Here is a 60948-nt window from a genome sequence, read left to right on the forward strand (position 1 = left end):
TATAAGAACAGTTAGCAAGAACCCTGCCACGACCATACAGTTTGTAAGTAATATAAGTTTCTGTGTTTTCTTGGTTAGGTCTGAGAGGCTGTGGGACTGGTGGGTGATAAAGATTTGTCCTGACTGTGGGCAAGGCAGGAAAACTCTAGTTACAGCCATTAGACATCAACATGGCCTTAGGTGGCGACTCAGACTGAAGGCCCTTGGTGGTAACATAGGCCACAGACCTCAACACAGACCCCAGCCATTGTAGGGCTACAACCAAGACCGAGACATGGCCCTCAGTGGCAACACAGGTCCAAATATCACATGGCCCCATGTGGCAGTGAAGAACATCCATAGCAGCCTGTTTTTACCACCTCCACATCTTCAGTTCTGCTTCTCTCCACAGCACATGCACTGCCCCACTGTTATTGGTTGTTTTTACTCTTTGCTCCTTGGGGGCCACCACCCAGCTCCCAAATAAACACACATGAAGTCTTATTATTATTTATAAAGGCCCGACCTGAGCTTGCCTTATTTCTTGCCAGCTTTTCTTAACTTAAAAGAACGCAACACATTTCTGAATCATTAAACAAATGTTCCACAGCATAAACGAATGTAACACAACTTAAAATAATATTCTACAACACCCTGCTTCTCCTCCTCACCCATTTCTCCACCACATCCCTATTCATTATAGTGGTGCCCACCTGCTCAGGCCACTTGGTACCAGGTAGGCAAAAAACAAAAACAAAAACAAAAAAACAAAACCTAAAACAACCTCTTACTAGGAAGGCAAGATGTAGTGCAAATTCTAATTGGTTTTAATAATAAAAACTCAGGGGCTGGAGAGATGGCTCAGAGGTTAAGAGCACCGACTGCTCTTCCAGAGGTCCTGAGTTCAATTCCCAGCAACCACATGGTGGCTCACAACCATCTGTAGTTAGATCTGGTGCCCTCTCCTTGCCTGCAGGCAAACATGCAGGCAGAACACTGTATACATAATAAATAAATAAATCTTTAAAATAAATAAATAAAAATAAAATAAAAACCCAGAGTCAGATATAGGGGTAAGTACTTAAAGATTAGAGAGACAAAAGAGCAAGCCACAGCCACCACCTCTTACCTCATCAACTCCTCAGCCTCAAAGAGAGTGAGCTCCTCTCTCCTCCCACCTTATATTCCTCTCTCTGCCGAGCCATATCACTTCCTGTCTCCACCTCCCTAGTGCTGGGATTAAAGGCATGAGATCCCAAGTGCTGGGATCAAAGGTGTGTGCTACCACTGCCTGACTCTGTTTCTCTTTTAGACTGGTTCAATCTTGTGTAGCCCCAGGTTACCTTGAACTCACAGACATCCATCTCCCTCTGCCTCCCAAGTGCTGGGATTAAAGGTGTGTGCCACCATTGCCTGGCCTCTATGGCTAACTAGTGGCTTAGCTCTGCATTCTGATCTTCAGGCAAGCTTTATTTGTTAGATCACACACAAAATATCACCACAAGAGGCATTCTCCTTCCTTCCTTCCTTCCTTCCTTCCTTCCTTCCTTCCTTCCTTCCTTCCTTCCTTCCTTCCTTCTTCCCTCCCTCCCTCCCTCCCTCCCTCCCTCCCTTCCTTCTTTCTTTACATCTGTCTTCCTTTTTTGACAGTGTCTTAACATTATAACCTTGGCTGGCCTGGAAATCATGTAGAACAAAATGGCTCCGAGCACACAGAGATCTAGCTATCTCTGCCTTTCCAGGGCTGGAATGAAAGCATATGTTGCCGTGGCTGGTGGCATGCTGCTATTTCTATTATTTTGTTGTATCTTTATGTAGCTGATTGTTGCTGGGCAGTGGTGGCACACGCCTTTAATCCCAGCACTTGGGAGGCAGAGGCAGGCAGATCTCTGTGAGTTCAAAGCCAACCTGGTCTACAGAGGGAGTTCCAGAACAGCCAAGATTACACAGAGAAACCCTGTCTCAAATAAAAAACAAAAATAGCTGATTGTCCCAGCAGTGAGTCCTGACATATGGTTTTTAAACTCTGGTATTAGTAACATGTTGGGATTTATTATGGCAGTTACAATGAAGCCTGTAGATGCTTAGTGGTCATTTTAGTTTGTTTAGTCCCATCAACCGGTAGTTTATCAAAAGGGATTTATTTCTCATAGGTGTGCGACAAGGAGAGAAATCTAGTCACTGTGTCAGCAGATGTGACATCTGATTTCCGGAAAGGGAGAGGATCTGAGCTCATTCACCAGATTCCCTCTGTAGATCACAGCAGTAGCCATTCTGTCGAACACTTCTAGTTGTTCAGAAAGAGCAAGGCGGCAGCAGGCAAGAGGGCAGGGGGCAGCTGGGGTTCTAAGGCAAGCTATCCCCAGACTTCCCAGAGATCTCTGAAGTGTTTTCAGGTGTGAGCCATGAGCAGAGATGAAGGTCTGGGGGCCAGCAACAGATAGCAGCGCCAGTCGCAGCCATGCGCATGGGATTGCTGGACAAGAATGCAGGAAGGGAGATGGAAGAGCCTTGGGTGCAGAACTGCTTCCTTTCGGTGAGGCTAGTGTTTATGAAGAGTTGATGATGCTCCCCAGGAGAGGACCATGGGAGAACAATGGAAAAGGGGAAGCCGCGGGATGGTGGGCGCATGGTGGAAGTTAGAGGAGCTGTATTTATGACTCAATAGCTGATGGGAATCTTCACTCATTTCATCACCATTCTTTTGCCTCCTCCATCTTCTTCTTCCTGTCTTCCTTCTCCTTCTCCATCTTCTTCCCCCTGTCTTATTTAGGGTTTATATTGCTCTGAAGAGACACCACGACTACAGCAACTCTTATAAAGGAAAAACATTTAATTGGGGTGGCTTACAGTTCAGAGGTTTAGTCCATTATCATCATGGCGGTAAGCAAGGCAGCATGCCAGCAGATCATGGTGCTGGAGAAGGAGCTGAGAGTTCTTACATCTTGACCCAAAGACAACAGAAAGTGGTCTGAGACACTGGGTGTGGCTTGATCATACATGGGACCTCAAAGCCCACCTCCACTTCATCACACTTCCTCTAACAAGACCATACCTACTCCAACAAAGCCACACCCTCTAATAGTGCCACTCCCTGTGAGTTTATGGAGGGCAATTACATTCAAGCCAGCACACCCTTCTTCTTCCACGTGCAAGCATGTGTGTATGTATGTGTGTGTGTGGTGTGAGTTTGTGAGGAGGTGCACATGTAACTGTGCATGCAGAGGTCAGATGTTGGTGCTGAGTATCTTCCTTGATTGCTCTCCGCCTTATATACTGGGGCCGGGTCTGTCCTTGAACCTGGAGGTAACCGATTCAGTTAGTCTAGCTAATCAGTTTGCTCTGGGAATCCCTGCCCCTCAGGGGATAAGATTAAAGGTGGATCATCAAAGCCACCCAGGTGTTAAGCAGGTGATGGAGATCCTTATTCCATCCCTCACATTTTCAACAAACACTTCACCCACTGAGTCAATCCTCATCACCAACCCCAGTCCCACCCCTATCCTCCACCCCTATCCCCCACCCCTATCCCCCACACCCAACCCAGCCTCATGTTTTCTCTTTGGATTGTCTGGTGAATGTGATAACTGCTATACTACAGAACCATCCTCGATTTGGGTTGGTATTTCCTGCTGCTTTAGACTACACTTGATTCTTCTTCTGACACCTGAGGCTCCATCCAGGAGGCACAGTGCCACCTGAAATCCCACCCAGGCTCAGGTCAGGGACACATAGCCCACCCAGCCCTCGCCTCTGCTGCGAAGTCAATACTTAGTGTTTCCCTCAGACCGGGTGTATATTTTACTCCTTAGAGAATCTTTTTTAAAAAGAGGAAACATTTTCCTGCATTTTGCAGAGTAGAGGAAGATTTTTTAAAAAATTACCTCTAGCAAATAGCAATGCTAGGCAAGAACTGAAGTCTGTCTGGCTCTGCACAGTGATGTCCTCTATACCCCACCTGTATGCTGGACCCCAAAGGGCCTCTGGCTCATTCTCCATACCCCATTCTCCTGTCCAGTTCTCAAGGTCTGGGAATAGAGTGGGGAGTGAAGCAACTTCTGCTGCTGGACCCGATCAGAATCACTTGCGGCCATTTCCTTCTCATTCAAATCTATCCAGATTTTCTTCTTAAAAAAAGTAACTCTGTAACTTGCATAAATATTGTTAGAAACAAATTAAAGCAAGAAAAATTAACTAAGGGATCAAGGATACCACCCTTTTCTTTAACTCACAGACTGGAGCTGTCAATCCTGTGCCAGTGTTGCTGAATTGGTGCCAAGTTTCTATGCTTTTCCTCTGCTCGCTGCCATGTGTTCCCTCTCCTACAGTTCCTTCTTAGCCTAACAATGAGGCCCTCGGGTGTTCTGGGCTACATCTTTAAGAATCCTAATGGCATTAAGGATTAAAGTTGACCACCCAGCTCAATGTGTGATAAAACTATGAAATGGCTACCAGACAAGTGAATATAATTTTGGACTATATTAATAAATAATTGGGCTGATCAGCATGATACAGTAGTTTGGATAGAAAACTTTCATAAATAATTATAAAACAATGTGAGGCCAGATGCTCAAATAGAGTCACAAAGTAAAACAGAAAGAAAAGAGCCTAGAAGAGGTAATTACCTTTGAAAAAGGCACTAAAATACTGCTGGAGGTTTACAGGTGGATATAGAAGCCAGGTACCCTAGGCTAGGCTCATTCGAATAGTAGAGGCAAAGGAAAAGAAGGAAGATACCTGCCATTTCTGTGAAGAAGTGAGACAAGCGCCATTGGGACAGCTCAGCAGGGACAGGTGCTTGTACCAGGCCTGACCTGATGTTGGTCTCCAGGACTAACTAACAAAAAAACCCAACTCCTGAAAGTTGTTCTCTGACCTCCATATGTATGCTATAGATCTCAGCTAACTAACTAACTAAACTAACTAACTAAATAACTAACTAACAATGCAATTCCAAAGAGAAAGTAAGGTAAGTGTGGGCAGGGGATAGAGCTTCTTGGGTAGAGTGCTTGAGTAACAAGCATTAGACCTCTAAGTTTGATCCCCTGTTCTGGATAAACTGGGCATGGTATAAAGAGGCAGAAGTAGGTAGGTCAGATGTTCATGGTCATCCTTGGTTTCATAATGACTCAGAAGGCCAGCCCTGACTACCTAAAACTCTGTGTATTAGTAGGTACTTTTCAACTGCTGTGATAAAGTACCATGAGTAAGACAGCTTAGAGAACAAAAAGGTTCTTTGGTGTTATGGTTCCATAGGGTTAGGGCCCCTGATGGCAGACTGAGGCATGGCAACAGGAACAGGAAGCTGGGGACTCGTGTTCTGAACCACAAGCAGGAAGTAGAGATTACCCACTCCCAGTGACATACTTCCTCTAGCAGGTCCACATCTCTTAAACCTACCCAAACAGGGCCACCAACTGGAGACCAAGTATTCAGTTAACTTATGTTCAAACATCCACACCTTGTCTGAAAACAAACAAACTAAAAAACCAGGAGAGGTAAGTGTGGTTTGATTCCTATAATTCCAGGACTTAGGAGATAAAGGCAGGAAGATTAGGAGTTCAAGGCCAGCCTAAGAGACATGGAGAATTTGAGGCCAACTTGGACTCCACGACACCATGCTTTTTTTTTAAAGGTGGGAGGGGCCTTTTTAAAATTGGAAGACAATTTTTTAAACATTGGAATCAGACGTTTCCTGTCTTTGAAGACTGTTCCTTCTTAATTAGGCAGGTGATAAATTGGTGTTCTTGCTCTCGTCAGTCACTTGTCAGTTTGGAAGGCTGTCAATCTTTGACGACCTCTGGATGAGCTGTAGAAAGTCATCTTTGCCCCTCTGAGGCTGGCTCAGTATCTGCTGGAGCCTCAGCTCACCTTTGGTCTGCTGTCCCAGGAGTCTGCTGTGAGCAACGTCAGGCCTAACTCTCCCAGCCAACCTCCTGTCCTGATCTACCTGACTTGATTTGCTCAAAGAATGCTTCCCTAAACCTTTTTTTAATAGAGCTTCCTTACTGAAGAAATGGGAGCTTATTGAAAAAAGAACTTATTTTAATGGGTTCTCCTTAGAAGAGCATAGAAATGATTGACAGGGCCTAAGGGCTATGCGCAGCCTGGTGGTCAGGAGCTGGGATGGGAACCTGGCTTCTAGCTTTCCCTCCATCTCCTTGTTTCTTCCATTCTGCGTTGTTCATCTCTCTTTGAGGCCTGGCTTCTGCTGCTCATTTGTGTGTAGAAAATATGGCTACCAGCAGCTCCTGTATCCATCTGTAGCGAGAAAAGCACCCTGTCCTTCCTTTGGCATTTACAAAGAGACACTTGTAGCATGAATCTTAGAGAGCCTTATTAATTAAATCAAACCCGAGCCCAGTTATTGGGGTCAATGCTGGTAGATCAGAGAGACAGAACAAGCCACAGCTACCTCATCTCGCCGGATCCTCAGCTGGTCTTGTTTTCTCAGACTGGAGGCCTCTGAGTCCTCATCCAGAATGGGTCTCAGCTGAATTGCTGCTCAAAAGCCTGAATGCTTAACCAGATGAAAGCTTAACCAGCCAAATGCTTCTAGTTTTTGGTCCTCACGCCTTGTATACCTTTCTGCTTTCTACCACCACTCCCTGAGATTAAAGGCTCATTTTCTGGGATTAAAGGAGTGTGTCACCATGCCTGGCTGTTTCCAATGTGGCCTTGAACTCAGAGATCCAGAGGGATTTCTACCTCTGGAGTGCTAGGATTAAAGGCGTGTGCTACCACTGCCTATCCTCTATGTTTAATATTGTGGCTGTTCTGTCTCTGACCCCAGATAAGTTTATTAGCATGCAAAATATTTGGGGGAATACAATACCACAGATACTGACTGGTCAGTATTGATCTGGGATAACCACAACCATAGCTGGTGAGGTGGGAGCATCCTTATGAACCTGCCTGTGCAGAGTCACCTGAATACACGTATGGGAAGGGCAGCTCAGGGGAAAGGAAGCCCTAGCAGACAGGCAAATGCTGCCTGCTGCCTCTTTCTAGAGCTGCTTTTCTGATTCGGCAGGCCCTGGCCACAGGTGTGAACACTTTCATTTTGTCTTGCCTGATGTGTCTGTAAATATGTTGGGCATCTGTGTGCCAGTGCACAAGTGTGCACATGAACATGGAGGCCAGAGGTCAGCCTTAGCTTTTTTTTCTTTCGCAGCTCTTCACTTTAAAAAAGCTACACAGAGAAACCCTGTCTCGAAAAACCAAAAAAAAAAAAAAAAAAAAAAAAAAAACAAAACAGAACTTACTTTCTTCTATTGATATATGTGTGTGTGCATGCACGTGTGTGTGCACATGTGCTTGCTTTCAGCTTCTTGCTGACATCCAGAGAGGGTGTCAGGTCCCTTGGAGATGGAGCTAGAGTCATTGGGTACTTTCCAATGTGGGTGCTAGGAGCTGAGCTCCAGTCTCTGTAGGTGGGGTTTCTCTGTGTCTTAGCAACCGCTCCCAAATAACCACATGGAAACTTAATATTAATTATGGATGCTTGACTGATAGCTCAGGCTTATTACTGACAAACTCTTACAACTTAAATTAACCCATTTATAGTAACCTACATTCTGCCATGTGGCGTTACCTCTCTTCCATCTTGCACCTCCTGTTTCCTCTCTGTGTCTGGCTGATGACTTCTCTGACTCTACCCTTCTTCTTCCCAGTGTCCTTAATCTGGATCTCCTGCCCAACCTTATCTTGTCCAGTTATCAGCCAGCCAGCTTCTTTATTAAACCAGCCACAGCGATGTATGTTCACACATTATAAAGGAATATTCCACATGTTCCCTGGAAGAGCAACAAGCACTTTGAATCACTAGCCCATACCTTGGCTGGCTCAGAACTCAACCTCAATATGGAGATCAGGCTGGCCTGGAACTCACTGAGATCCACTTGCCTCTGCCTCTGCAGTGATGGGGTCCAAGGTATATGCCACCATGCTGTGCTTCATCTGGCTCTTTTTGAGCCAGGATCTTTCCCTTGGATCTGGGGCTCACTTAGGTTAGGCTGGCGGGCCAGCAACCCCAGTGACCTATCTCCTCACACTCTCCGCTCCCATTATTTTTGTGGGTGCTGGGGATCAAACTGAAGTCCTTATGCTATCAGGGCAAGTAGAACATTATCTCCCGAGCCATCTCTTTAGGTCCCCCCCTCTTTGAGAGCCAAATTTACACTTTAAGTTATAATTACTATGCCTAAGAGGTCCATGAAACAAAATGCCTCTGATCTGCAAGCCCAAGGACAGATAGTTCCTGAAATACTGGAGGCTGTTGTTTATGGGTGATAATAAGCCACATGTTTTCATCCTCTAGACAAGTTTGTTTGAGTCATCTGTACTGGATGTGCTTGATCACATGTAGGCATGAGGTTCACTGGCAGGAAATATGTCAGGATGTATGCTTGCCCCTGACTAGACCTGATGGAAAATACTTAACCTGCTGTAAACCTTCATTCAGAGCCATCTTCTGGAAACCTAGAGATGAACCTGGCCAGATCTCATCCACCTGGCCAATATTTAATTAAACCTTGCTTCAAATTTGGCTTTAAACTGTGAGAGTAGTCTTAATCTTTTTGTTGTTGTTTGTTTGTTTTTGTTTTGAGATGGTCTCATGTATCCCAGACTGGCCCCAAATTCATTATACAGCTTAGGCTGGCCTTGAACTTCTGATCTTCCTGCTTCCTCCTCTAGAGTGCTGGAATGACAGATGTGCATGGTTTCACCTGGCGAATGTGTAAATTACTTAATGGTAAAAGTAAACGTATACAATTGAGCACAAATAGAACATTCAGTTCCGAGAGTGCTTTAACTCCAACTCAAGTGCTGAGTAGCCATACACAGTGGCTGGCTACAGACTGGGCAACTCAGTGGAGACAATGCTTCCAGCACCACAGTCATTCTGCACAGCTTCCTTCTAGAGCACAGACCCTGGGATGAATGTAGCATGAATCCTAACTGGTCTTAATAATAAAAAGCCAGAATCAGATATCAGGGTGAAAGCTGAAAGACCAGAGAAGCAGAGCGGCCAGCCACTAGAAAGACTTCTTACCTCTACCGAATCCTCAGCCTGAAAGGGAGCTGAGCTCCTGTCTCCTCTCGCCTTATATTCCTCTCTTCACCCAGCCATATCACTTCCTGTCTCCACCTCCCTAGTGCTGGGATTAAAGGTGTGTGCCACCACTGCTTGGCTCTGTTTCTCTTTTAGACTGGATTAATCTGGTGTAGCCCAGGGTGGCTTTGAACTTCTGCTCTTCCTGCTTCCTCCTCCCAAGTGCTGGGATTAAAGGTATGTGGCACTGTTGCCTGGCCTCCCTGGTTGTCTAGTGGCTGGCTCTGCCCTCTGATCTTCAGGCCAGCTTTATTTGTTAAAGCACAAACAAAATGTCACCACAGATGGTGACTATGTAATCCAATCCGCTACTAAACTGGAAAGTACTTCTTTGGAGACCTCAGATCAAGAGTTGCGTTAAACCCCATTGCCAGAACACCGAGTGAGCCCTTCTAACCTCATCATGCCCCCCTTCCCAGTCTTGCCTCAAAATTTCAGTACTAATTAATTCAATCATGTTTCTCCTCCTTGTCAGGTGGGGCCAGGAGGCTATTGCAATACCCCAGCCTGTGGGAACTGTCTGGTCCACGTATTTTCTCTTCTGTGACTGATTTCTCCCCAGTCCTGGGTGTTGTGTACAGATCTTTATGCTCGCTGCTCTGCAAAATCCCATCTTTTCATAGGGTAGAGGCAGATGTCTCAGGCGGTGGCAGCTGACCCAGAGATTGTACCCTCCAGCCCTTCCTGCTTCCAGATATGGCCCTGTAGCCAGTTCTCATCCGAACATGGGAGACATTTATGCTCCCTCCAGATGAAGATTTAAAAGCAGCCATATTTTCCTGCTGCTCACGTGGAAAGGTCCCTGGAGCTTTGGGGGACTGTGCAACCAGAGGATGAAAGGATCTTGGCTCTTGAGAGTACTCTAGAGAAAAGCTACTAAACATGAAAGACAGCTGCAAGGAGGTTTACCTGTGAGTGGGAGGAAAGCTGCTGAAATCTCGGAGTTATAGCCTCTGTATAGCATCACCGTAACCGAAAAGTAACTCTTTGCCTTAAACTCCCTCCCTTGCTAGGAGTCACCCTTCCCCAACCTCTAGAAGAGTCTCCTTCCTGGAGCTACAGCCCAGACCCCATGGTCCTGGCATTTTGAGCTCCTTGTTGTATCTTTCAGGTCATTTTTTCTTTATACTTTATCCATCCAGCGTTTCCTAGTGTGAGGAGCTGTCCTTGACGTTATTATTCAGTCTGTCTGTGCTTAAGGAGAGAATGTGAAGACCAACATGGATATCAGCATTGGTATCCATGGCAACTATAAGAAATAGATAAAGTTATATGTACATCCATTTCTCTAATACCAAGTGGAAAACTACTAATCTCTCCCATGTGATCCCTCTCATTGTCTTCACACTTCTCCCTACCACCAGCTGCCTCATCCATCCTGTTCCTGGGGGAATGTGTGTATCTGAGGCAGATCCAGCAGAAAAACCAAAGGCCACACAAGGGCTCACCCCAGAAGTTCTGTCTGCCTACATCTACCCAAGTTGCACTGTTCCAGTGTGTTAACCCTTTAAATAAGTATCTGATATTTATTTTTGTATTTGCTTATTTACTGATACTTCACTTTAGAGCTGTAAGGAAATAAACACCAAGTTCTTTCATATGTAGAGTCTAGCCAATAAGATAGGTATATACTCAAACCAATGTATGCATGGGTACAGAATAACAGGAGACGAAGAAGACAAGAAAGAGTAAGTGTGAGGAGATGTGGAAAGACTGAATTCGGGTAATGGGTAAGATACCCATTGTATCAGGTAATGGTAACGGAGGGGATATAAAGCTAATCGACTTCTAGTTCTAAGTCCATCACGGATGGTCTTGGTTCTGGTGATGGATAAGTACAAAAAACATATTCGATACTGAAAATGTAAAATTGAATGTGAAGCTTCACAGCTTCCATTTGGAATGCCAACTCCATCTTTCTGTAAGTTCATTGAGTTGTATAGTTGTATAGTCTTGGGATCTGGTTAGTTTGACAATGTGGTGATTTTATTTGCAAGTTTTTTCCTAAATAATAAAGTTTATTTTTTTTTTTTTTTTTTTTTTTTTTTTTTTTTTTGGTTTTTCGAGACAGGGTTTCTCTGTGTAGCTTTGCGCCTTTCCTGAGACTCACTTGGTAGCCCAGGCTGGCCTCGAACTCACAGAGATCCGCCTGCCTCTGCCTCCCGAGTGCTGGGATTAAAGGCGTGCGCCACCACCGCCCGGCTAAAGTTTATTTTTAAAAGAGAAATCCTTGTAACTTTATATTTCCAAAACGTTCTAAAATACAAATGTCTCGAGTGTCTCAGATATTATTGGTGGTTTCAAGTCAGCACATCTGCAGCTGTCTGAAGAGAGCTCCCCTTTCCGCAAAGCTTCCTAGGTTTTTCCGTTGCTCATTAGTGAATGGGAAACAAAAACAAAACAAAACAAAGGAATGAAATAAGAAGGAAAGGAAATGACTGCTCCTAGGTATGGCGGAGGAGAAAGTTTACTGTGGATAAAAAGGAGATGGGAGGTAGAGGCAGACACATCTGGGAGAGTGAGGAGAGGTCATGACCCTGAGCCACGTGAGGAGAAGGAGGAGGGAGAGGAGGGGAGAGAGAGGGGAACCAGACACAGCAGTCAGGACAGCAAAGGTCGGAAAGGGGTGGGTAGTTCCAATGTCTGGATTATATAGGGAAGAGCCTCTGGGGCAAGGGCAGCCCAGTCCTGGGGCTGCAGAGGTCAGGGTAGAAGACCGGGCATGCCAGCCATACTTTGTAACAGGTAGGGACTGAGGGATGCTGGGAGGGTCTGGAGGCCAGGTCGGCTTTGACTTACTTTATTTATTTATTTATTTATTTATTTATTTATTTATTTATTTTATTTATTTATAGACGGAAGCGCTCTATGTATCACTGGTTGTCTTGGAACTCTCTGTGTAGACCAGGCTGGCCTTGAACTCACAGAGATCCACCTGCCTTGCCTGGGATTAAAGGCATGAGACACCATGCCTGGACTCCCCCATCCCCCTTAAACTTTTATTTTCTATTTATTTTATGTGCTTGAATGTTTTGCCTGCATGATGTCTTTGCACCATGTGCATCCATGCTGCCTAAGGAGGCTAGAAGAGGGTGTTAGATCCCCCAGAACTGGAGGTACAGACAGTTGTGAGCTGTCATGTGGTGCCGGGAATCAAGCTTGGGTCCTCTGGAAAAGCAGCCAGTACCCTTAACCACTGAGTCATCTCTTCAGCTCCATCTTTAAAAGACTATTATTATTATTATTTTAGCTTTTTGAGACAGGGTCCCATGTAGCCTAGGCTAGCCTTGAGCTCCTCTTCCTAAGAGAGGAATGTAAGCAGGACCTTCCATGTCCCACCCAAGATGGCACTCTTGAGCCTTTGCCAGACAGACCCCCAGGATGCCTTAGAGGGAGCTATAGGAAAGGATATCATCAACAAGCAGCACTATGCAGTATTCCCCAGCTGCAGAAACCATTTGAGAAATGGCTACCTACAACTGGCCCTTATAAAGCCCAGGGCTGTTCAGGAACTTCACGTCGACATTCCCAGGCAGGCTCAGCATTAGTTTGGACTCAAGTATAGGCTCAGTTATAGGCAAGTTTATTTTATTTCTGGATAACTGAGAGTAGCAGAAGTAGGTGTCTCCCTCCATGTACCTTTTATTTTTGAAGACTGAATGCAACAAATAGGGGCTGGGGCTGGGGTTGGGGCTCTGATGCTGAGAGCTTGTTTAGCAATACATCAATCTGGGTGAGGTGGCGCACACCTGAATTGCAAGCACTCACGAGGTGACAGGTAGTGGCAGGAGGATCAGAAGGTCATCCTTGGTTCTGTTTAGAGTTTGAAGCCAGCCTGGGATACGTGAGACCTCATCTCCACAACATAGTCCCCCAAGCAAAACCAACAATAACAGGATAAGAATGAGAGCAACTAACATAGAGCATGGCTGCGGCAGCAAACATTGGAGAGTCTTCGGAAGAGAGAACGCTGCTTGGAATTTTGTACACCCCAGCAGGTCCTGTTAGCCGACAAGAGGTCACAATACCTAATTAAGTGTCTTAACTCAATAATCCTAAGTAATTTGGTATCATAGGTAAACTTTTTTTTTTAAAACAAGTTAATCACAACACTCGGTGAAGATGATAATGGAAACAATCTGAGCCAGATACACAAGGGATGTGACAGCTTTGGCTGCAGCGTCTCTATCCAGTTCTGAGACCGTCCCGAGAGGCTAAGGCTCCCCTTTTCTTACACCCGCATTCTGTCTGGGTCAGATACCTGCTATCTCGTCCACAAAGGAAGCTTAATTTATCCTTGTAAGGAAAAGCTTTGTTTGAAGATCAGCAAGAACTGCTGTGTTCCCACAGGCGCTTATCTCCTGAAAGTCCCTGGGCCGCCTCCTATCTCACCACCAAGAACACACGTTTGGCTCTCAGAGGTGGTTGAGCAAGCCCTTTCTGTTTGTTTTAATTTTACTGTATCTATCCTTTTGAGAATTTCATACATGTATACAATGTATTTTTATGAAATCCCCTCTCTCTCTTCCTTACAACTTCTCCCAAACCTTTCCCCATAACCTTGTCTCAACATTGAATCCTTTCTTTTGCTCTACAGTCCACTGAGTCCAATTAGAGCTGCCTCTACGCACAGGGGTGTTGGGAGCCATCTACCCAAGCAGGGGCGAAGTTGGAGGAACCACGCCCCCGAGGAAAGCTGGCACCGCCTCTTTCAGCCGCGTCAACTGCCAGCAGCAAACAGCTTGGGGTGGGGGCTTTGTGAGCCTCCCACCGTAATGGTAAGCAAGGTTTTTGTCTATATATTGTAATTTTTTTTTTACATTTAGTGTGTGTGTGTGTGTGTGTGTGTGTGTGTGTGTGTGTGTGTGTGTGTGTGTGTGTGGTATCAGTGTGCATTTGAAGGCTAGAAGACAACATTCAGGGATCTCTCTATTCTGTGGGTCGCAGGGATTGAACTCGGGTCTTCAGGCTTGGTGGCAAGTGCCTTTACCAGCTGAGCCATCTTGCCAGCCTAAAACACGGCTTTTAAAGAATGGCTAAACCTAGGACCGAGACATGTGACCCTCCGAAAGACATGATTGTCTTACATCTTGGTGATTGTGATTGCACGTGCTGCACCCCAGTCCGGGGATTTTTTTTTTTAAGCCTGGTCTCTGAAGAGCCTGTGCTCATGGGTAAAAGGAAGATTGCAGTCTCCCAGACTCTGGAGCCAGTGACTCCAAGTCCTCCAAATTCTAGAGGCGGGACGGCGGGCTTGAGTTGTAAGCAACTCCCTTGATTGGTCCCTGGGCTCCTGTCTGAGGACCCTTGCCCTCTGCTCTATCAGTAAAGTTATCTTTATTTTTGTTATTGAAATTGGGGGGCGGGCACAGCCTGTCCCTCAAGTCATTCTAGCCACCCATCCTCAATAAACGAATTTAAAGAACCAAGTTAAAAGTGGAAAGCAGAAAAATGGGATTTATTCCATGTGACCATACTGGGAAGCAGGATGAAGATCCAGGAACTTCCAAGTTTATCTTGAGGGGGGGGGAGGGCGTGAAATGAGATGAAAGTTTAAATAGAGGGCCCAGATTATGCATATTGAAGCAGTCCTGGTCAAGGTGTGGTCCCACCTGCGAAGGGTGACGAGTTGTTTGAAACCCCGTGAAATCTCTTTGAGGGAGTCAGGTGTCCCGTTCACGTTCCTGCCGTCCGGGGTCATCACCACGCCAACCCACCTCCTCCCCAGCCCCGTTGTTGCCATTTCCTTCTTTCTTCATGAGATTCCAGGGATAAGTTCTGTTTCTTCGGAGTCCCTTGTTTCAGCAGCCTGATGGACAGGGAGCGTCTTTAGAATATCTTCGCCTCAGCCAGGCGGGTTGCATTTCCATAAGCCCTTCCTCTGTAACTGCTCCCAGCCAGCCGCTCTTCTCCTTTCCCCCAGCCGAGGTCACCCTCAGCCTGCTGCTTCTCGCTGGCTGCTGGCTGGGCTTGCCTTCTGTGGCTTTCTCTCTCCAGCCTGTCTGGGCAGAGAAGCCGCTTCCTCCTGGTTCCTTCCTCTCTTTTCCCTCGGGGTCTGGATTTTTTGGTCTGGGGCTCACATTTTACAATCACCCCCTCCTTTTCTTCAGGGAAAGGCAATCATTGTAACTCTTAGCATTAAACAAATAAAAAAAAAATCACCACCAGTAAACTACACCAAATCAGGTTTTATGTGGCCCTTTTGGACACTGCATAGACTACCTAAGGATCCTCAGCAGATGCAGCCGGGCCTGTAGAGCCTGGGTATCCCCCTGCTAAAGAGAAACGCTGCTGAACTTAGGGACCAATTCACTTTTGTTTCTCCAGTTCATTTTTTTCTATTTTATTAACCAAATTAAGCTATTTCTGTTCCTGAAGATTAATAACATTAATATGTTTATTTATCACTCTGTTGTCATTTTGGATGAAGTGAGTTCATGATAATTTATTACTGAGAAATAGATGAAGTGAGTTCATGATAATTTATTACTGAGAAATAGATTTGATTTTAGATAAAACAACAACAAATAACAACAAAATGAAATTAAGAGCACTTGGATTTGGGGTTTCCATTCTATTTTATGTAGTCTATTGTAAACAGACCACATTCTTAGAGTTGGGATGGGATTCTTGCTTCCACATACCACCCATTTCTTGATAATTATAAAACTAGCTATTTCCAAATATTTTAGTTTCACCCTCCCAGTCTTCAAGAAAGTGATAATAGACTCATCACCTCCAGAAAATTTTCAGAAGATAGCCAATGGAAATGCTAGGATGGGGAAAATGTAATGGGAAACCAAATGTGAATGAGTATAGTGGTGGGCAAGAGGAGAAAGGTAGGGGCTTCCTGCATTACAGGATGCATGAAGCAGAATGAGTATGCAGCCTTTTAAGAATATTGCCAGGTGGTGATGGCAGTGCAGGCCTTCGATTCCAGTACTCAGGAGGCAGAGGCAGGCAGATCTCTGAGTTTGAGGCCAGCCTGGTCTACAGAGTGAGTTCCAGGACAGTCAGGGCTACACAGAGAAACCCTGTCTTGAAAACAAACATACCAAAACAAAACAACAACAACAACAAAATCAATTCTTTAAAGAAATAAATATTAAGGAGGTATGGTGGTTTGAAGGAGAATAACTCCCATTGATTTGTATGTTTGAATAATTGGTCCCCAGTTAGTGGAACTGTTTGGGAAAGATTAGGAGGTGTGGCCTTGTTGGAGGACATGTCTCTGGGATGGGCTTTGAGGTTTCCAAAGCCCATGCCAGCCCCTACTGTCTGTGAATCAGGATGTAAAATTCTCAGCTACTGTTCCAGTGCCATGCCTGTCTACTTCTTGCCATGATGATGATGAACTAAAACTGTAAGTAAGGCACCAATGAAATGCTTTTATTTTTTTTTTTTTTAAAAAAATAAGAGTTGCCATGGTCGTGGTTTCTCTTCAGAGCAATAGAATAGTAATTAAGACAGGGTACATGCTCAGACATGAAGGGTTCTCTGTGTTGATGCTCTCTGAACAGCTGTAGGGATTGATCTAACAGGTACTGAGGGAATGAAGAAATGGCAGGTACACATACAGAGAAAAGCTCAGATGATCTGGGCTCTCAATAGGGAAACCACAACACCTCTGCCTGTCTGAAACTCATCGTGTTTATTATACACAAGGAAGCAGGGTTTATGGTACACAGTTGAACCAGAGAGGCAGGTTTACTCTCAGTAGGAGCAGCCTCTGTAGGGGAGCAGTCTTCAGGTCATAAATATCTGAGGGTGGTGGTGGGATACAAAAGCTATAGTGGGCATTTTCTGACCACACCGTCAATATTTGCTCTTGGGCCAGAGGAAGTATTTGGCATTCTTTTGAGCCTCACTGGGGGATTCTTTGCCACTCACATGAAGCTGAGACACTGAGGCTATTGTCATGTCCATGTCAACAATACACATTCACTCAGGACTTCATTGCGTGTGTGTGTGTGTGTGTGTGTGTGTGTGTGTGTGTGTGTGTGTGTGTAAATGTTGTAAATTCACCTGTGCATACACATGCAGACAGGAGAGGAATCAGAGGTCTTCCTCTATGGCTCTCTGTCATAGTCACCTGAGACAGGTTCTCCCTGAACCTGAAGTTTCCTGTTTCATTTAGGCTGGTGGCTGGCCAGTGAGCTCTTAGAATTCCTGTCTCTGCCCTTCAATGCCAGACCTATAGACACACACTACCATGCTGTAGTGGGTAACTGTTCTAGATATGACTTTGAAGCACCACCCCTAGTGAGGTAATAGGTAGCTGCTACACCTGCCTATGACCTTGAAGTACATGACCCTGGGGTGTGGCTGCTCGGGACCCTTAAGATCTGGGATGCTCTCTCTCTTCACTCCCTCGTGGCTTTGGAGGCTGGGACAGACCATGCAGATCTCAGGCAGAAGAGCAGCATGGGACCGCTCCTCACCTTTCCAGGATCCTGGGACAAATTCCTCTATTCTGTCTTGTGAGTTTTCTTTCCCAAATAAATTCCTTTGCCCTTAAAGCAGACTCCATGGATTTCTCCCGTCACCACACCTGTTTTTTCACGTGGCTGCTGGGCATTGGAACTGAGGTCCTCCTGTTTGCATAGTAAATGCTCTCATCTGCTGGCTCCTACATTTTAACGAAGCAGAAATTGATCAGCTTTCATTCTCATACCTGATGCCACAAAACCACCAGAAACAGATTTTTCATTGAAAGATGTTTTCCATGGCCTGATTCAGAGGCTATAAGTATACACTTCACCCTACACTAGATTTCACACACAAAAATCAAGTAGCATGAAATCCACTTCTGTACCCACAGCCTCATACCTTTAGAAACCTGAATTCTGGGCCCAACCTAGAACCAAAAGGAAAACTGGGAACATATAATAGTGTGGTGATAAATTGCTTGTAATCTAAGAAATAAAAGCTTGCTTGAATATCTGAGGACAGAGCTAGCCACAGAGTTAGCTGTAGAGGTCAGGCAGTGGTGGCACACACCTTTAATTGGGAGGCAGAGGCAGAGATCTGTCTGGATCTCTGTGAGTTCAAGGCTATACAAGATGAGTCCAGTCTAAAAGAGAAATAGCCAGGCAGTCGTGGCACACACCTTTCATCCCAGCACTTGAAAGGTTGAGACAGGAAGTGATATGGCTAGGCAGAGAAAGGAATATAAGGCGGGAGGAGACAGGAACAACCCCTTTTTAACTGAGGACTCAGAGGCATTCATTCTGAGGATTTGTGGAACAGTTGGTGAGGTGAGAAGTGGTTGTGGCTTGCTCCGTTTCTTTGATCTTTCAGCTTTCACCCTGAAATCTGGCTCTGGGTTTTTATTACAAGACCATTTAGGAGTTGTGAAATATAGTTTAAAAAAATATGAGAAGACCACATACAGTCACATAAAGACAGGGACTTTGATACATCCATACAGACATACTTAAAACTATAATAATATAAGTTCATCACCACCCATAAGTGGGGAACCCAGCCTGTGTGACTCAGTGGTCACAATTTTCATGGTAGAGAGATGACAGCAACTTTTGTTTCCTCTTGCTAGTAATTTCATCTCTGTCTTGTTCCAAGGTAAATCAGAAACATGCCTGCTAGCACAACATGCATTACAAGTCTTTCTCTGTCCTGCCAGCCAGCTCCCAAATAATGACATGGAGAATTTTTATTAATTATGAAAGCTCAGCCTTGTCTTAGGCCTGTCCTACTAGCTCTTATAACTTATATTTACCCATATTTTTTTTATTAATCTACATTCTACCATGTGGCTTTTATTTCTCTTTTATCTTAAACCTCATGTTTCCTCTCTGTGTCTGGCTTCTCTGCCTTTCTTCTTCCCAGGATCCTCTCTGTTCCTGGATGCCCCACCTATAACTCCTGTCTAGCTATTGACCATTTAGCTTTTTATCAAACCAATCAGAAGGTGCCTTGGCAAAGACACATCTTCACAGTGTAGAAAAATATTGCTTGACAGCATTTCCCCCATGTTGTCTAAATAGAAAGGAAAGGTTTTAATTCTAAAATAGTAAAACTATATACAATATGAACAATTATCAAATAAGAATTACATTCACAATGTTTAGTCCATATATATTTGGCAAATTCAGAGAAAGTACCGTATTTATCCTATTTTAGGGAGTTCAAAGTTTTATGCCTAAAACATTTTCTATCATAGCTTATATTACCATCCTAAAAATATCTTTTTAGATCTTAAAAAGTGTTCTTAGATATGTAACATAAGCTTTTATGTTTTGTAACCTTATAAACTTTATATCTCTTATATAAGTTTCTTTTCTGAATTTGGTAACACGGAAAACTATAATGATCTCATCTTCAACCCCATCAAAGACCTGAGAAAGATATAATTATACTTGAATAAATAGAAGTGTAGAGCAAACAGCTTCCAAAACTAAGGAAATGACAGAAACAACTGGCTGCCTGGATAGTCACCCTGTAAGTGTTACAGCTCTGGAGGGAAAGGTATCCTGGCTGTCAGAAGCCAGGCAATACTTCTAAGTGTTACAGCTCTGAAGAGAAAAGTATCCTGGCCATCAGAAGCCAGGCAATACTTACAGCTCTGTTCTAGTGGGGAATAGTTTCCCCACAGAAATGTAGCAGTTCTGCTCCTGCTCTGGTGAAAGTTGTTACTTCTCTGTTCTACTCCACTCCAGTGAAAGAAGGTCTTCACCCAAACCTCATTCAGGAGATTTACTGGGAGGAAGGAATCCAGGAGAGTGGCTACCTCTGCCAGGGTAGAAAAAGGCAGTTTCAAACTAAACAGGTACAGGGCTTATATAGGGTTCCTTAGGGGCGGAGCTTTTCCATGGTGAAGATTTTCAGGGTAGGAATTGGTTGGATTTCAATCCCTGAGCTTGGATAAGCTCAGAGATTAGCTGAATTTTGTGCTTGGGGATTGGTTGGTTTCATGCTCAGGGATTGGTTGGTTTTTGTGCTCAGGGATTTGTTGGTTTTTGTGCTGGGTTGCTCAGGGCAAGAGTGTTTTTCTTTGGCTCTGGTTTCAGGGTCAGGGTGTGTTTCTTTGGCAGGCCCTTTTACCCTATACAACCAAGGTTCCTCTGCAACATTGGGGCATCTATCTAGAAACACAAACTTTTAAAGGTAACTAACATATATATTTGCATTAGCACAAGTATAAAATGTACAGTGTGAACATTCAGTTAAAGATGACTTTTTGTAGCCGGGCAGTGGTGGCGCACGCCTTTAATCCCAGCACTCGGGAGGCAGAGGCAGGCGGATCTCTGTGAGTTCGAGGCCAGCCTGGTCTACCAAGTGAGTTCCAGGAAAGGCGCAAAGCTACACAAAGAAACCCTGTCTCGAAAAACCAAAAAAAAAAAAAAGATGACTTTTTGTTTTATGTTTTAGCAGGTAAAATGCATTTGTCAAATTTATAAGTTCATTTGGACTATGTAACCAAACTGTAATACAAATCTTTATCCATGTCATATGAAAAGATGGCATGTAATAATAATTCATGAGAATGCTGTAGCCAACAAGATTTATCATGTCTCATCCAGTCTCAGAGCTGTTCCCATGTGGAGGGATGAGCTTATATATCACCTGTCTTTTAGTCTTTCTTGGCTTTCCCTCATGTCTGCAGCCAAGATCCTCAGGAGGTCTCCCCTGGTCAAATCTGATCTCGATGAACTTTGAAGGAATCCATAGCTTTTCATTTCCTGTGGAAACAAAAGCATAACCTCTCCCTCAATGCAACACAGTGTCCGCCTCCCATTTTGAAGTCACACTATCCTTAAAGTATCTAGGCTGGTTTAATTCAGCAGTCCCTTCCACAATCCAGTCTCTCAGCAGCTGTCATTCTCTACTCATTAAAAAAATTCAGTCAACAAAGTACTATACAGGATCCAGATGCTCTGTGTATTTCCCATTTTTATGTGGCTTTTTAAAAATATTACTTCACTCTCTTTAAAGACTATTATTTTTAAACTATTTTTTATAATGGTCTATACACATTTTCTTTTCTTTCTTCAGCATCTAAGCACATTTTTAAACATACTGTACCTTTTTTTAGAGATTTTCTCTGTCTGGATCTGGCTTTACTAAGCACCTGAGACAAATCTTAAACTGCCAAGTCAGCTTCCATGCAGCTCATCTTAGCACATGGTATTGGCACATGGCGCTGGCAGCTGGCTTCAGCCCACAGGCAGTGGTCAGGAGCTATGTTTCTGTATGCTGCAGAGCACTTGCCCACTTGTGAGACTGCAGGACTAGGAATTCACATCAGGCTCCTTGTCGAGAACTTTACTTAGCTTTCTCGGGCCTTATGTTTGGATATTTGAGCCTTGTGTTGGGTGCCATATGTAATAATAAGTCTTTCTCTGTCCCATCAGCCAGCTCCCAAATAATGACTCAGAGACTTTTGATTAATTATAAGAGCTCAGTCTTAGCTTAGGATTGTCCCACTAGCTCTTGTAACTTAAATTAACCCATATTTCTATTACTCTATGTTCTACTATGTGTTTTTTTTTTTTACCTCTCTTTCATCTTGCACCTCCTGTCCCCTCTCCATCTCTGGCTGGCTTCTCTGCCTCTCTTCTTCCCAGAGTCCTCTCTGTGCCTGGATGCCCCACCTCTTCCTCCTGCCTAGCTATTGGCCACTTAGCTCTTTATTAAACCAATCAGAAGGCACCTTGGCAATGACACGTCTTCACAGTGAACAGAAAGATGATTGCACAACAAACATGCCTTTCTATGTTACTCTCATGGAGCCCTCGTGGGACTCATTTTTCATCTCATTCCAAAGACAAAAGACTCTTGATGATAATCAGTAATTGTTCTAACATGGTGGCAGGTTGTTTTCTACTGAATTCGCAGTCCCACCTCCAATAAGCTGCAAGGTCCCTGAGATGGAATCCTGTGTGCCCTTCAGTTGGGCACTTGCGTGTGCCTTTTTTCTTTCTCTATGCATCTTGTGACCAGGTGTCACTTATGAAATATGAGTGTAGCAGTGCCAGCACAGCATTGCCTGGTGTTCCTGCCAGCGAGGAAGATGCTGCTGGTCTCCTATTATTTCAGTTTTGCTGCCTGGAGGAGGGTGTGGGGTGGGGGTGGGGAGTGATGTGAAGCATTGTTCTGAGAACCAACCATTTACATGTCACCTGGAGTCATTAAGAATTCACCGATCTGTCACAGCCTTGGGAAGGAACCTGATGGAAGGTACCAGCCCTTGTGAGAAAGTATGTCTTACACCAGATGCTTGAACTGTCAGGTCTGATCTGAGGTGTGACATACATCAGGGAGTGTTGTCACCCACCTCCCCATGTGCCTAGTGGCAGACTTTTCAACTTCAGGGATTGCCTTTTAAAGGGAGTGCAGCGATTTGTAGAACAATGGCAAAGTTTTATTGTGAGTTTGGATTTTTTTTTTTTCCTTTTTAAAGCACAGCAGCACTAGCCTGTTAGTGAGAGATATTTTGGGGGACCCCCCTGTTTAGAGGTTTGTTTTGGGGTATCTCTTGCATAGTCTCTCCCCCTCTGTAGGTTGTAAGGGAGGCTTTACAATATGTTCCTGTGAGACTTTTCACAAGTGATAAATGAGATTCGCAGTCTCCTCATTCACACAGTAACTGCCTGAAAAGCCAAGAAGTGGAATGAGGAGGCGGAGCTGAGGGTGACAGATTGATGAAGATGAGGAGAAATGAATCTGGAGAAGGGAGGCGGAGCAAACCCAGGAAGAGTTGTAAAAACCAGAAAAGCAATTCTTAATTAGATCTAGAAATGACAGAATGACACGTTGAAGTTTTCTATAGGGACAAAGTTGCTAGGTTGCTGTGTCTGAAGCATCCTGACATTTCTGCAAAGTGGGAATCAAAAAGGAGCTAGAACACATGGAGTTATTGAAAAGAGGCAGGGATTGATAAAGGCACACACAGGCCACCTAGGGCAGCTTCGCTGGGTTTGTTTTCCTAGTTGAGCGTTGTGATTTTGGCAAAGTGCATTAAATGAATGAGTCCAACTTCCTCGTGGTGCTCTTACAGGAATCCCAGATTTCAACGCCGTGCTCCTAGCCTCCTCAGAACATCTTCCTTTGACCTCAGTGGTTGGCTTTTGCTACTTGCTCTCTACTGGCTCCTGGATGTTGGATAGGAATGATCCAGATGATCCTAGCCCTTCAAACAACACCTCATGCCCTATCCTTCCTCTTACCCCCAGTGCTAGGGAGTCAAAGAAAAAGCAACTAGAATCTATATTTGGACCTGATGGAGAACCCTGGTGTCTGGAGCCACTGATTCCTGGGCTCCATCTGTTTTTTTTATTTTTTTTGTTTCATGTCCACCATGAAGCTACTGATACATCTGCTTCCCCATCCCCAGCCCTGATGTCCTTGGAAAGGTCGGTTCCTTTGAACCTTAACTGTGTCCAGGGCAATAGAATCAGGCACACTCTCTCACCTAAATCCAGGGCTTCTAGTGAGAACCAGGTGAAGCAAGGCATACAAACATATACACATAAAACTGCACATAAACTAATAGAGATACCATTCATGTATAGGCACAAGATTATAACATTGTTCTTACAAGTTGTGCGCCATCTCTCTCTGTTTACTTCCCCCTTTTGTATGTATTCATAGCACACACATTTGAATCTTAGTCTGTATATTTGTGGTTTCATCAGGAAAATTTTTTTCTTATGTCATCTTAAAATGTTTATACTGTTAGATTCCAATTAGCACCATTATGCCTTCACAAACGTCAAATTTTCAGCATTCACAAGGCTTGAAAGATAGAATGGAGCAGAAAGCACTTTTATTTTATCTTGGAGAGAAGAGCTCACTATGCAGCTCAGGCTGACCTGAAACTCACAATCTTCCTCCTACCCCAGTTGCTGAATGCTGAGATTCCAGGTTTGGGGTACCACGTCTGGCCACGTCTGCCTTTATAATGAGCACCTTTTCCGATTAGTTCCAGCATTCTCAGTCAAATTGAATTCAGTAATCCCCAGAAGGCCCCAAGATGAACTGATTTTTTAAGACAAAGATGAACTTGGTGTCAGGGTTGTGTGAGAATATTATTGCTGCCCTGTCTATTACCATATATAGTACCTTCCCACTGAAAAGCCAAAGGCATTTTACAAAATCTGACAGTGATCCTCATCATGTCCCCCTGGGATAAGGGCTTCATTACAAACAATAAATAATAACTGCGCTGTTTTGTGAAATGTCTCCTACAAAGCTATTAATCATGCTGGAATGTCACAGATTTTAAGGGGAGTTTATTGATGGGAATTAGGGAAGATTGTAGGTTCCTGAGGGTTTCTACTGGAGTTGTTTTTATTGAAGAAGCAAACTGTTGAAGAACGTTCCCGTGTACTTGAAAGTTGTCTCTCATAATTAGTATTATCTACTTTTAAGTTAAAAGAAATATAGACAATATAGAAACATATAACATAAAGGAAATATGAACCATCATCCCATTCACTGATTTACTGAAGGTCTGTAATCCAAGCAAAGTTGTCTATTGGTATATCGTCTAGCAGAATACTCCTGATTTAGTCGTCTGGTGAGTGATGCCAATCATATTGCCTGGCTGACCTTCTGAGGAAGCTGGCATCATAGTCATGCCTTGTTGAACAAGACTTGAGCAGTCACATTTGCTACTATGTATCCTGACTTCTGTGGACAAAATAGCCTCCCAACACAGATACAGTCAATGCATGAACCTGTTACTGACACTTGTACAAAAGATGATCTGGGTCAATCAGATGGTCTGTCTTGGGCATTATAACTAGAATGTTCCCAAGAGAGTAAATGAGTTAGCTGTGGGGGGAGAATACAAAAAGACATGGAGTGGAGAGGGCCTGGATCAGATTGTGAATGGGGTAAAATTCTACACAAGTTACAGTCATAAATGAGTAGATATGTGAGATAGAGGGACCAGTCACATGTTAAAGGACAAAGAGGTCAGTCCATAGGAAAACAGTGAAGGTGTTTTAGTTAGGACTGCTATTGCTGTGAAGAGATACAATGACCACAACAATTCTTATAAAGGAAAACATTTAACTGGGGGCTGGCTTACAGTTCCAGAGGTTTAGTCCATTGTCATCACGGTGCAAAGCATGGTGGTGTGCAGGCAGTCATGATGCTGGAGAGGTAGCTGAGAGTTCAACATCTGGACCAGCAGACAGCAGGAAGAGAGACACTGGGCCTGGCTTGAGCATCTGAAACCTCAAAGCCTTGTCCCCCCAAGTGACACACTTCCTCCACCAAGACCACACCTACTCCCCACAAAGTCACACTTCCTGATAGTGCCATTCTCTATGTGCCTATGGGAGCCATTTCACACCATCACCACAGAAGGCATGTGCTGAAGAGCTGAAAACTGTGGATCATGGCAGGGAAAAAAAATGGCCGAGACAACTGGGTAAGTCTTGGAGCAAGACCCACTCTTTAGCTCTGCTTCCCAAGGCATGAGTCTTGAGCCTACCTGGGCTCTAGTTTCTGTGTACTCAGCCTGCACTATTTCTTTCTCTTATTTGGATGTCCCACAAACTTTGACTTATTTGAATTAAGTTAGATCTTGTGGTAGTTTGAATGAAAATGGCCCCCATAGGCCCATAGGGAATGGCACTATTAGGAGGTGTGGCCTCGTTGGAGCAAGTGTGTCACTGTGGGGGTGGGTTTTGAGGTCTCAGATGCTCAAGCTAGGTTGAGTGTGACATTTCCTTCTGCTGCCTGCAGATCAAGATGTAGAACTCTCAGCTCCTTTCCAGCACCATGTCTGCCTGCATGTCCCAGTTAAATGTTTTCCTTTATAAGGGATGTCATGGTCATGGTGTCTCTTCACAGCAACAAAACCCTAACTGAGATACAGAAGTGCATCTAGAAACCAAAATAGCTCCTTAAAAGTGACTTTGTAGCTGGCCCCGAGGTCATAAGAGTGGGAGAGTTGGTCCTGCCGCTCATCAGCTGCAGCGTTCTGGAGAGTGGCTCCTATGCCATGCCTGGGCAACATAGAAGAGCTGATCCTGAAGGTATAGGTGTAGGAGAACCAACCCCGAGGACATGAAAGGAGGAGAACTGGCCCTGCCCCTTGTTCATCACTACAATCAGTAAACTAGCCAGGGCAGAGCAGGAGGGCTCACCCTGGTGGTGAGGACAAGGGAGAGCTGGTGGGCTGACCAACTACCCAGGCCCAGACCAGGGTTAGGTCTTGCTCCACCCTGACATCCACCCCCTCTGTGATCTGCTGGAGGAGGTGAAGGGGCCAGAGCTGCAGGATTTTTACAACACAGGAGTTCCGATGAGGGCCCAGCATCAACAGTGTAGCAGAAACCAGAGGCCTCGAACCAGACCAATGACTCTGCAATGAACACTTGCAAGTAAAGCCCTATGGACAAAAGGGTTTACTGTGTGACTCACTGTGTCACACTGCAGCTTCCATGATGAGACTGACTTTTCCTTCTCTGTTTTTCTCTTAAATTTTATTTGATTTTATTTGAGGGGGAGGTTGCAAGGGCAGAGGGTGGATACTAAGGGATAGAGAAACGAATGGGGTAGAGGTGCATGATACGAAAGACGCAAAGAATCAATCAAAAGGAGAAAAAAAGAGTGGTTCTTCAGCCTTACATAGCCTATCACATGCACACATCGCTCCGTGTCTGCATCACCGTCACCTAAATGCAAGCCGTAGTAACTCACTTTAAAAACCGAAACAAACAAAACAGCAGAGGAACTGCCACAGCATGATCCTTCCAGTGTCCTACAACTGCATTTGAAACCAGGGCCTGCCCTGTAGGTGATTTAGTTTTTATCAGGCTACCAGTACCTTTTAGCTCTGGAGTGGGATTGCATATTATCTTCACTACTAGTTATTTTTAAAAGCATAGACAGTGGAGGGGTTAAGTGTGCTTGCTGCTCTTGCAGAGGGCAGGAGTTCATTTTCTAGCATCCATGTTCAGTGACTCAAAATCACCTGTATCTCCAGTTCCAGGGAACGTGACACCTTCTTCTGGCCTCCTCAGGCACACATCCTCTAAAGTACACACACACACACACACACACACACACACACACACACACACACACACCAAAATAAAAAATAAACCTTTTAGAAATTTAATTTTTAGTTGTTTGAGAGTTTTGAATTTCATTTCCTCCAGTTCTTCTAGATTCGCTCTCCCTTCCCTACCTACCCACTTTTATGTCATTTTAAAAAAGCAAAAAATTCCTTAAGACCAATTTGTTTTTCCCCAAATATTTTTGGATGTGTGATCTTCCAATGGAGCATGGTAAACTTATCAAGGACTATACTCTTAGAGAACACTGACCCTTCCTTTCCTAGCAGCTAATGATTGCCAAGTGGTCCATGGCTAGGGGTGGGGACTTTCTATCCCCATCTCCACTCTGGAATTTGGTCTGGCTTGGTCTGGCATGGGTTTTGTGCATGCTGTTACAATATCAGCGAGTTTCTATGTGCAGCTGCCCAGCTATATCCAGAAGACGTTTCTTGATAGTCAGCTGCGTCCCCTGACTCTTTCATGAAGGATGTTTTTGAAAGTTCTAAACATATTTGTCGCTATTGAATCACCAAACTAGGACTCATTTTAATGTCTTTCATTAGTGAGGACACTTTCATTAGTCTTTACTCTATATTATTTATTAAACAAATAATTTACTTTTAGTAGATGATAATTTCAGGGTATAAGAAGCAAAGGTGCATGATATCAGATAAATACATTTTTCTGATAGCACTTAATTTAAGTGCTTACTGTGATTGGTCTTGGGCATCTGTTTCAGGGGAGACTGTGGGAGCCTGTTTTCAGGTTCCTTGTGGCTTTACCCAGCAGGTCCGCACAGAGAGGATGATCAGGACCACGGGCCTGAGTGCACGTGTCTGAGATGCTCTGCACTTGGCTGTGCTGGGGGAGGAGGTCTTTGCTCCACCCCTTGGCGTCTCTATAAATACCTTAGGGCAGAGACAGTCAGGGCCCGTTGGAATAGGTTCCAGGCCCTCTCGAGGCTATCCTGTATTTTCTATCTGTTTATTTCCACAATCTAAGTCCTTCTATCAAATATTTTCTGCTGCTCGCACTCTAGAAAACTCTGGGGAACTGTAGGGTTGGTGGGTAAAAGCCCCACAGGAGACTGACCCTTTATCAGCCCTAAGGGATGACTTCTGGAGGGTTGAAATTTGATTACCAGCAACCATGTCCGATGACTCACAACCTCCTCTACTTCCAGGTCTAGGAGATCCAAAGGTGCTTTGGCTTCTGTGGCACCCGAAGTCACATATACATACCTCACGACACATAACTAAAAATAATACAAGTAAATATTACATTTTGTTTTCAAATTTTAAATTATTATTTTATCTTATGTGTATGAGGTTTTGCTTGCATGTGCGAGGGACCCAGCAAGTGTCCAGGCAAAGGAACCTTGGAAGAGATAGAAGGAAATCCCAGTTCAGATTGACTTCGTCGACCTAGATCAGACTTTGCAAAGTCTGCTGCCAGGCGGTTCATTGTCAGCATGTTTAAAAGACAGTACAATTTGAGAAAAAGCTTCCAGGCAATAATCATTTCAGTTCCAGGTGCGCAATAAAGCTTAAGGTGTGACTACATAGAAACTCCTTTACAAAGTACATGTGATCATGAAGGTGGCCTAGAATCTAGTGAGTCTCTAGGTCAACAGGCCATAAAATGCATGTGACATTTCCCCTAACGATGTGTTTAACTGTGGGCTTGAGATAATGGCCCAGAGAGGGAGACTCTGGGATAAGCATCCTGGGGGATTTAGATGAGGTTTGCCTGTATAGCAAAAGGTGGGTGAGGTCTGTCTCCACAGAGAGCAAAAAGTACTCTCAGCCCACTGGGCAGGAAAACAGGCATTTTAACACCTCCATTGAGAAGAGGCCCCTATGTGTTTGCCATTCTTGGTTTCCCTAGTCATCTGTGGGCTCAAGGACCTTTGTGCCCCCAACATGCATGTATATCTTTGTATAACCTGGGAGACCAAAAAGGAGTGTTGAATTCTGAACTGCCATGTGGGTTCTGGAAATTGCATTCAGGTCCTCTGGAAGAGCAACCAGTACTTTTAACTGCTGAGCCATCTCTCTAGTCTGTAAATGTAAACAAGGCAAAATAAAAAAAAAAATCTATCTATCTATCTATCTATCTATCTATCTATCTATCTATCTATCATCTATCTATCTATCTTCTATTTATCTACCTACTTACCTATCTATCATCTAATTACCTATCACCTCTCTCTCTCTCTCTTTCTCTCTTTCTTTCTTGACTGAAACTCTCATGCATGTCCAACCTGCAGCCGGCAGGCTGCATGCAACCAAGCATAGGTATGAGTTCAGTCCAACACGATACCATAAACTGCACACATCATGAGGCTTTTCTTAGACTGTTCTTTCGATTGCGTGGCTCTGAAGAACGAACTGTGAACCTTGTGGGTGACAGCGTTGCTGCAGTGTGATGAGGTCGAACCTTTACGATAATAGGGGTTTAAGAGAGATGACAGGTTTTGCTAATTGGCTAAATTGGAGGAAGGGCTTTTAAAGAGGTAACCGAGATCAAATGAGGTCATGGGGACAGGGTCGTAGTGACTGTTAGACTCCAAGAGGACTGGGGTCCTTTTCAAAAGAGGAAGAAATGCTCGGGAGCCAGGGACATGGCTCAGAACAGTGCTTGTGTGGCGTGTGCAAGGCTCTAATGTCAGGTCACCAGTGATGGGGGAGGGGGCTTCTGGGGATACACCTTAAAAGTGTCTATAAGCTGAAGAGAAAGGCCTCCTGAAATTAACCCTGCCAATGCCTTGGTATTGAAATATTTGTTGCTAGAACTGCCTCTGTTGCTGAAGATGCCTCATCTGTAGTATTTTGTCATGGCAGCTTAAGCACAGCAAAACAAAAAACAAAAAAACAAAAAAACAAAAACCAACAACAACAAAACCCAAACAAACATCCAAACAAGGTCGCATAAACAACAAGCATTGTTACCATCTCATATTATGGAGAAGACTTTTCCAGCCCTAATTAACAGCTCAATAATATGGACAGGGAAGTGGGTTTTCCATTTTTCTGCTCTGCCATCTCAATGACTTTTAGCCTTGGCTTTATCTCTGCATGGAAGGAAGCATTCAGTCAGCTCCATGGGTTGTTTTGACACACAGTCCCATTCAGCGGAAAAAAATCAGCTTCTCATGAAAACCTCTTAAAGAGTGAAGCAGGCTTTCCGGGGAGCAGCCCCCTCCTAGCATTCATTATCATAATGTATGGGTCATAAATCAAAATTGCGTCATGAGCTATTTTTTGTTTTTCTTTTTGTTTTTTTAGACAGGGCTTTTTTTCTGTAGTTGTCTTGAAACTCATTCTGTAGACCAGGCTGGGCTAGAACTCAGAAATCTGCCTGCCTCTACCCCTGAGCACTGGGATTAAAGGCATATACCACCAACTGCATAACATGTCAAGTACTTTTGCCTTCCCTGGCCTGATCCAGAGGAATGGGGTTACTGGGATGGGGTGACATCAACTATGACTCATTGCCTAGGCCCAGCGACTTGGCAAGGAGAGTGCTGAGTCTTGAGTGAGTCATAAAAAGGGGCTACTCAAGAGCTTCTTCTGCTTCTTGCTCTGACCCAGTTTACTAACCTGGCATGTCTTCTGATCTGGCAAGGAAGACAGGATGGCCAGGAATATCCCAGGAGCCTGCCCAGATCCCTTTGACCTTGTTCCACATTCATTAAGTAGTTTTCTGTTGGTTACTCAGACTCCCTAACTACCTTGATGGTTGACCAGAAGTGGCCTGGATAGTGGCTGATGTAATTAGTGTGATAGAGAGATGCCTTGTATGTTGTAAATGAATAACTTCATGTTCTGACCTTACACAACAGTCTAGTGAGAACAATGAGAGTAAATAAGTTGTTCACCCTCCATTCAGTACCATCCGCCGTGTGTGTGTGTGTGTGTGTGTGTGTGTGTGTGTGTGTGTGTGTGTTAAAGAATAAGAAAGGACGTCATAGCCTATGACTTAGCTCACATCTCAAGGCAGCTGCTAAGGACAGGCAGCAGGTGAAGAGCACACCATTTCCCCACCTTGCCCCTTGGTACTTTTTAACTTTCTCCTTCTCATTCTGCTCCAGTTACACTGATCCTTGAACTTTTATAGCAAATCCACTGTTTCTCTTGCTAGTCTGGGTGAGACTTTCACAGAAACAGATAGAGGGGGGTGATTCTGCTAAAGATCTCCCTCCCTCCTTCCCTCCCTCCCTCCCTCCCTCCCTCCTCCCTCCCTCTCTTCCCTCCCTCTCTCTCTTTCTGTCAAAATTAGTTGCTTCTCAGTCCTATCTCATATTTAAAAGGCCTATTGAGCATTTGTTCAGTTTTCCTTCCACACTGACCTGACCCTCAGTTTGATTTTTCTAGCCTTTCAGTCTGAGCTAACCGTTGGTCCATTATATCCACCAGACCTGTGGGGAAGTGGGCACCTCTGTGTGCATGGACATTCAGAGACTGGAGCCGCCCTTTTGAATAAGGAAATGATAGCACTAATGTTCCTTCCGATATGATCTTAAGGTATCCGTTTATTAAAGATCCTCTTTCTCCACTTCTCTGGGTATTTGCCTGAAAGCATAAGAGCCATGCCCTTCCAACATCTGCTCTCTTGCCCTGCCAAGGGTGAGGATCCCAGGATCATGTTGATGCTTGCTCCTTTTAAGGCAGGCCATTTATAGCTTTGCTGCATGGACATAATTTTAACCTTTTCAAAAGCAGCAGGGCTTGCTTCAGAGGAGAGGTGAAGTGCATTAGAGACGATAGCTTCTCTCCTAGTCTGAACTGAACCGTGGTTTGGGTCAGACAGTTTTCTAATTGGTTTGGATTTTCAATCCATTAAAGGAAAGTTCTGATTGCATTTTATAGTAGTTCACTAAGCAAAAATCTGCTTCATGTGCACAAAGGCTGTGCTTTTTTTCTCATAGGACGGCCGTGGGAGGACTGTGCAGACAGTAGGGTACTGCATTCTCTCCACCACACCAGGCAAATGATTAGAGGGAGGCCACTCAGAGTAGTGGCTCATGTTCGTTTATCCATTTCATTATCACCAACGTCAGCCACCGCTCTGCAAACAGGGGAGTCGCTACATTAGAAAGCAGCATTCAGGGCTTGGGATGTAGGTCACTGGCAGTGCTCTTACACAATAAGCTGTGAGTCTGATCCTCAACATTTTATAAACTGGGTATGGCAGCTCATGCCAGGAATTGCTGAATGCAGGAAGTACAGGAGTTCAAGGTCATCTTCAGCCTGGGATACACGAGACCTTGTTTCATAAAAACAAAAAGTAAAACAAATGAAGCCGCATGAAACAAGGTGTGAGAGTGCACTCCTGTAACTCCAACATCCACAGGTGTGATAGTGCACTCCTGTAACTCCAACACCCACAGGTGTGAGAGTGAACTCCTGTAACTTTAACATCCAGAGGTGTGAGAGTGCACTCCTGTAACTCCAACATCCATGGGTGTGATAGTATACACCTGTAATCCTATCATTTGAATCCGAGACATAAAGGTTATGAATTCAAGCCAGTATGACTAAATAGTGCTAAATAGTGAAGTCCCAGACCAACCTGAGACATAAAGTGAGACCCTGCCTAAAAAAAAAAAAAAAAAAAAAAAAACAACCAGGCAAACTCCAAAAGGAAAGCAAGCAGGTCTTATAGACCTCAAGTCGAGTGTAAGTGACACTCCTTGTTCATGGAGGGAAAGGCTATATCCTTCCATTTTAATAGCTGGCTGAGGGATGGGGAGGGACACTGTGGCCTGGAAATGCCTTAGTGCCTGCTGGAGGAAAGCCTGCTTCCTGGGCTGAATGATGGTCTGACGTAATCTGAGACCACTAGAAAGTGTAGGAGAAGGAAAGGAAAATAACCAAAGCTTTAAAAAATATAATGTGTAAACCTGGGGTTTTAGGGTGGTGCCCTGAAATTCAGAAACACCCGTATCAATAGAAAATTACATTCAAAAGTCACTTCCAAGCTGGACTCAGTGGTAAATGCTTGTAATCTCAGCACCTAGGATGATGAGGCAGGAGGACCACTGTGAGTTTGAAGACAGCCTGGGTTTCACAGTGAGTTAAATGCCAGAATTGGCTATAGAGTGACATGTTGTCTCAGAACAAAACCCAAACCAAACAACGTCCCCCAGTCACTGACAAACATGATTCCATCGGCAGGCGGGCAGGCAGGGAAGAGCTTTCACTGCCTTTGGCTGTTGTGACAGGAGTCTCTTTAATAAAAGAACAGTCCATGTAGACATCACCATTTTCTATTCATGTCATTCTCTGACAGTTTCATACATGTGTAGAATATATTCTGATTACTCTTTGCCCACCCTCTCACATTTCTCCTATCCCTATCAAACTCTCCATCCCTACCAGTCCATTTCCAGACTCCTGTCTTTCAGGTTATTTTGTGACCTATTTAGTTTAAGCAGGGCCATCTGTGTGACCCTTGAGTTGGAGCCTCGTGGGGTTACTAGTGGTTGCACATCTGAAGGCAATGGCTCTTCCTCTTACGAATCTACCAGTAGCAAATAGTTCAGCAATGAGGGTAGGGCCCATCCTCTTTCCTTTAAGTAGGTGTTACTTCTAAGACAAACTTATCAGTACTGTAAGATTTCAAAGTGAAATTACTGACACTGTTGGAAGTTTTCTGGTCAAACTTAAAAGCTGAAATGCTCTGAAGGAAAAAAGGTAATAGTTTTGAAATATTTCACTCCCATCAAGATGGCTATTATTAAAAAATGACAAAAAATATGAGGGAGTGAATGTAAGTAAAGAACAATGATGTCAATGTCTGAAAATGTCAGGGTAAACCCTAAATTTTCAATTCTAGCTAAAGATAATAATAAAGACAAAGGAAATTGTTGGGTGGGGTGTGAAGGAACAGGAAGCCTCATACAATATTGGTAGGAATGTAAATTAGTATAGCCACCCTAGAAAAGAGTATGGAGGGTGCTGGTGGCCATGTCAGGGGGCAGCAGGTGACGATTGAGGTTCAGGGTGTTGGCCCATCAGGAGACAACCCCCTAGTGGATAAGTCTCAGTTAGGCAAGGTTCCTATCCCCCGAGACCACAGACCCCAGAATGTTTTTTGCCTCTGCTGTGTCTTTGCATGCTTGCTGTTGCTATCTCTCTCTGATATCTGACACGGTTGAATTGGGTGTGGGGAAATTTCCCACTGCCTATAAGGTAATGTGTTTATCTCATGGAAACATCCTGATCTACTGGGCATTTTCACCTGCAAATCATTATGAAGATGACTTCCTCCCTAAGCTGTACCATCTAATTGATAATAAGGTTAGCTTATACAGAGCTTTAATGAATAAAGGTATACACAAGGATATGTTTCACAGCTAAGACCAATGAGTTTCACCTTAGGAGCTGCTTTAGATCATAGGTTAATGATTAAGGAGAACAACTGAATCTCCAGGATCCAGACTGACCCTAATTCTTAAGGCTTAAAAGATAGAGACATGGGTCTTGGTGTACATCATTTGGCTGAAACAAAACCTTGTAATAACTTCAGGTTAGATCAGATGTTTTGGCAACAACTTTAAGATGAAAAACAAAACAAAACAAAAAACCACACACACACATAGAAAACAATCTAATCTAAAGACACATAGCTGAGGTAAAAAATACAAAGTGGCCCAACTGTTAAGGTTGGTTGATGATCAAAGGTGATGATTAACTCTTTGTACCCATTGCTGTCTTCAGTCTTCTGATATAAGAAACTATTGATAAGTAGGTATACACGCTAAAGATCTAAAGTACAGCCAGCTGCTTGTTTTTTATATACAAAAGTTTAGGTTTGTGATTTCTTTAGGATTCCTAGTAAGGTAACTTTCAAGATAGACAGTGGAATGATTGATTCTTTCTTTGTAGCTGCGGTATGTGGCCTGCCAGCAAGGGAGTTAGTTGCCTGTGAAAAGATGCTTTTTGTCTGCTCATGTTCTGTTGATCTGCAATAAGTTACTTAGATATAAATGTATATGGGATATTGGGATGACTTTATTTTTTAATCATGTAAGGGAGATGAAACACATGTTACCTGTATTCCATAGGAATTTAGCAGAATCACTGTATGGGATAGATATTAGAATGAACAGATGTTTTTTAGAAGTACTTTGACCTTGAAGAATTCTTGTGGAAAACAGTGATTGTTTTGCTGAGGGGGCCTTGTGGCCATCTCATGATTTGGTCATAAGACATCTCAGATACATCTGGGGCTCTTGTATTATTCTGTATTGCACACAATGCATAATGAAGGACTACATCATGGAGGCATGTGATACTCTCCTTGGTAAGACATGTAAATTAAGGTTAGGGACCTTGGTATGAGGAAATACTTTACGTAGCTACCTATAAATATGCTTTTGTATGGCTGTCCCCCTACAAGCCAGCTGAATCCAGCCCAGTCAGTCCATCAGAAGAGGATGATGAATAAAGAAGGAGACCATCACGAGAGTGTGTGAGTGTCTTTTCCCAACTCCCTCAGATAGAAACATCCAGGAGGTGCCAATGCTGTGGATTCCTTTTGCGCCCTATGGTGCCTAGAGGCTGCTACTCCAGGCAGTGATAGGAGGGTCCTCAAGAAATTAAAGATAGACCCACTAAATCACTCAGCAACCACATAATGGGCATGCATGTCAGAGTGCTGTCTACAGTTCTATATTCATTTCAGAATTATTCATAGCACCTAAGACTTACAAGCAATAACTAACTAAATATGTTTAAAATGTGGGTATTTATAATTTACTGTGTGAAGTTTTGAAGTACATAGACACTGAGCAATGACTAAATCCAGCAAATTTACATGAGTATCCCCACATATAGTTATCATTTTGTAGTGAGAATCCATGATATCCATTCTCTTAGGATTTTTCAAGCCTGGCAGTTTATGCCTGTAATCTCAGAACTCAGAAGGCTGGGGTAGGAGGCTCTTGAGTTTGAAGCCAGATTGAGCTACACAAGGAGAACCATAAAAAGGATATATGACATGCTATTATTAATAGGGGTCACTCTGTTGTACCACGGTGGTACAACAAATACTGACAGTGTCACTGGATGGGTGGACAGAGGAGATATGATTTATGCACACAGTGGAATACTATTCAGCTATAAAAGAAAGAATTCCTGCTGTTTGCAATAACATGGATAAACCCAGAGGACATTATGCTAAGAGGAAAAACGTCTGGCACAGAAGGATAAATACTGTGAAATCCCACTTAAAACAGCCCAAAGACTTCACTCAAGAGGGAGCTAAATGATTCCCCATGGGAGACCTTGATTTGGGGGGGATGTGAGGTGGCTTGGGAGAGAGAGCTGGGGGTGTGGGAGGGGGAGGAGGTGGGATCTGTGGGTTGTATATAGAGTGAGTAGAAAATTTCTTAATAAAGAAAAATCAAAAAATTAAATTAAAAAAAGAGGGAGCTAAAATGTTGACCTCATAGAATGAAGCTTTACTGGGGGCTGTAGAGTTTGAGGCTGCAAAGTTGGGGAGAGTTGGTCCAAAAATACAAAATTCAAATTATACAAGAGGAAACAGTTCAAGAAATCCACCATATAGCAGAGTGACTACTATTATGGTGGTTTGAATAAGTATGGCCGTCATAGACTCAAGTGTTTGAATATTGGATCTATAGGGAGCAGCACTATTGGGAGGTGTGGCCTTGTTGGAGGAAGTACGCCACTGTGGGGGCGGGCTTTGAGAGCTCATATGCTCAAGCTCTGAACTGTAAGCCAGCCCCAATTAAATTTTTTCCTTTATAAGAGTTGCCATGGTCATGGTGTCTCTTCACAGCAATAGGAGTCCTAAGACAATTATTAGTAATTGTAGTTGTTTGTTTTACTCTTTTGGCTCTTTGCTCTTTGGTCTTTACTCTTCGGGGGTCCTGCCACCCAACTCCCAAATAAATACACACAGAGTCTTTTTCTTACTTATGGATATCTGGCCTTACCTTGGCTTGTTTTAACCCAGCTTTTCTTAAATTATTCCATCTACCTTTTGCCTCTGGGCCTTTACATTTCTCTATATCTGTATATCTTTTCTTTCATTCCTATTCTGTGTCTGGCTGTGTGGTTGGATGGCTAGCCCCTTCTTTTCTCATTCCTTGATCTCCTCTTCCCAGATTTCTCCTCCTATTTATTCTCTCTGCTTGCCAGCCCCACCTGTCCTTTCTCCTGCCTACCTATTGGCCATTCAGCTCTTTATTAGACCAATCAAGTGTTTTAGACAGGCAAAGTAACACAGCTTCACAGAGTTAAACACATGCAACGTTAAAGAATGCAACACATTTTTTGCATCATTGAAACAAATGTTCCACGATATAAACAAATGTAACACATCTTAACATAATAATTCACAACAAATAATAACATGTATTCATTCTCCTTGTGTAGCTCATGCTGGCTTCAAACTCAAGAGCCTCCTACTAGAACTTGCTGAGTTCTGGGATTACAGGCACAAATTTCCAGGCTTGAAAAATGCTAAGAGAGTGGACATTATGAATTGTCACTATGAAATGATAATTTTATGAGGGGATACTCATGTAAATTTGCTGGATGTAGTGATTGTTCAGTATATATGTACTTCAAAACTTCATGCAGTAAGTTATAAACACACACATTATATATATATATTTATTGTGTGTGTGTGTGTGTGTGTGTGTGTGTGTGTGTGTGTGTGTATACATGAATACATGTAGTGGTATTTGCTCTGCCCAAGACCCTGGGCTATTCAGCTTGAAAAAGGCAGTGCTTCTTGTCTGGGTACATGACTTCTTGACTTCTTGCCTGCTTATGTGACCCATTAAAAGGAAAGAGGGAGGGGTCATGCTGCTCTTCTTGGTGTGATCGGACACCGGGTGACCAGGTGCATTCTCTCCTGGGCAGAAAAGAGGACGACTTCAGCTGTTTACTTGGTTCTGTATTCATGAGTGTATTTCCCCAATACTAGGGCAGTCACCATAGCCATCACCAATTTATATCTTTCTTGTTGTTGTTGTTTTGTTTTTTTCAAGACAGGGTTTCTCTGTATAGCTTTGCGCCTTTCCTAGAACTCTCTTTGGAGACCAGGCTGGCCTTGAACTCACAGAGATCTGCCTGGCTCTGCCTCCCAAGTGCTGGGATTAAAGGTGTGTGCCACCACCGCCCAGCCATCCCAATTTATATGTTAATAAATCCCAATTATCCATTAATCAGACTCCAGTGGATTGATCCTAACAAGGACATATGTCATAACACATGTATGGAGGTCAGAGGATAATCTGGTTGGGGGCAATTCTCCCCTCTATCATGTGTTTTCTGAGGATTGGACAGAGGTCATCAGACTTGGCACAAGAGCCTTTACGCTCTGAGCCATCTTATCAGCCTTAAATATATGTTTTTATCAATTAAAGATAAAATTATTTCAAAATGAGGCATGTTTTTCCTTGACTAAGTTATTTTTGCCTTAAAAAAAGATTTTTCTAGTGTGTATGTGTGATTGTGTGTGTGTGTATGTGTGTGTGTGTGTGTGTGTGTGTGTGTATGTGTCCATGTGAGTGCTGATGTCTTAAGAGGCCAGAGGAGGGCACAGATCTTCTGGAACTGGAGTTACAGTGGTTGTGAGCCACCAGATATGGGTGCTGGGAATTGAACTCCATCGCTGGCAAGAGCAGCAAGCACTCCTTTTGTTTGTTTGTTTGTTTGTTTTTCAAGACAGGGTTTCTTTGTGTAGCTTTGCGCCTTTCCTGGAACTCACTCTGTAGCCCAGGCTGGCCTTGAACTCACAGAGATCTGCCTGGCTCTGCCTCCTGAGTGCTGGGATTAAAGGCATGCGCCACCACCGCCCGGTTGGTTTAGCAGGTTGGTTAAGCACTCTTAATCACTGAGCCATCTAGCAAGCCCCCGTGGTTTTGTTTTTTGAGATGGGCTCCTGTTCTTAACGCAGGCTGACTTAGTGCTTCCTATGTAGTGCAGGCTGGCTTCAAGCTCCCAATCCTCCTCCCTCCTCCTTCCAAGTGCTAGGGTTCCAGGCATGTGTCCTCCGCTTCCAACCCCTTGACGACATCTTGAGTTCCCTCCTCACCTGTCAGTTTCTTGAGAGAGGGAACTTGGCAGTCACCATAGCCATCACCAGTGGCTAATTACACTCCCAGCCTGCACCCAGGCATCAGCAAAGTACTGTGGAGCAAAGGAAGAAGAAGGAGGGAAGAAAAAGACAGGAAGGGAAGGAACAGAAACTTTAGTTTATCGGAAGAGTTGAAAGCAGCAGAAAATCAACCCTGAGAGCTGTCTGCACACATCTTCTTTCTTCCTGCAACACTCTGCATTCTCCTTTAAGGGGCTTTTCTTGTCCTCCAACACATCTTTGGGTCTTCCAGCTGAACCTGGGAGCGTCGCACAGTCACTTTGTATTGTGCTAAAAAGAGAAGGCAGCGCCAAATGGTGCTGCCTGGATTCTTCCTCATGCTGGTTCAGCAAGGCCCATCACTGCACTGCCTACAGGGAGAAGCAGGCAGGTGTGTGTGTGTGTGTGTGTGTGTGTGTGTGGTTTAATATCTCAGAGAATTATCCTCATGAGACATAAGGAAGCCGGATAAATATTTGTAAAGAAATTAAAGCTTTTTAGATTAGGGATAAAAAGAAAGCCAAGCGAGGGCAAAGTCTTATTAGGAGTCGATACACGTGACGCCCATTACTGAAAATGGGGTCTTTTGTGGGCCATGCAAATGATTTTTGTCCTAATAACATTTTCATGATGCTAATTTAAACCATATTCTTAGAGCCTCAATTAAAAATAAATGCATTTCTTTGACTTTTACATTTTAAAGGGAAGCCCAATTTTAGGAATATAATTGATGATTAATTACGCTGCCCTTTCTGTACACTGATAATAAACCCCACGCTCTTTCTATGCCCACAAAAATAATCACAGCATTCAATTTTACAGTCCTTTCAAAGGAGCCTTCTTTCATACCCTGTGTACTTCAGCACCAGTTACACGCTGCCAAGCTGGCGGTGCCGGCTTGTGACATTCATTAGGATCTCCTCGAAGATTAATACTTACTGTGTGGCTTTAGAAAACAGTGCATCCCTTCTCAGTGCAGCGCATGGCTGCTACTATGGGTGGGGACAAAGATGGGTGACTTCCAAAGCCTGTGTCTGCACGTTCCCCACATCCATCATCCTTTACCGAGGACAGGCACAGGCAACCTCTCAGGGCATGTTGGAATCCCAGGATCTGCCCGGGCTGGGGCCTTTTCTTCCCTTTTGTGCATTCCAGACATCAGGTACAGGGTTTATAGTTGTGTGTGTGTGTGTGTGTGTGTGTGTGTGTGTGTGTGTGTGTGTATGCATGTGCACACATGTGTGGTATATGCATGTGGTATGTTCTGTGTGTGTGTGTGTACGTGCACATGCATGTGATACGTGTGCATATGTGGAGTGTGTGTGTGATATATGTGTATAGTATGTTCTATGTGTGTGTGTGTATACATGCATGTGGTATGTGTGTATATGTGGTGTGTGTGTGTGTGTGTGTGTGTGTGTGTGTGAGTGTGTGTGTTTGATGAAGACACTTAACCAAGCCCAGACTGACCTAGGCTTTGACTGAATTTTTAATGCAGTACCACTGACCACACACTCTGTGTCATGTTGGCAGATCTCTAGTTCTATAGAACTAGTTAAGTTGGCAGGACTATAACTTCATATCCAGAGAACACAATTGGCCCTTTCCACTGCCCCACTCTCTAGAAACTACCATCCTAGTCTTTGCTTTTATGAGTGACTTTTTTTTTCTTTTAGAAACTGCATATAAGTGGAATTAAGTTCTAGAAACCACACGAATGTCCATTGACAGAGTAATGGACGATGAACATGTGGTAAACAGATGTAATGGACTCAGCCTTTAAAGAGAAGGGAATCCTACCATTTTCAACATCGTGGACAAACCAGGAGCACATCCTACCAAGTAAAACAAGCTGGTCACAGAAGGACAAATACCACATAGTTATACTGATATGAAGTTCCTAAAATAGTTAAACATGGTGAAATTTAAACAATATTCTAGGTTATGGATATAGGTCATTGATAGGACACATGCTTAGCATGTGCAAGGCCCTGACTCTGTTCCTAACACCAAAACAAAAGAGGCATTTTAAATCAAGTTGTTCAGTGGCAGCCTATATATATAAAAGGTAAGAAACTGTATGTATGTGTCCAGCTTGAAGAACTGTCACAAAGTGAACATAGCTCCATGACTATGTAATAATAATTTACCAGGAAATAAAACCTTATCAGCACTCAGAAGTCCCCATCATGCCCATCTATTGATGTATCCAACTCTTATTAAATAAGAAACACAGAAACAATGCAAAAGAGAAAGCCGAGAGGTCAGAGCTCAGAGCCAAAATCTCACCCTTCCGCCTGCGGTGTCCCAGCCTCCCGAATGAGAGCCCTATTTCCTGTCTGTTCGTCTATTTAAAGAGACAGAACAAGCCACGGCTATCTCACCTCACCAGTTCCTCAGCTGGTCCTGTTTCCTCAGACTGGAAGCTTCTGTGTCCTCATCCCAATAGCTCTCAGCTGAACTGTGTTGCTCCAAAGCCTGAAAGCTTAACTAGCCAAATGCTTCTAGTTTCTGGTCCTCACGCCTTATATATCTTTTTGCTTTCTATCACCACTCCCTGGGATTAAAGGCTGGTTTTCTGGGATTAAAGGAGTGTGTCACCACCATGCTTGGCTACTTCCAATGTGGCCTTGAACTCACAGAGATCCAGAGGGATTTCTCCCTCTGGAATGCTAGGATTAAAGGCGTGTGCCACCACCGCCACACTCTTGCTATGGCTCTAATAGCTCTGACCCCCGGGTAACTTTATTTATTAACATACAATCAAAATCACATTTTAGTATAATTAGATTACCACCACACCCATCCCCAGTCATTGATACATCTATAAAAGGAGATGACTCCTAACCTGCTCTGGACACCATGATGAATTTCCTTGTTTAGAATTTTGTGTGAAGTCAGTCTCATAACCAGCCCTCCTTGAGGCTGGCTGCTAGTCTTTGGTTTCCTACCCTATCCTTCCCGAGTTTTGTGTATCCCAGGCTGGCCTCAAACTCACTATGTAGCAGAAGGTGACCTTGAACTTCTCTGATCTTCCTACTTTCACTTCCCAAGTGCTGGGATTACAGGCAGGTGAGACCTGGCTTATGCAATGCTGGGATGGAACCCAGGACTTGGTGCATGCTAGGCAAGTACTATTCCAATTATGCTACATCCACAACACTTGATTTATTCTTAATGTGAGAATCAGCATACACCTTTTCATTCTCTTTGCTTATATATTTTATCAGTGTTGGTGGTTTCATACAGCCACTAACTAATACAAGAGAAAGCACAAAATGCAATTTGGATATGGTTTATCTTCTTAGGTATCAGGCAAGATTTAGTATAGACTACATTTTTGGGTACTTCTTTTTGAATCTACGAGCCATTGCTTTTAAGGTGTGTAGTGGTCAAGGGAGAGTTTGAACTGGGAAAAAAGCCTCATCTCCCCCTTTTCCTTTTTGCCTCAGGCTTTCATGTCTTGCACAACCTAATTTCTCTCTCCAAGAATCTTTTAAAAATCACATATTCATTTTGTGAGAGCTACGTTAGCTCAGATAATATCAGCCATCAGTTCTAACTGGGTGTATCTTTCTGACATGTGCACTGTAAATCTTGTGAGATGAAGGATGCCATTACCATATTTTTACATCAGAGAACTCTCTCCACTCCTCTGTCAGCACAAACACCTTGCAGCTCTCTGGCACACAAAGTGACAGTCTCCAAATTAATCTGCATGTTAAACGCTAGCGTGAGAGGAGAAAAATCAGCTTTGAAGAAAGTTGTTCGGGATCTACAGCCTGAAATATGTATTCGTATTTTACAATGAACCACAGTAAAAGTCTACAGTGAACGGAAGATCTCTGAAGTGGCTGTGTCTGTGTCAAGTACCCTGCAGACTGTCACCTTGGCTGAGAGGAACGTTGTGACTGTGGGGAGATGGAAGGGTGAAGGACAGGAGCCAAAGCTGTCTTGGGCTGGTTTTTGTTGCTTTTGATAACCATCAACCTTTAACTACCCCCAAATCCACTCAACTTTTAGATCAACTCTCAAAATACATTGCTAAGTTTGACTCATGTCTGAGGCCCCACAAACTTCAAAGCTGAGGCTGTGCCAAAGAAGAGGTCTGAATCCTTTAGATTTCCCTATATTGTGATAGCCACCTGTAGCTAGAGTTTTCCTGCCTGGCTCACAGTCAGGACAACTCTCTCTCACCCGCCAGTCCCACAGCCGCTCAGACCCAACCAAGTAAACACAGAGACTTACATTGCTTACAAACTGTATGGCTGTGGCAGGCTTCTTACTAACTGTTCTTATACCTTAACTTAACCCATTTCTATAAATCTATATCTTGCTACATGGCTCATGGCTTACCGGCATCTTCACATGCTGTCTGTCATGGTGGCGGCTGGCAGTGTCTCTGACTCAGCCTTCCACTTCCCAGAATTCTCCTCCTCCTTGTCCCGCCTATACTTCCTCCTGCCTGACTCCTGCCAATCAGTGTTTTATTTACTAACCAATCAGAGCAACACATTTGCCATACAGAACATGCCACAGCAGCCACCTACTAATAATCCCACCTGAGGCTCTCTCGGAAGCAAGTTAATAATATTAGAATTAGTTTTTGCATTAAATATAGTGTGAGAGGAGTGATCTTTTCTATGAATAAAAAAGTTCATATAGCCTTTCCCATGAAGGGATATGTCATTCAGGGCACCTTAGATCTGTTGCATGATATTTGTTTATATTGTATGAAGATGTGTTATTGTGATTGGTTTAATAAAGAGCTGAATGGCTGATAGCTAGGCAGGAGAGAATAAGTGGAACTTCTGGGGAAAGACAGAAACTTTGGAAGAGTCTAGGCACATAAGATGCCAGCAAGACAAGGAGGGAGTCAGACATATAGAATGGAGGAGAGGTAAAAAAGCCACTTGGCAGAATGTAGATTGATAGAATTAGGTTAATTTAAGTTATAGGAACTAGTTGGGAACACGCCTAAAGGCCAAGCTTTCATAATTAATAATAAGTCTCTATGTCTTTATTTTGGAGCTGGCATTCCCAAACTAAGTCCAACAAGAAAGACTAACTACATAGACCTGAAGTGCTGGGTCATGGTCATTCATATTCAGTCCAGAATAAAGTATGCTCCTAAAGAGTGTTGGTGTGTGTACGTCAACACTGGTAAGTCTTAGGTTTTAGATGACTGGAAATGCAATCAATGTATATTAAAGGCTCTGATTTTCCTCATACTATAATGGGACCAGCTCTTTCCCATGCCATATATGTCTTTCTTGAAGAAGCATTAGTGAAATAAACATGACAGCATCCTCTAAACTTCTGGACTCTCACTGTGTAGCCCTGAATACCCTGGAATTGGTTGCAATCCTCCTGCCTCAGACTCCCAAGTGCTAAGATTACACAGTGAGCCTGGCTTTCTCCCAACATTTTGATAGCCATCTGCCTTACTTAACTCCACCTTTCAAACTGCTTCGTTGACTTGGTAAAACGTAAATCGAATTAGGGTATTTTCCATGCCAACCTTTCCTTGATATTACCACCCTCTTTCTCTGGCTCTTTAATTCTTCTTTTGCCTATATTGCCTAGCTCTTTCTTCTTAATCATTAATTAATATGTACATATCTGTGGCACACTGTAGAGGTCAGAGGACAACTTTCAGGAGTCAGTTCTTGGTCCTGTGGATCTAACTAAGGTCATCAGGCTTGGAGAACCTTTTCTCTTAACTCTTGCATGTTATGATTCCCCCAGTGGCCCCAACTCTCCCCTGGTTGTCCCTTACTCCTCCACCTGCTTGTTAGCTTAGCAGAATCTCTGCTGCTGGGTCTCCCTAGATTTGTTCATTTGGCTTCCTTGCTAAGAAAGTCATCTTACACATTCTCCCCAGGACAAACACTTTTCTTCTTTGCCATCAGCTTTAAGAATCCATCTTTTTGGTGGAGGTTTCTCAACAGTTGGATTTTAGCATCCATATCATGCAGTTAGATTCTGGCCTCAAGTGTGACACTAATCTTTGGCCCAAACTGCATCTTTTTTCCTCTCATAATTGTCAAATCAGTAATAATACGACTGAGTTCTGGTCGAACAGCCTTGACTTGTATTCTTGGTCAAGAACAGGAGAAACAAGAAGAAGAGGAAAGTGCTCACAGATTAGTGTGACCCCCCTGAAGGTCAGGAGGGCTCGATATAGGAACAGAGAGTAAAAGAGGCAGCTGAGGGAGGTCCATTCCCATATTTTCTGGGCATTTTAGTGTAGTCTCTTTGCTCCTTTTGTTCTTTAAAAACTTCAGAGCAACCGTTAGCTGGCAGCCTATGGGATGTATCGCTTAACATTCAGATGGGATAACAGTAGCAGTAGAGAAGGTCTGGCTCGAAAGTTGGTAGCCATTTTAGCTCCACCAATCTTGTCCTGAGAGATAAGCAAGATTAGGGCAGGGTATAAGTTCATGGAGGTTGGCAGCAGAGGTGAGAGCAGGGTAACAAGATGGCCTCAGTTTCTGATTCTGGTTCTTGACATTCATTAGCATCACCGAACCTGGGATTTGTCAGCCACCCACTTGCCCTTAGATTTCTTCTTCGAGATGGCTTTGCTGGGATTTTCTCTTTCTTACTCTAGAGGACCATCCAGTCTCCTTTCTTGCTCATAACTGTGTTTTCCACACCCTACGGCTCCATCCAGCCTTCTTCAAATGTGTAAGCACACTTGTTCTCATGCATTTTTCTAAGTGATTGTGAGTTGAGGGTTCATAAACTATAGACCCTTTTTAGATCTTAGCACAGAACTCTGAAGAAGGCAAACATACAATCCTTCCTCAGTGAATAACTTGGGTACTGAGATAACCAAGCTGGGGGCTGAGAAATGCTTCAGTAGTTAAGAGTACTTGTTGCTCTGTCATGAGGACAAGAGTTCATATGCCAGCACTCATGGCAGCAGCTCACAATGTCTATAACTCAGTCCCAAGAGACATGGACTTCAGAGGAACCCATGTGCATGTACAGATACATGCACTCCCCCACACAGATAGTAAAAACTAACATAAGTCTTTAAAAAAAAAACCTCAAATTATCTAGCATGATTATATGTGAGTTAAAAATTGATCAGATGAATATACACGAAGAAAGTTTCTTTATTATCTACTAATTACTCTGTCTTGATATACTTATTTAGGGACTTTCTTGGTTGCATTACTTTTGACTCATATGCCAGAGGATCAATCTAAGAAAATGGCTACATTCTAGGTCCTGAACGTATATTGGAAAAAAAATTAATTTGCCAACAATGCAAAGAGAACTTGATACCATTGTTATTTTATACCAACATTCATTAAATACTAACAGTAGGATGTTATATATTTAGTACCCCCAAAATAAAACATTAATAAGGTACATGCGATGGTTGGTGTTGATTGTCCATGATACTTATGAGTGTATCTTTGTGGACATTTCCACAGAAGGTTAAATAAAGGAGGAAGACTCATCCTCAAAGCTGGTAGCCACTTCCAATGCGTAGCCCTTATGTTAAAAAGTTGCAGGAGGAAGCAGTGTGCTGCTGCCTGCCTTTGCTTCCTCTCCTGAGCTGGGATGTCTGTCACTGGTTGTTACTGCTTGCCATCCTCCATTGGCAGTGGCTCCAGCTTCTTCTTCCAGCCTTGACTCAATACCAGGGGCTCCCCAGGCATGACCCAGGCCTTCAATACCAGATTGCAACTGCCAAGGCATTTAGCTTCACGGACTGAAGAGTTGCCGGGTTCTCTGCCTCCCCAACATGCAAGTGCCATTGTTGAACTGCCCACAGATTTGTAAGCCAACCTCACACACACACACACACACACACACACACACACACACACACACACACACACCGTTGGTTCTTGTCCTCTAGAACATTGCTCTGCCTAATACAGCATAGTTCCTACCTTTGAAAAGCTACAGTGTCGTGTGGGAATCATTATTTTATAAGCACAAGACAGGACTCTTTCTGCTCGAGCCCAGCCAGGTGCAATCACTCATGTTGCCTTGCTACTCACTCTTCCCTCTGCCACCAGCATTTCCCTTTTCCACCAGCCCCGTCTGAAGCAGTGTACTCAGCAGGCAGTGATGGCATTAATGGCCAAATGCACCACACTTAGAGGCTTACTGGCTCTGAGATATTAGGACGCACCACAACACCTGGAAGGTTTTAAAACCAGATTGCAGGATCTCACTCCGTGGTCTTCTAATTCAGTTTTGTGTACTACCCAAAAGAATATTCCAGAAACATCTGTCAAGGCTCCCTTAGACTTGCATTGGTAGTGGTTGAGGTTTGCATGGAGTAGTCAGTTTTGGAAAGACAATGCAAAACACTTGCATGTGTAAGAACGTGTTCCTATGAAACATTGGCAATCTGGCTAATTAACTCTGCTGTAGAGCATTATCCTCTGTCCTGTGAGATGTTGGGGGTTATTTAACTCATTCCCAGCCTAACCATTGCTTACTGTCTGCAGTTCCATCCCCTCCCCCTTTCCCCACTTCTCAAGTATTTATGAATACTGAGTACTCTCCCTCACATCCCTGAGCAGCTGTCATTGTCAAAAAGATTAGCACCACCGTCCTTGGTAGGGTGACTGCTGCTGTGGTGCAGCACCATGGCCAAAAGCAAGTTGAGGAGGAAAGCATTTATTTAAGCTCATACTTCCATGGTATAGTCCACCACTGAAGGAAGTCAGGGCAGGAATTGAAGATGGGCAGGAACTCACTCAGGGCGGGGGCCGGAGGCAGAGGACATGAGGTAGTGCTGCATACTAGCTTGTTCTTTTGTGTTTTCAAGGGACTGAGCCTTCCGACATCAATCAACAATTAAGAAAATGACCTACAGGCTTGCCTATAGCCAGATTTTACGGAAGTATTTTCTCAGTTGAAGTTTCCATCTCTCAAATGACTCTAGCATATGTGAACTCAACATAAAACTAGCCAGCACAATTGACCCCATGTCAACTCAACCCACAAGCATCACTGTTAAGGCATAGCATTTCCTTTCTTGTTCATCTCCAAGACCACATGTTAGTATCAACATTACATTATAAACATGCTAAATTTTAAAAGTCCCACAGTCTTTAAAAACTCAAACACTTAAAAGTTCAGTTTCGGGCTGGAGAGATGGCTCAGAGGTTAAGAGCATTGGCTGTTCTTCCAGAGGTCCTGAGTTCAATTCCCAGCAACCACATGGTGGCTCACAGCCATCTATAATGAGATCTGGTGCCCTCTTCTGGCCTGCAAGCATACATGCAGGCAGAACACTGTATACATAATAAATAAATAAACTTTAAAAAAGGTTCAGTTTTTTTTAAAATAGTCTCTTAAAATCCAAAGTCTCTTAAAATCAAATGTCTCTCAACTGGGCTCCTATAAAATAAAAAAATAAGTTAAATGCTTTCTTACTTTAAGAGGGAAGAACTAGGGCACAATCACAATTAAATCAAAGCAAAAACAAACTCCAGCTGTAAATAACTCAGTATTCAATATCTGGGATCTAGTCACAATCTTCTGGGCTCTTTGGAAGGACTTGGGTCACTTCTCTGGCTTTGCCCTCTGCAGCACACATAGCTTTTTTCTAGGTTCTGACTAGCTACATCCACCACTGCTGCTGCTCTTGGTGGTCATTCTATGGCACTGGCACCTCCAAAATGCTGGGCTCTGTTGCTGAAACGGGGCTGTATATTCACCAGTAATAGGTTTTCTTCAGGGACTCCAACACTGCCATACAGTGCCAAGCTTCATCTGCTCTCCATGACCCCTTCATGCTTTCAAAACCAGTACTGCCTGGGTGACTCGTACACTACCAAGTTCAGCTGCTAGTACAAGGTACAATCTCGGCCACCTCTGAAACACAGCTTCTGTGCTCGGACCCTGAGGAAACACTTCCCAGAAGACTTCATTCAATGATGTTGGTCTCTTAATTACAGATGATTCTTATAGCTCCAGCTGACCAGCATCTATTATCCCAGCAAACTAAAGATTTTACTTCAGTGTTTCTGGTCTCTTGTTTATCACATCAGATTCTTCTGGTCCAGCTGACCAGAACCACAGATTTTTAGCCTCAAATAGACAATGGCCCTTATAGAGTTGTTTAAGGATTTCCCTCCGAAACTTCACGTGCTAGGCTTCCATCATCTGCATTGCTCTCAACATTCTTATCATTCCAGCTCCCACAGAACAGCTCACCAAGGTCTGAACACTCAATGACTTTTCTAGCCCAAAGATCCAAAGTCTTTGTGTAGTTCTTCCCAAAACAGCATGGTCAGGTCTTTCATAGCAATGCAGCACTCTTGGTACCAATTTCTGTCCCAGTTAGGGTTACTATTGCTGTGATGAAACATCATGACCAAAGCAACTTGGGGAGGAAAGGATTTATTTGGCTCACACTTCTACATTATAGTTCATCACTGAAGAAGGTCAGGGCAAGAACTAAAACAGGGTAAGAATGTGGAGGTAGGAGTTGATGTAGGAGCCCTGCTTGCTAGTTATTCATGGCTGGCTCAGCCTGCTTTCTTGAAAAACCTAGGGCCATCAGCCTAGGGGTGGCCATATGCACAATGGATTGGACCCTCCCCCATCAATCACAAATTAAGAAAATGTCCTACAGGCTTGGCTGCAGCCTGATCGTATGGAGGCATTTTCTCAATCGTGGTTCCCTCCTCTTAGATGACTATAGCTCCTGTTAAGTTAACATAAAACTGCCCAGCACAACCCCTAAAGAAAAACCTCATGTTTTACAATAGAAAAGGTTTCTTGAGGGCAAAACCCTACTCTTGGAAATATCCATCTAGTAAAAATGTTTATTTGGCTGAAGAAAATGCCCCTACTTGAGAACCCTCAACTTCTCTGTACTTTTGTATAAAAGTGTTTGATATGTGTGTTAGTCTTTTTTTTTTTTTCCACTGCTGTGACAAAACGCTTCAGAGAAATCAAGGTAAAACAGGAAGTTTATTTTGTTTCATGATTTCAGAACTTTCTCTTTGTGGCCATCTATCTCTGATGCTGTGGCATGAGAGAAGGCTCAACCCTCAAGGTCGAAATGCACGATGGAGCAAAGCTGTTTACTTCGAGGTGGCCAAGAGTGAGAAAGGCGGGGAGAGACAGAGACTCCGGATAAGACAAACATTGAAAGCGTGTCCCTGGTGGCCCACGTCTACCAGCTGGGCTCCACCTAGTCTATTATGAGCTGAATGGCTTAATCTACTTACTGGTGAGACTGTCATTCTCATGACCCAGTCACTTTTCAATATTTGGGTGTCAGGCCTTCACACTTGAGTCTTTTGTTGGAATAGTTTATTAGAAAATAATGAGGGCTTTTGGTTCACACTGGTATGTCTTCTAGAAAATGGATGGAGATGCTAGGTTGGACATCTGGGCTCTGGGGGTTGAAAATTTTAAGACAAACTTTCCAGAGAAGTTTAAATTCAGATTGTAGTATGAAATACCCACTACTTTTCCCTGATTTTAGAGACAAGGTCTTGTGTAGCCCAGTCTGACCTCAAACTCCCTATATAGCTGAAGATGACTTTGAACTTAGAAAAACGTACTTATTATTATGATTGTGTGAGCATGTGAGTGTGACCCTGTGCAGGCCATCCTGTGTGTGTGAAGGACAACTTTTGGTTCTTGAGTCCCACTTTGCCGAGGCCTACTCTTTCTTACGGTCCCTGCCATGCTATGTACTCGAAGCTGGCTGGCCCATGAGCTTGTACATGATTCTCCTGTCTCTGGCCCTCATTCTGCTATAGGAGCACTAGGATTCCAGATGTATGCCACCACATCTGGCTATTTATGTGACCTATGGACATGGAGTTCAAGTGGTCATGCTGTTTGGAAAGCAATTTTACCCACTGAACCATTTCAGGAGCCTGGACATGGCACATCTGATTTTTCTACCTTCATGTCCTGAGTTCCAGGATTACAGATTACACTGCCATGCCCAGATGCTAAGCAAACACCTTCTACCAGACAGGCTACGTCTCCTACCCCCAATATTACAATTTTAAGGGTTTTCAATTGAATAGAATTTTTCAAGAAGTATGTAGACCAAGTAAAATCTGTTTTGGGCCAGACTGGGCCCCAGGGTCACTAATAGATAAATTTAATTCTATCATTTTGGTTTACTGAATAGTTTTTCGTCCTTTGGACTCAGCTTGTTTATGACCATCAGCTGAATCTTTCATAACCATCAGCTTTAAAAAAATAAATTAAAAAACGATGCTGGGTACTGAAGCTATAGACTCACACAAGCTTGCTAAATGGTTTTCCCCTAAGCCACATCCCAAACCATGTCTTACTTAAAACAATTTGCATATATATATTCATTTATTTGTTTGTTTGTTTAGTATGTGTGTGTGTCTGTCTGGGTGCATATATGCACAGCATGTATATGGAGGTTAGAGGAAAATTTACATGGGTCGGTTTTCTTCTTTCACCACGGAAGTACTGGTGAGCAAACTCCGGTTGTCAAGCTTGGCAGCAAGCACTTTACCCGTGGTGCCCTCTCCTGCTGCCCTGTTTTATTTTTATTTGTATGCATGTATATATGTGTTCATGTGGGTGTGCGCACATGTGCATGTGTGTGGAGGTCATTCCATGTTGAGTGCATTCCTCAATCATTCTCCACTTTATTGTTATTATTATTATTATTATTATTATTGTTGTTGTTGTTATTTGAGTTTTGCAGACAGGATTTCTCTGTGTAGCCCCAGCTATTGTGGAACTTACTCTGTAGGCCAGGTTGGGCTCCACATCAGCGATTCACCTGCCTCTGCCTCCCAAGTGCTGTGATTAAAGGTGTGCGTCACTATACCCAGCTTTCTCCATTTTATTTTTTGAAACAGTGTCTCTTGTTGAACCCAGAGCTCATTAACTCAACTAGACTAGACAGTGAGCTCCGAAAATTTGCCTGTCTCTGCTCCACACTACCATAGAACTGGGGTTATAGACACACACTGGGGTGCCACAGACCCAACTCTGACCCTCATACTTGCATAGAGAGCACTTTCCTGCCTGGACCATTTCCCCAAGTCCCCACTTTGATTTTGAGTCAGGGTGAAACATTAAGTAGTTTAAGCTGGCCTTGAACTCACTCTGTAGTTCATGCTGGCCTTAAGCTGGTAATCCTCCTGCCTCAGTTTCCTAAGTATCTGGCATTAGAGGCTTGATTTCATCAGCCTGGTTACATTCCGAATAAAGTACAGACTGAAACCTGACATTCAGGAAATGGCATCTTTTGTTAACTGCCTTTCTTCCTTTGTTTTTGGTCGCATCTGCTGTTGGAATTTATATTATATTCAAATGAGAACAACCAGGAGAGAGCTGAGATCCCTAGACCTTTTACCACACTCTGTCCTTCCTCTGGGTGCCCCATTTATCTAGTCTTCATCATTGACAAATTCACTTCATGGCCTCATCCTTCATAATTTTTTCCCTGGATCTCCCCAGAATGCTGTTACCCCTCTCCATGTTACTCGTTGTCCTTAGCATTCACTCTGTATGCGCTTCAGACTGCCTTGTTTTATTACACATTCTTTATGTGTGCGGGTTTTGTCTCAATAAATGTTTGAAGGTGCTGAAATATTTAGTGGCATATACTACTTCAGAGTCCAGAAAATAAAAGAGCACACCTATCAAGGGATATACCGTTTAAGAAATCATTTATGCCCTTGAATAATCCCATGACACCACAATGAAAAGTCAATACATCAAAAAGTTTGGTAAGTCAGTTGCCTGGCTGCATTCCTAAGACAGGTGAAGCTGGAGACTGAACGGCTGGAAGTACTGTTCCTTGCTAAAATTATATTCGGAGAATGAATCCGCGACAAGAAATGCAAGACATTTATTTTTGTGTGGAAGCTTCTAGATAAGTTCTGTTGTCCACTTACATCTTCAGAAGAACATCACAGCTGAGAAATTGCCCCAATTTCCCAAGTTGTAGGTTGGCTTGTATTTCCTCCCTCATTATAGTTCTTAATATCGTATTGTTTGTCATATCAGAACATTTTAAAGACAACTTGTAATCTATTATTTATATTTAATAAGAATTCTGCTCAGTACAGAATAGTTTTACATTTAGGGTACTGTCATCTTAACCCTCTGAGATTCCAGGGTGACAACCTCTTCCTCTCTGGCACGTTGGTGCTAACATGGAGTGTTTGAGGGGTCATTACCAGCATTTCCCAGACTCTGCCCTTTACTCCAATTCTCTGAGTATGAGATATTCTTGTGCTCTTTGTAGAAATCTAATTACGATGTTGACTTTTTCTTTTTGTGGGCCTCAGCTCTAATATCTTCAAATGACATTGCTTATTACCTCTGTGATTGAGAACAGTCGTTTTTGTTTTTTTTTTTTTTTTTTTTTTTTTTCAGCCAGGCTAGCTCCCTGTAATGAGAGGAAACATTGTCTAGTAGTATTTCTGGCTGAGTTCCAAAAATAAAGCCTAATGTCTTCTTCAGGACAGAATTTAAACCAGTCTACAATTCTTGAATCTAGACCATCCATGGTACTTTATCTTTGGTCTTCATTTCATTTCCTCAATAATTTCTTCTCATTTCTTGCTTGGTTACTCCAATCAAGCCACCTAGGGGCTTAAGTGTTCTGCCAAGAATTTGTCTGGTCAGGACTTTTAAAAATGACGTAATATCACTTGTGATAGCAAGGTCAAGGGATGTTGACATGACAGCTTTTCTCTTTCTCTTGTTATGTGAGGACCCAGCTTTGTGAGGCACCTGGCTCTCGTTTCTTCTGCCCTCCTACACTGATACAATTCTGACCCCAAGAGGACAGGTAAAAATAAAATCAGACAGAACACATTGAAAGCATCCAGATAGTTTATTTATTTCATTTTGTGTTAAATGCTTTCTTTCTTCTTTTGTCTTTAGCCTAATGGTCCATCCCCACACTGGAGTTGTTAAGCAGCATCATCCCCACATTGGAGTTAAGTAGTATATAATGCATCCACTCTTAGCATGCTCCATCTATTCTCCCTGTGTGCTTTGGGAAAATTTTCCATAACAATTCCATTTTGTCAATTTCCACCTTATTTAAGCACATCCAAAATTTGTGAATTACTAGCTAGCCTGAAACTTTCCAAACTTTTAAATTCACCTGCCATTTATAGATTTTTCCTTGTTTAATGTTTGTAGCTCTTTGTCTTTGGAGACCTTTGAAGTTTTGAAGAACACCTCCAGTAGAGTGCACTTTCAGCTATCTGACCTTTGGCTTTCTACATAATTAAAAGAAACATTATTTAATGTTCCACTTCTTTCCTTAACCATGAGTTTTCTCAAGTTACTTTAACTAGTTTGCTTACTCTATGTCTTTTCTAAAATATGAAAACGCAGATTACTGAGGTGGATCAGTGTAGATGTAACCAATCGTCTTATTAAATAAGAAACACAGAACCAATGTAAAAGAGAAAGCCAAGAGGTCAGAGCTCAGAGCTGAAATCTCACCCTTCCTCCTGCCGTGGTCCCAGCTTCCCGAAAAAGAGCTATTTCCCAGTGTGTAAGTCATTTTTTATAGTCATTCTGCCTTCTCATTGGTTGTAAACCCAAACACGTGACTGCCTCATCACTGTCTGAATGTATAGCCCCCCAGGTCTTAAAGGCATGTGTCTCCAATGCTGGCTGTATCCCTGAACACACAGAGATCTATGGAGTTAAAGGCGTGTGCCACCACCGCCACGCTCTGTCTATGGCTCTAATAGCTCTGACCCCTGGGCAACTTTATTTATTAACATACAATCAAAATCACATTTCAGTACAATTAGAATACCACCACAGATCAGTAAGAAAAAGACATTTGCCACCAAGCCTGATGACTTGAGTCTAGTTCCCTGGACTCACATGGTGGAGGGAGAGCTGAGTTCTGTACATTGTTCTCTGGCTTTCACATATGCCTTGAAGAACAGGGATGCTCATGCCCATGCAAACAAAATAAATAAATACACAGAATAAAAATAAAATATGAAGATACACTAAACACATGGGCTTGGGACACAAACATTCTGATTTATAGATGAGTCTCATCAATTATTTCTTTCAGAATGAATGCAACCTTCAGCTGTATGACTATGTCCCAGGTGAAGTTATGTGCAATCTGTCCCTAAAGAGAAGATCACACATGCTGATGATGTGAATAATCTCCACATAAACCACAGAAAATGTTAATGTATCACAAAAGCCTCAAGGGTAGCTGTGAACTCCAAACTGTGCCAGACACTGTGGATGTATAGAGATATGGTTTATACCAAGCCTGCATTCTGGTTGGAGGAGAAAGAATTTAATATGGATGTTTAAATGTTTAAATAATACAGAGAAGCACAGTGGAGAGAGAAGTTAATAATATTAGCAAGAGGTCAGTGTGAGGTCGCTGGGTGGGAATGGTCAGTGCTGCTGCCTTGAAAGAGCAGACACATAGCAGTACTGAATGATGAGGAAGACACAGTGGCAGGATCTCAAAGGACCAGGGAGAGGGCCTGGTGGGTAGGGACGCTGGTAAGAGTGTAGCCTGAGCTGAGAAGGCAGAAGAATCGCCAGATCCTAGCAGAACTGCTGTAACTTAGAAACAGGCCCTCATTTGGAAAACTTTTCTTTTTAGGCAAAACCATTGAATGTGTTGGTCAGAAGCCTAAGGAATCAGGAATTGTCCTCAAAACAATAGCCTGGAACAAATGGGCAAAGTATTCATCTCTTTGTACTACAGTTTACTATAAAGTGAGGAGCAGAAATTCCTATTGCATAGGCTTATTGTAATAGATGAATGCTTTGGAGCAACGTTAGCTACACAAACACAGTTAACATTAGTGAGATGAATGCTGTCCTCAATGACAGTTACTGGCATTATTAGTAAGTAGGTAAGAAAATTATAAAGATGTTGATGGCAGCCAATAATGTCTCCTCAGCAGTATGAGAAGGTTCCTTGAGTAATGTTCCTAAGTTTACTTTTAAATTGCCAAATATGTATCCATAAGTCTCTAATTTATCTATCTATCTATCTATCTATCTATCTATCTATCTATCTATCTATCTATCTACCTATTTATTTATTACTGAAAATAGATTCTTCTCTCATACAATACATCCTGACTACAGTTCCTCCTCCTCTACTCCTCCCAGCTCCCCCTTACCTCTGTGTCATCCAGATATATTCCTCCTCCATCTTCCTTCAGTAAAGAGCAGGCCTCTGAGAGACAACAACCAAATATGACAAAGCAAAGCATGGTAAGACAAGGCAAAATGAGGCTGGACAAGGCAACCCAACAGGAAGGAAAGAGTCTCAAGAGCAGGTGAAAGAGTCAAAGACACATTAGCTCCCACAGATAGGAGTCTCACAAAACCACAAAGCAAACAGCCACAATATATATGCAGAAGACCTGGAACAGACCTATGCAGGCTCCGTGCTTGCTGCTCCAGTCTTTCTGAGATCATATGCTCCACTCTTAGTTGAGTCAGTGGCCATGCTCTCTTATGTCCTCCATGTCCTCAGACTCCTACAGTCTTTCCATCTCCTCTTCCACAGAGTCCCCAAGCTCTGAGGGGAGGAACTCTATGGAGACCTCCAATTTAGATTCTGTCTCCACATAATGTCTTGTCTGTGGGTCTCTGCTTCTGCTACCATCTACTGCCAGACAAGGCACTGACCCATGAGTATGGTAGAATACCATTAGAAATCATTTCATTGATTTTTCTTTTTTGACCTGTCATGTATGGTTCTACTCTAGGTCTCTGGGCTACCCAGTCTCCAGTTTCTGGCCATTCAGGCCATATCAGTCATGGGCTCTCACTCATAGAGTGTGCCTCAAGTTAAAATGACATTGATTGGCCATTCTCACAAGTTCTGTGACACCATTACCCCAAGCACATCTTGAAGGCAGGACAGACTGTAGAGGTTTTGTGGCTGGGTTGTCCTTTTTGGTAAGCTACATAGAGCTTTCTCTCACCAAAGAGACTAGAACATAGGATGAAGGTTCAATGCGGACACCAGCTGGCACTCCATGTTCAATGGACTGTATGGATGTTGTTCTCAGCAATGGGGCCCTGCTGTCAGTTTTCAGAGAATGACTTGCTGTCTTAGCATCAGTCTGTGGTAGGATTGCCATTTTTACTATGTTAATCATTCCAATCCATGAGCATGGGGAATCTTGCCATCTTCTGATATCTTCTTCAATTTCTTGTCATACAAGTTTTTTTTTTTAACTAGCTTGGTTAGAGTTATTTTATATTATTTGAGGCTATTGTGAAAGGTGTTGTTTCCCTGATGTCTTTCTCAGTTCGTTTGTCATTTGTGTATAGGAGGACTACTAATTTTTTTTAGTTAATCTTGTATCCAGCCACTTCACTATGGGTATTTACCAGCTGTAGGAGTTCCCTGTTGAAATTTTTAGGGTCACTTGTGTATATTATCATATCATCTGCAAATAATGATACTTTGACTTTTTCTTTCCCAATTTGTATCCCCTTGATCTCCTTCAGTTGTCTTATCATTTTAGTTAAAACTTCAAGTACTATATTGAATAGATATGGGGAGAGTGAACAACCTTATCTGTTTCCTGATTTTAGTAGAGTTGTTTTGAGTTTCTCTCCATTAATATGATATTGTCTATAGGCTTGCGATAAATTGCCTTTATTATGTTTAGGTATATCACTTGTATCCCTAATCTCATCAGGACTTTTATCATGAAAGGATGTTGGATTTTGTCAAAGGCATTTTCTTCATCTAATGATATGATCATGTGATTTTTCTCTTTCAGTTTGCTTGGTGGATTACACTGACCAATTTTCATGTGTTGAACCATCCCTGCATCTCTGGAGTGAAGCATGCTTGATCATGGTGGATAATCTTTTTGATGTGTTCTTGGATTCAATTTGCAAGTATTTTATTGAGATTTTTGCATCTATGTTCATAAGGGAAATTGGTCTGTAATTCTTTTTCTTTGTTGAGTTTTTATGTGATTTGGGTATCAGGTTAACTGTGGCCTCATCAAATGAATTGGCCAGTGTTCCTTCTGCTTCTGTTTCGTAGAATAGTTTGAGAAGTATTGGCATTAACTCTTTTTTGAAAGTCTAATTCTGCACTAAAACTGTCTGGCACTGGGCTTTAATTTCAGTAGAGGTTATAGGTTTATTTAAATTGTTTATCTGATCTTGATTTAACTTTAAAAAGTGATACCTAGTGAGAAAACAATCCATTTCTTTTAGATTTTCCTAATTTGTGGGTTATAAGTTTAAGAGTAAAGTATGTCCTTATGATTATCTGGATTTCCTCAATGTCTCTTATGTCCTCCACTTTCATTTCTGATTTTGTTAATTTGGATATGTTATCTCCATCCTTTAGTTAGTTTGGATAAAGGTTTGTCTATCTTGTTGATTTTCTCAAAGAACCAATTCTTTGTTTCCTCGATTCTTGGTATTGTTCTATTTGTTTCTATTCTATTGATTTCAGCCCTCAGTTTGATTATTTCTTGCCATCTACTCCTTTTGGGTGTGCTTTCTTTTTGTTCTAGAGCTTTCAGGTACGCTGTTAAATTGCTAGTATAAGATCTCTCCTTTATTTTTTAATGTGGGCATTTAGTGCTGTGAACTTTCCTCTTAGTACTGCTTTCATCATGTTTCATAAGTTTGGGTGTGCTGTGCACTCATTTTCATCTAATTCTATAAAATCTTTATTTCATTCTTTATTTTTATCTTGATCAGCAGTCAAATAGTAGAGAGTTGTTCAGTTTCCATGAGCTTGTAAGCTTTCTGTTGTTGCTTATATCTAGGTGCAATCTGTGGTGCTCTGATGGGATGCATGGAGTTATTCCAATTTTCTTTTATGTTTTGAGACTTACTTTGTGTCTGAGTATGGGGTCAGCTTCATGAGGTGTTGAGAAGAATGTATATTCATTTGTGTTTGGGTGAGAAGAATGTATATTCATTTGTGTTTGGGTGAAATGTTTTGTAGATATCTGTTAGATACATTTGGTTTATAATGTCTGTTAGTGCCAGTATTTCTATTTAGTTTTTGTCTAAATAGGATGACCTGTCCATTGGTGAGAGTGGGGTATTGAAGTCTCCCACTATCAGTGTGTGAGGGTCAATATGTGATTTAAGCTGCAGTAATATTTCTTTTACAAAAGTGGGTGCTCTTGTGTTTTGGGGCATAGATGTGAAGAATTGAAGTGTCATCTTGGTGGATTTTTCCTTTTAATGAGTAAGAAATGTCCTTTCCCATGTCTTCTAATTAGTTTTGGTGTGAGTCTATTTTGTTAGATATTAAAATATACCAGCTTGCTTCTTAGGTCCATTTACTTGGCATATTTTTTTCCTCAACCTTTTACCTAAAGGTAATGTCTATCTTTGATGTTGAGATGTGTTTTTTGGATACAGCAGAAGGATGGATCCTGCTTTAGAATCCATTCTGTTATCCTGTGTCTTTTTATAGGGTAATTGAGACCACTGACATTGAGAGATATCAATGGCTAATGATTGCTGATTCCTATTGTTATTGGTGGTGGTGGTGGTGTGTGTGTGTGTATGTGTGTGTGCGCGCACTTCCCTTCTCTTAGTTTTGCTGGGGTAAGATTATTTATTCCATGGGTGAAATTAACCTCCTTAGGCTGGAGTTTTCCTTTAGCATCTTATGTAGGATTGGATTTATAGATAGATATTGTTTAAATTTGACATTACCATGGAATATCTTATCTTCTCCATCTATAGCGATTGAAAGTTTTGCTGAGTATAGTAGTCTTTGATGGCATCTATGATTGCTTAGAGTCTACAGCACATCTGCCCAGGCCCTTCTAGCTTTTATAGTCTCCACTGAAAGTCAGATGCAATTCTAATAGGTCTGCCTTTATATGTTACATGGTCTATTTCCTTTATAGCTTTTAATATTCTTTCTTCATTCTGTATGTTTTGTTTTTTGATTATTATGTAGCCAGGGAGACTTTCTTGTCTGCTCCAATCTATTTGGTGTTCTGTAAGTTTCTTGTGCCTTTATAGGAATCTCTTTCTTTAGGTTAGGAAAATTTTCTTCTATGATTTTGTTGAATATATTTTCTTGGCCTATGAGATGGGATTCTTCTTCCTCTATTCCTATTATACTTAGGTTTGGTCTTTTTATAGCATCTCATATTTCCTGGATGTTTTGTACCAGGAATATTTTAGATTTAACATTTTCCTTGACTAGTGTATCCACTTCTTCTATCTTATCTTCCATGCCTGAGGTTCTCTCTTCCATCTCTTGTATTCTGTTGGTGAAGCTTGCCTCTGTAGTTTCTGTTCATGATCCTAAATTTTTCATTTTCTGAATTCCCACCATTTGTGTTTTCTTGATTGCTTTTATTTCCAATTTCCAGTCTTGAGTGTCTTATTCATTTTTGTCAACTATTTTTTCTTGGCTTTCTTTAAGGGATTTATTCATTTCCTCTTTAAGAACCTCTATAATCTTCATATAAGTGTATTTTTCTTGTGCTTCAATTATGTTGCAATATTTAGGGCCTCCTGTGATTGGATATCTGGGGTCTGATGGAGACATGTTGTCCTGGCTGTTAGTAATTGTGTTTTTATGCTGGCATCCAGGCATCTGGGTTTGGGGTGATTATAGGTCTAGGTGCTGATTTCTGGGAGGTCAGGAAGGTATGGTCCGTGGAATCCACCGGAGGCATGGACAGGGGCAGGGGAGGTTGCAGCTAGGAG

General features: G+C 42.8%; 1 long non-coding RNA gene across 1 annotated transcript; it reads right to left on the reverse strand.

Moving 5' to 3' along the window:
- Positions 1-37371: 37371 nt before the first annotated feature.
- Positions 37372-43641, reverse strand: LOC119086894. The gene is made up of 3 exons (XR_005090285.1): positions 43609-43641; positions 39211-39305; positions 37372-38025 (listed from the first exon to the last, which is right to left on the reverse strand). It is a non-coding gene; the product is annotated as an uncharacterized LOC119086894 (long non-coding RNA).
- Between the last annotated feature and the right edge of the window lie 17307 nt (positions 43642-60948).

Source organism: Peromyscus leucopus, chromosome 8a (genome assembly GCF_004664715.2).
Source record: "Peromyscus leucopus breed LL Stock chromosome 8a, UCI_PerLeu_2.1, whole genome shotgun sequence".
In the NCBI taxonomy this organism is placed as follows: domain Eukaryota; kingdom Metazoa; phylum Chordata; class Mammalia; order Rodentia; family Cricetidae; genus Peromyscus; species Peromyscus leucopus.